Raw genomic sequence first — 72,089 nt, 5'->3', positions numbered from 1 at the left:
GATGGATGAGTGGATGGATGGATGTATGGATTAATGCATGGATGGATGGATGGGTGAATAAATTAATTAGGTAAACGACCAAAACAAAAATAAAATCCAACGTGTCCCAAGTCTGTATTTACAAAAAAATGTTATCTAGAAATGAAATTCACAGTATGACTTTTCTCTTCAGAACACAGGCCGTATTTGGACTATAAGGCCTAGTTATTTTTAAATAGATATATAGTTTACCAGAATAAGTGATATTATACATGGTGAAAATATAAATACTTTAAAAGTTTATAGAATGAAAAGTAAATCTTCCCACCTGTGACCCCTGAAATCCCAATTCCCCTTTCTGGAAGCAATCACTGTTAATAGTTTCTCACGTATCCTTCCAGAGATAGTCTCTCTCTCTCCCCCTCCTCTATCTATCTATCTATCTATCTATCTATCTATCTATCTATCTATCTATCTCTATCTCTCTATCTATGCCTATGTCCTTACACACATACTTTTCTTTGCAGTTTTAAACTCACTTCTACCCTTATGTTTTTAAGGAGGGAGGTTGTGCATATCAGTGCATAATAGATGTGCTCATTCTTCATTTTAACAACTGCATCCTATTCTGTTGGTTGTATCCAAAGGGGGCCAGCCCCTCTACACCTGTGGGTGTTTCTTGTCAGGTGTGACGAGAGACTGAGAAAAGAAATAAGACACAGAGACAAAGTATAGAGAAAGAAAAGCGGGCCAGGGGACCAGTGCTCAGCATACAGAGGACCCGCGCTGGTACTGGTCTCTGGGTTCCCTCAGTATTTATTGATCACTATCTTTACTATCTCGGTGAGGAGGATGTGGCAGGACCATAGGGTAATGGTGGGGAGAGGGTCAGCAGGAAAACATGTGAGCAAAGTTCTCTGTGTCATAAATAAGTTTAAGGAAAGGTGCTGTGCCTTGATGTGCACGTAGGCCAGATTTATGTTTGACTTTACACAAACATCTCAGTGCAGTCAAGAGCAGTATTGCCGCCAGCCTGTCTCACCTCCAGCCATAAGGCAGTTTTCTCCTATCTCAGTAAATAGAATGTACAATCGGGTTTTACGCCGAGATATTCCATTCCCAGGGATGAGCAGGAGGCCTCAACTGCAAAGAGGCCTTCCTCTTTCAATAATCCTACTCAGCACAGACCCTTTACAGGCGACAGGCAGGAGGATGGTCAGGTCTTTCCTCTCCCACAAGGCCATATCTCAGGCTGTCTCAGTGGAGGGAAACCTTGGACAATACCCAGGCTTTCTTGGGCAGAGGTCCCTGCGGCCTTCCGCAGTGTATTGTGTCCCTGGGTTCTCGAGACTGGAGAATGGCGATGACTTTTACCAAGCATACTGCCTGCAAACACATTTTTAACAAAGCACATCCTGCACAGCCCTAAATCCATTAAACCTTGAGTCAACACAGCACATGTTTCTGCCAGTACAGGGTTGGGGCTAGGGTTACAGATTAACAGCATCTCAAGGCAGAAGAATTTTTCTTAGTACATGAACAAAATGGAGTTTTTTATTTCTTCTTTTTTCTGCATAGACACAGTAACAGTCTGATCTCTCTTTCTTTACCCCACAGTATCATGGCTCATTTAGCCAGCCCCCTATATGTAGTTGCTTCAGTCTTTTGCCACTCTCAGCCAAGCTGAAATGAATAATTGTGGACATATAATTTCATACATACATGAGGGCTTATCTGTTGGATACATTCTCAGAAGGGGAGGTAGTGAGTGAGTCAAGGGTAATTGCTTTTAGAGTTTTGAGAGACATTGGCAAATTACCCCCAGGGAGCTGTTTCAATTGCTTCTCCACCAGCAGAGGGTGACAGGGACTATTTGCACCTGTTCTGGCAACTACCGTGTATCACACTTTCTGTCCTGAGTCGCAGCTTCCTGTGGGGTTCGTTTGCTTTTTGGGGCTTAGTTCCTTATTTTTCACTTTGTTAAGAGTTTTGTCAGACTGAAACCTGTTCAGAGGTGAGTTAAGTTGTCAGGGGCCAGCAAAGTAGGTCTTAGGAGTAGAGCCTGAAAGGACCTAGTGGAAACTAGGATGGCCGCACATACTCGCACCCTGCCCCTCTCAGAAGGGCTGTCACTGGGATGAAGGGGAGACAGTGCCATGCACTCAAGTGGGAACCCCTGTGCAGCAACTTTCACCCTAATCACAGCACTCAGATCTCTCCAACATAAGGCGAGCTCCCTGCCACTCGGGGTATTCACACAGAGATGGAGGGATGCAAGATGGGGTTGAAGGACATTTACATTATTTTGATGTGCGTTCCTCTACTGCAGAGGCTGGAGAGTGAACAATTACATCTCCCAGACTCCTGGAAGGCACAGTTCTAGACAGAAAAGAGAAAAGTCAAAACGGGTATCCAAAGGCCGCTGCAGCAGCAGCACCAGCGGATCCCCAGGACACAGCTACAGCCTTTTGCTCCTGACCCCGGTCCCCCAGGGACTCAGGCTTCAGCCTCCCGATTGTGGTGGAGGTGGTGGCTCTCCCTGGTGGCAACTCCAGGGACGTGTTTCTGGGAAGTCTAGCCTTGAATTCTCTCCTCCAATCTTTCCAATGGCTATGTAAACCTTAATTACCATTCCTAAATATATTTCTGATATTTTTCTGCCCCAAGTAGTATGTTTTTTCCTCTAAATCCTGACTGATAGGAGGCAAGGGTGTACAGGATGAGATGACCTCCATGGTCTTGTCTCACTTGCAATTTCTGTGACCTCATGATATTGTCCCTCAGCAGAAAAAAAAGCAGTCTTCAAAAATCAGTTGTTTTTACTGAGGGAGGCAATCCTGGAGGAGCAAGGGGTGTCCCAGCTCCCAACTCATCCCCCCGGCTGCATCTCCAGGCCCTAGCTGGCCATACAGAAGTGAGCTCCAGGTGTCACAGTGGCTCTCTCAGATGCATTGTTCTTCTTTGTTCTCTTGGCACCAGTGCGAACTATGGATCTCATCACACCCAGGGTTCCAGGACAGGCAACCTGGCCTTCACTTGGGGAGCATCCTGGGGACAAGTGATAAAGAGCATTTCCTTCCTCTACTGGCTTTTTTTTTTTTTTTTTTTTTTTAAGACCGAATCTCACTCTGTTGCCCAGACTGGAGTACATTCATTGGCATGATCTCAGCTCACTGCAACCTCTGTCTCCCAAGTTCGAGCAATTCTTCTGTCTCAGCCTCCTGAGTAGCTGAGATGACAGGCATGTCATTACACCCGGCTAATTTTTGTATTTTTAGTAGAGACGGGGTTTCACCATGTTGGCCAGGCTGGTCTCAAACTCCTGACCTCAGGTGATCCACCCACCTTGGCCTCCCAAACTCCTGGGATTATAGGCGTGAGCCACTGTGCCTGGCCATCCCTCACCTGCATTTTGAGCTCTTGAGGAAAAAGCTCCTTGTGAAATGGGTAAAGCTGTCACATCTCTGGAATGGGCAGAAAATCCACAGGATGCCTGAACCAGTTTCAGACCCTACCCTGCACAGGATCGTAGGGAGGAATCCCAGGTATAAGTGCTATCTGCACAATGCTTATCCCCATGGCCTTATTTCACTCTCTCAACAACTCTAAGCAATGGATATTCTTCTCAGCATTTTACCTATGATTTTAAAAGGTTTGGGCTCAGGAATGGGGAGAGCCTGCTCAAAGTCACACAGCTAATATAGGAATAGCAAAGCTGGGACTGGAATCTGAGTGTTTCTCTGTGCCTTAGCCACATGTTATCCTGCATCTTTAGAAATCATTTAGTCAATATTCTCTTCCTCTCATAAAATGCTTGACTTTTTCCTACTACAGCCAATGTTTGAACACATGTAGAAATAGACCTCAAGCAGGCTGGCCTCTTAGACCTGCAAGGACAGATGACCATTTTATCTTCTTAAAATACTTTTGGCAATAACATAGACTTCTTCAGAAACCCATTCCAAGATTCAATGATACTCATTCTCAAAAAAGATCTTCCCTCCTGTGTAATTTAAGAGGTTGATATAGAAGATCCCTTTTCTGTGCATGCATTCATTTTGCAAACCTTTACTGAGCTCCTAGTGCTCAGGCTCTGTGTTAGGAGGATATAGAGGTAAATAAAGCCTGGTCATTGCCTTTGGGTTTCTCACCATCTGGGCAGCTAGTCTGAGTCAGGCTAGAATTAGCTAACCCTTTTTTTTTTCCCCCGAGATGGAGTCTTGCTCTGTTACCTAGGCTGGAGTGCAGTGGCACAATGTTGGCTCACTGCAACCTCCACCTCCCGGATTCAAGCAATTCTCTTGCCTCAGCCTCCCAAGTAGCTGGGATTACAGGTGCATGCCACCACACCCGGCAATTTTTTTTTTTTTTTGAGTCTCAGTCAGTTACCCAGGCTGCAGTAGCACGATCTCAGCTGACTGCAGCCTCCACCTCCTGGGTTCAAGCAATTCTCTGCCTCAGCCTCCCAAGTAACTTGGATTACAGGTGCCTGCCACCATGCCTGGCTAAATTTTTTTGTATTTTTGGTAGAGACAGGATTTCACCATGTTGGTCAGGCTGATCTTGAACTCCTGATGTCATGATCCACCTGTCTTGGCCTCCCAAAGCGCTGGGATTACAGGCATGAGCCACTGTGCCCGTCCATAGAATTAGCTAACCCTTTACTGAACAGTTACTGTATGCCAGGTACTGTGTTAAGTTTGTTGCATGGATTATATCAGTTGATGCTTATTGTCTGAAATCAATACCATTGTTATTATTCTGCTGGATAAAGCTTGATCTATCTTCTTCAGTGGAGGTAGATAATGCTTTTTGGGTATCCTCACTGGCAACATCCTTTCTCCAAGGATTAGATCAGTCTTGGCTCCTCTAACACAAAGCTTTTCCCATTTTCACCATCTGGAAATAACACCCTCCTTTTCTGAATCCTTGTAGAACACTGAGTTCATTCACTGGAATTTCACTTCTATGTGTACATATCTTCCTCCCTAGGCTGTGAGATCCTTAGCTGCAGGGACCCAAATGGTATATTGTGTTCATTGCTTTCGTTCCACAGTTCCCAGGTGTTGAATGTTGAATGAATGGACCTCTAAAGAGTTAGGCTTAGGATTCGAAGCATCACTTCATGGAGCATTATTTTTGCTACTAACACAACTTCTCTACATCTCTTTGCTTGTCTGTCAAGAACTACAGGAGAGCACAGATTTAGATCTTTGGGTTACTAGAAAGAAGAAGAAAAAAAATCCTACAAAAGTTTTCAGGTCCAAAGTCTCAGGCCCAGAAGCTTCTGTGGAGCAAAGGACACTTATGAGGTCCTGCTGGCCCTGTCCTGGGAGCAGGAGCCCCGGGGGGAGGAGTTGCTGTACCCTCCCTCGGGGCTGGCAGGGTATTTTTTGGTCTGCATCATCCAGGGACCGGCAGAGGCACCCTCAGGCCCAGGCAAGTGGATACCTCGCTGTTTAGCTCCACATATTGGGCAGGTGAGGGGTTTGGAGCAGCCATGGGGATATCGTTTGGTTGTGTCCCCACCCAAATCTCATCTTGAATTATAACTCCCACAATTCCCACGTGCTGTGGGAGGGACCCGGTGAGAGGTAATTGAGTCATGGGGGTGGGTGTTTCCTGTGCTATTCTCGTGATAGTGAATAAGTCTCATGAGATCAGATGGCTTTAAAAAGGGGAATCTCCCTGCACAAGCCCTCTTCTCTGCCACCATGTGAAACTGCCTTTCACCTTCCGCCATGACTGTGGGGCCTTCCCAGCCACGTGGAACAGTAAGTCCATTAAACCCTTTTTCCTGTATAAATTACCTAGTCTTGAGTATATCTTTATCAGCAGCGTGAAAATGAACTAATACACATGGCTTTGGCAGAGGCTATGAGCAAGAATAACTTTGGCATGCAGGAGCTGCAAAATATGATCTCAGTTCTTGGGCCTTAATAAGTTCAAGAGCTTAAATACAGCTCCACCCTCCTTGCCCGGAGTGGCACAGGCTCTGCAGCTTAGGAAGAATGAATGACCAAAAGCATGAATGGATGGATATATGGGCTTCTCCACCACCCACACGGAGGCCACTCACAGTTGCTCTGACAATCTGTTCTTTTCCTTCTTTTTTCCTGCCAAATGACTGAGTATCACAGGCCAGGCACTTTGATGGGTGCTGGGAACCAAACAGTTCCAGATACTGCAGTCCCTGGAGGCGATGAACTTGGAAATTATGAATCTTAATCACAGTTTCTCATAAATAAGTTTTTAAAAATTCAACAGTGATAAAGCACATTGAAGGAAAATGAAAAGAGGCATGAGTGTGTAACAAAAGCAGTTGCTCTTGCAAAGGCGGTCAGCAAAGCTTTCCCTGAGAACGAGGAAAATCCCTTGCATTGCAATGTCTTCCCCACCTTCTTGCTCCCACTCAAAGGTGGCTCCCCGTGAAGCCACTGCTGTCTTTGCAGGCCTCTGAGAGAAGTGTCTTTTTTTCCTCACTCCCCTCATATTAATATCACAGGGCCAGGAGGGGGTAGGCATCCTTGCTCCCCCTTGCTTTCAGATCCCCAAAACTCTTATCCCCTGGTTATTCAATTAAATACTAATCTAGGTACTCCTGTGAAGGGAATTTGCAGATGTCATTAAAGTCTCAAGTCAGTTGACCTTAAGATGTGGAAGCTAGGAAGCTATCCAGGTGGGCTTGACTCATCAGATGAACTCTTTAAATGCAGAATTTTATCTGGCTGGGCAGAAAGGGAGGTCAGAGAGACCAGAAGCATGAGAAGGGTTTGATGTATCATTGTTGGCTTAAAGATGGAGGTGGCCACATTTCAAGGAATACAAGGAGTAGAAGCAAAAAGCAGTCAGACAGCAAGAAGCCTGAGCCCTTAGTTCTATTACTGCCAAGAACTTGAATGAGCTTGGAAGAAAATGCTTCCCCAGTCACTTCTACAGACAGAATACAGCCTGGAAGCACTGTAATTGCAGCCTTATGAAATCCTAAGCAGAGGACCCAGTGAAAGCCATACCTAGACTTGATGAGATAATAAATGTGTGTTTTGTTAAGCTACTGAGTTTGTGGCAGTTTGTTACATGGAGGTAGAAAATGAACACACTCAATAAAGCATTGTGATTCTGGGATTCCAGTTTATAATTTTCAAAATAAAATGCTCATTATAATTATTATCATGGTAATATGACAGGCTAGGTAACCAGGTTGGCCTTGCTACTGAATATAACTAAAACTTCTGAATAACATATATATATATATACACACACACACACACACACACACACACACACATATATATATATATATTTTTTTTTTTTTGAGATGGAGTTTCACTCTTGTTGCCCAGGCTGGAATGCAATGGCAGGGCATTGGCTCACTGCAACCTCTGCCTCTCGGGTTCAAGAGATTCTCTTGCCTCAGCCTCCCAAGTAGCTAGGATTACAGGCACCCACCACCACATCCAGCTGTTTTCTTTTGTGTGTTTTTCGTGGAGACGGGGTTTCACCATGTTGTCCAGGCTGGTCTCCAACTCCTGAACTCAGGTGATCTGCCTGCTTTGGCCTGCCAAAGTGCTGGGATTATAGGCCCAAGCCACCGCCCCAGGCCTGAATAACATATTTTTTAAAAATTCTTAATAATATTGAGGGGAGATCAAGAGAGCAAGGAATTTTTAGGTGATTACTCACTTAGCCAGGTGAAGACGGGAACTCCGAGACCTTAGTGGAATGCAGCTACAGCTTCACTCCCATGGGTATTTGCTCAACCCAGTGAAGTTGAGCTTTAATGTTACGGCCTTATGGGGCATGAGACAAATTCCAGAGCTGAGGACCTCTTCCTCAGAGTAAGAGGGAACTAGAAATAAACCAATATCCCATCCCCACGCTTCTCCCTCGCTACCTCCCAATCAAGGGACTTGGAAAAATAGCGACTGTCCTGAACCTAGTGCCCAGAGGATGGAACAAAATTGTGGCTAAAATGTGGAATGAGAATTCAAGCTTCACTCAGTTCCACAGTCCACTTCATCTACCGTGGTGATCCAAAGTACCTCCAGCCCAGAATGTAGTTCACAAGAACCTAGACTGATAGTTGCCAGCTGCTGGCAGAAGCAAATACAAAGTCTTTCAGGAGGAACTCACCTTCATTTCAGATCTCAAAGAATTTCTGTAAGTAAAATTCTGAGGAACAGCAAAACAAGAGAAAATTTAAATAGAGCACAAGAACTTTGCAAAAGAGAAATATATGATACAAACGAAAAGTGGCTTTTTAAAAACATATTTAGAAACAGAAAAAAATGTACTGGAAAATATGTACAAGGAGAAAGATACTCTGAAGAGTAATCAGGTGAAATTGAAAGTTAATTAAATAAAACTTCTAGAAAATAGAATTATGGTAGTTGAAATTTAAAACTGAATATTAATTTGAGTTTTAAAAATTTATTTGAGTTAATTTTAGTTGAAATGGATAGACTTGATGGGAGATTATACACAGTGAAGAGAGAATTAGTGAATCAGAACTAGATCTGGGAAAGGTATTCATAAGATAGTCCATAGAGACCAAGGGATGAAAAAACTAAAGGAAAAGTGAGGGAAAATGGAGAATACAATGAAAGACCTAAATATATCCTACATCTGTTATGGACTGTGTATTGAAATCCTAGCCCTCAATGTGATGGTATTAAAAAGGGGGATCTCTGGGAGGTAATTAGGTCATGAGGTAGAGCCCTCATGATTAGGATTAGTGCTCTGTAATAAGAAACATGAGAGAGTTTGCATCCTCTCTGCTCTTTGCTATGTGAGGATAGGATGAAAAGACAGCCACATGGAAGCCAGAAAGTGAGCTCTCACGTGACACAAGATCAGCTGGCAGCTTGATCTTGGACTTTTCAGTCTCCAGAACTGTGAGAAATAAACATTTGTTGTTTAAGCCACTCAGCCTATGGTAATATGTTATAGCAGCCCAAACTGACTAAGGCAACATCAAATCAGACTCCTAGAAGGAAAGTTTAGAGGGAATGTGGTAGAATAAATACTTGAAAAGATAATGGCTGAGAATTGTTCAGAAATGATGAAAGACACCAACCCACAGATTCAAGAGGCCCAGTGAATTCCAAGCAGCATAAATAAAGGACACACATATCTGGACACTTCATAGTGAAACTTCAGAACATTAGAGGGATCTAAAGTCAGCCAGATTGGTGAAAAGTATTACATTCAAAAGGATTGCAGTGTAAAAGAAATTTCAAAAGGAAAAGGAAAGATTTGCAGTCAGGCTGTCAGCAAGATACTGGAATGATCACCCCTATATGCTGAGAGGGTATAAACTATCCGTTAAGTGCAAAATAAAGACATTTTCAAACAAAAGAAATTGGAGAGACCTTCACTAAAGGAAAATTTAAAGTCCATTTTTAGAAGAAGATCTGAGATGCAAAAGGAAATAAAGAACCCAAGAGAGGTAAATGTATGGGTAAATTTTGATTCTAATAATAAAGTATTATGGAGCATAAGAAAAATGAACTTAAAATACATGACATTATTATTATAAAAAATGGAATGCAGTGAATAGAGATTTTTTAAGTCCCTATATTTTCTGCAGTGACTAAAGATATTGCTTAATTTTTTGTTAATACTTTATTAATTTATACATGTTAAAATTATTAGGATATGGCTAGAGAATAGAAATAAAGTCTTAAAGTTCCAAATTATTAAGAATAAAGCAAAATAAAATAAGGGAAAATTAATCCAAAAGAAGCTCAATAAAGGAGGAAAAAAATAATAGGTGGAAGCTATAGAATAAAATAACAAGGTAAATATGACTGTAAATATATCTGTATTAATACAATAAATAGAAATAGAATAATTTTTAAAATATCAAAATAATATTTATAAGAGACATATCTAAAACATAAGAATGCAGAGAGTTTAAAAGTAAAAGGGATAGGAAAGATTTAGCAGGCAAATTTTGCCAAAAGAAAGCCAATATATTAATATTAATATCAATAATTATTACTATTGCCCCTGCTACTACTGTTTATTGAGCACCTACTATGTAATAGGCAATATATGAATTCATCTTAACAACATCCCTCTAAGGTAGTTACTTGAAATTTTTAAAGTATAGTTTATATACAATAAAATGCACAGATCTTAAGTGTGTGGTTGAATGAGTTTTGACAAATGAATACACTGGTACAACTTACCCAGAAAGTTTCTTTTTGCTTGTTTGCAGTCAAACATCACCTCCCTCACATACCCAATAACCACTGTCTAGATTTTTATCACCATAAATTAGTTTTGCCTGCTCTCAAGCTTTATATTGAGATAATACAGTATGTATTCTACTCTTTCCAGTCTCTACAGTACTGAAAGGCAGATTGAAGGGAGGTTGGAATGGATGTTGAGGGCCACCCCACCATATCCACCATTCTGCACCTTCCTATGCAAATCATGATCAAGGACTCCAAGGGTCTAAGTGAGGGGTCACAGATTCTCACACAACCTTATGGCAAATTGTGACCAAGGAATCCTAGGGTCTATGTGAGCGATCACGGGAGAACCCACAGATTCTCATGCTGGTTATAAAGTGTGACTTTGAACAAATGCCTCCGTCTTTCTGAGGCTCAGTTTCCCATGAGTAAAATGAATGAATTGCCATAGACCATCTCAAAGAAATTCTAAACCCTAAAGCCACAGTATCATATATAATGATATATATGTCCTGGGACCTATCCGGTCACGTTTGGTAGGAGAAATGTAGCTGAAGCCGGGAAAAGGAGGACTCTCAGAGTTGCAAGATCTGAGAGCTGAACTTCTCCTATTCATTTCACTGGTGAGAAACAGAAACCCAAACTGAAGGGGACCTGCTAGTAAGTGGCAGGGCTGGTCTCAGCATTTTTTTTTTGGCTCCTACGTCATCACTTTTTCACTGGCAATGGGTGGTGTTCCTCTCATCCAAGCACTTCCAGGCCCTTTGTTCCCATTGTGAGGTAACCCTGAGGTCTGCCTACCCCATAGAGGGTGCTTTGGGGGTTTCCTCCAGAGTTCTTAATCTGCCTGGGCCCAACCCTGGAACTATTCCTCATTCAATGGTGTCTTTTCCTGCCTAATTTCAGAAGGATCTACCATTTGGCCCTATCTTGTGCCAAGACTGACAGCAAGGAAGCTTCTGGCTGAGTAAGAGTTTAGGGGAGGCTCTGAATTGGGTGGAAGCTGTGAACACATTTTAGGTAGAAAGGGGCTACAGCTTTGGAGAACCTGAGCCCAATAAGCTCTTGAAGTTGTCCCCTAACACAATCTTACTTTAACAATTAATATTCACATTTTAAAAAAATGCTCATGGTTAAACTATGATTTATTTTAACTGAAGGATTTACGATGAAAAGCTATAGTCTCCTTATCTGACTTACTCTATCTAAAGCTGTTCTTTTTAGGACTATCTTTCTGGTTTTTAATCAGTGATTTGATCACTTCTTAGTCTTTTGGCTAAGATCAAGTGTAGTAAAATCAGTAGTTTGTTTTAGTTCTTTAGTTCTTCATTTCTCTATACAACATATCTATAATTATATTTCTCAATTGATCAACATTATATTAGATGAAAATTTGTACCTCTTAAACTCCCTACTTTACTTCTCAATATAATTATTTTACTATTTTAGTTCTTTATTGCTTACCTTCATAATTTTAATAATGATATAAATATAAAACTAAATTTCTTTTAGATTATAAATAATATTCATTTCCTGTTGCTGCTATAGCAAATTACCACAAATTTAGTAGATTAGAACAATGCAAATATATTCTTTCATAGTTCTAGAAGTCAGAGGTCCTAAAATCAAGGTGCGACAGGGCTGTGTTCCTCTGGAGACTCTAGGGAAGAATCTGTTTCCTTGTTTTTTCCAGCTTCTAGAGGCCTCCTGCATTTCCTTGCCTCATAGGCATCTTCTTCCATCTTTAAAGCCAGTAGACTAGAAACTTCTCTCCTCTCTGATCCTCCTGCCTCCCTCCTATTAAAAAACCTTGTGATTATATTAGGACCGTCCAGATAACGCAGAATAATCATCGCACCTTGAGATCCTTAACTTCATCACATCAGGAAAGTCCCCTTTGCCATCTAAGGTAACAAGTTCCTGAGATTAATTAATGTCTTTGAGAGCTGTGATTCTGCCTACCACACCATACATTCCACTTTACCTGGGACAATTCCACTGTGTGCCTGTTGTTCTGGTGAAATGTTAACATAGCCCCTTTTATTCTCAAAAGTGTCTCCACTTGAACAAATAAATTACATGAACACCCTACTTATCCAGTGCTTTCCAATCTTTTTCACATCATAACATGAAGGAAATAACATTTTGGAGGTCCTTGAGATCAAAGAACAGGCTGTTCTTAACTAGAGATTTTTTTAAAAATCACCTCAGGTGCTCTAGCTACCTTAGGACCCATGTGGCACTCAGCACCTCCATGACTCATTTGTGGTACCTCATTGGTCACTGCACATGACTGGGAAAGTCTTCCTCATGGTAAAGCAATATAATGTGTTTAAAGCCTGTTCTTTTGATGAGCTCCTGTGTGAGCAGCATTTTGTTCCAAGAAGAGGAGTATACCTGGGTCTCATACATGTGCTCTGACACTCCTGTCACTGTGATCCTGCCTGCAGATTGCCAGGCAGAGGTGCTCTCTGGCATCCTTTGACATATGCTCTGCAGGTCTCTGTCCCTGCAAAATTCATCATTTCTCATGCATTCTCCCAGGCACTAGAGTCCTGGCATTGGTGGCAGAGCAGTCCTGTTTAATCACAGCATGGGATCTTGAATTACTTGCAACATTTTTTTCTGAATTCTCAGAGTGCATGCATCTATTACCTCTGTCACATTGTTTTTTCTTTAAACATATTTCATTTACCACAAAAATACAATTGACATAATGTTTTATTGGGTATTAGTTCATTCTCACACTGTATTAGTTTGTTCTCACACTGCTATACTACCTGAGGCTGGGTAATTTATAAAGAAAGGAGGTTTAATTGATTCACAGTTCCACATGACTGGGAAGCCTCAGGAAACTTAGTCATAGCAGAAGGTGAAGGGGAAGCAGGCATGTCTTACATGGCAGCAGGAGAGAGAGAGAGTGTGTAGGGGAAGCTGCCACTTTTAAACCATCAGATCTGAGAATTCCCTCAGTATCACTGGAACATCATGGGGAAACCACTAATGACCCAATCAACTGCCACCCAGGCCCCTCCCTTGGGGCTTACAATTCGAGATGAGATTTGGGTGGGGACACAAAGCCAAACCATATTATATCATAATTACCTCCTTTCAAATCATCAAAAAATCACAATAAGAAATGTGTAGAACATGCCAGACGTGGTGGCTCATGCCTGTAATCCCAGCACTTTGGGAAGCCGAGGTGGGCAGATCATGAGGTCAGGAGATCAAGACCATCCTGGCCAACATGGTGCAATCCCATCTCTACTAAAAATACAAAAATTAGCCAGGCATGGTGGTGTGTGCCTGTAGTCCCAGCTACTCAGGCGGCTGAAGCAGGAGAATTGCTTGAACTTGGTAGGTGGAGGTGGCAGTGAGCTGAGATCATGTCACTGCATTCCAGCCTGGGCAACAGAGTGAGACTCCGTCTCAGAAAAAAAAAAAAAAAAAAAGAAAGAAAGAAAGAAAGAAAAAGAAAAAGAAAAAGAAAAAAGAAAAAAAAAATAAATGTTTAAAGTAATAGCATGGCCTGAGGTACATTCCAGTTGTGTTGATCTGGCCCCGGCACTTTTCCTATGTACTTGAGCTGATGTTTTCTTGCTTCAGTGGCTGTTTTTCATCTGTTCCACTCCAGTGCTAATTTACTTTATAAGATACACCCTCCTAAGTCACCAGCATGTCATATCCTGATGGTGTTTGGCCTTCTTTAGAGCAATTTTATTTTTTCTAATTTCCATTTCAAAGTTAAGGAATTTTCAAATTCATTTCTCAGCACTTGTGCCACTTAATGAATTCTTGAATTTTGTTGTGATTGGATTGCCAAATATTGAAATCATAATGCTGATGAATGCTTATAACACAGCAAAGAATTACCCAGACCACCCATAGGAGTTCCATGAGTGTGAATAATGGCACTGCTGTCTGTATAGTGACAAAAGTAGGTGGGCCTCTTGTATCCCAGCTGAAGTGTCCACTGTGTGGCAATAACAGTGTAGCAAGCTTTACAGTGTAGCAGGCAACACTCACCGCAGCTAGGGGATAGGGCTCCAGCTCTGGTAAAGGAGGTACAGGAAGGGTACCTACAGCATCTCCTATATGCCTCATAGGGCTGCCATGAGGATTGACTCAATCATCAAGAAACTAGCACAGTTCCTGGCACATTGTAGGCACATGATTCTTTATTTTTATTTTTATTTTTTTTAAGATACAAAACCTGAGAATTTTAGAGCTAGAAGCAACTGTAGGGGGCAGTGCTCTTAACAGAGAGAGGCTGGACAGTAGTGCAATCAGTCACAGAATGTTCAGGAGGATGGATCAGGGACCCAAGGGTCTCAAAAAGAGAGAAGGAGAGGGAAAGAGGACACTGGGTAGGGTTCCTGTGACATCTCAGGGGCTGTTACCCTTGAAGGCTTGGGATGGATAGAGTGATTAAAAAAAAGGGAAGTTACATTCCTCAAGATTATTGAATGCAAAAGGATTAATTTCCCTAAAATCTCTCAGCAGCATAACCCCTCATGTCGTATATAGAAACTTTGGTGCCTGATCTCATCTAATTTTCCAGTAACCCAGGGAGGGAGGCGGAACCAAAGAAGGTTTTCAATCTCACTTTCCCGATGATGAAACCAAATGGAGATCAAAAGTCTTGCCCAGGTCACCCAGCTGGGAAGTAAGGGGAAAAAACCCTTCAAATTACTTTCTACCACTCAGCAGAAATAAGTCACTACCAGGGGCTGGCCACACAACATGTTAGCACATGACTGAAGCAAGTCCCTCCAGAAGCTTGTCCTTTAGGGCAGTGGTTCTACAGCATGAGAGAGCATCAGACTCTCCTAGAGGGCTTGTCAAACTGCAGATTGCTGTCCCCCTATAACCCAGGGTTTCTGATGCAGTAGGTGTAGAGTAGGACCTAGAATTTGCATTTCTGGAAATTCCCAAGTGATGCTGACACTGCTGGTCTAGGGACCACGCTTTGAGAAGCACTGGCACAATGGTTAAAACAGAATGCATGCTAGCGAGGTGCGGTGGCACGCACCTGTAGTCCCAACTACTCGGGAGGCTGAGGTGGGAGATCACTTCAGCCCAGAAGTTTGAGGCTGTAGTTTGCCATGATCACTCCAAGCTGGGCAATATAGCAAGACCTCATTTCTAAAAAAACGAAACAAAAGACAAGAAAAATGGAGTGCATACTCTAAGGCAAAGTTTTTAATAGTATGTGCTATAAGCAAGAGGTTGTATTTAATGTGATTATGTTAATATACATCAGAGCTTCTAAGAAGACCTATGAAAAAACAGTTCTGCACATATTGAAAGTGGAGGAGACAGGTGGGGTTAGAAGGGGGAGAAATGAGAAAATTGTGAAGAGTAAAAGTCTTAGGCAAAACAATAAGTACTGGTATTTATGATTTTAAATGTAAACACCATAAATCTGTACCTTTCTATACATAGATACATATTTCTATAATTGTATAATATAGGGTTTGGAGAACAATACACACATGCTGGTACCTGTAAACCTTTGGAAAGGGGAGTGAATTTGGGGAAAGGGGATTTTCAATTTGTATATTTCTATATTGTCTAACTTTTAAGAATATATTAACCTATTACTTACATAATTTTTTTACTGAATATCTTAATGGCTTTATTGAAGTATAAATTACATACAATAAACTGCACATATTTAAAGCATGTAACTTGATAAATTTCAACATATGTATTCATCTGTGAAATTATCACCACAATCAAGCTGGTGAACAAATCTGTCCCCTCGAAAATTTCCTCATGCCCCTTTATAATCACCCTCTCTCCTGTCCCTCCTCTGCATTCCCAGGCAATGACTGATGTGTGTTTTCTGTTACTCTATATTATTTTGTATTTTCTAGAATATTATATAAATGAAATATTTTTCCTAATGTCTTTTGCTTAGCATATTTTATGATTTATCCATGTATAATTATTTTGATATTTATCCATTTTGTAGCTGCATTAATAGTTTATTTTTTTTAGTTGAGTACATAATTTTTGTTTTAAAATTATTTTTCAAATAAATGTTTTTGTGTATATTTAGCATTTACAACATGATGTTATGGGATACATATAGATAGTAAAATCATAACTATAGTGAAATGAATTGTCATCTCCATCATTTCACATAGCTACCCATTATTTGGGGTTTTTTTTTTGTGGCAAGAGCAGCTAAAATTTACTCATTTCACAGGAATTTGAAATACAGTGCAATTTTTTTATTTTTAAAAATTTATTTTTAATTGACATAACTATACATATTTATGAGGTACACAGTGATGTATACAACGCATAGTGATTACATCAGGGTAATTAACATATCCATCATCTCAAACACTTATTTCTTTGTGTTCAGAACATTCAAAACCCCTCTTCTAGCTATGTGAAAATACATCCTCTATTATTGTTACCTATGCTCATCCTACAGCGCTATAGAACTGATTCCTAGCTAGCTGTAATTTTGTATCCTTTAACAAATCTCTCCCTATCCTTTCCCTCCACCTGCTCAGCTACTAGTAACCTCTGTTGTACTCTTTGTACAGTACAATTGTATAACCTATAGTCCTCATGTTGTCCCTTTGATCTCTAGACTTGGGGATCCTACATATCTGCTACTCTGTATCCTCTCAGCTGCACTTCTCCATTTCCTTCCTTCAACCTTCCTGGGCCCTGGTCACCACTGTTTGATTCCCTATCTCTGTGTATTTGACATATAAATGAGATTCCACATATAAATGAGATATAAAATGTATTCCACATATAAATGAGATCATGCAATATTTTTTCTTTCTCTGTCTGGTTTATTTCACTTAGCATAATGTCCTACAGTTTCATCCATGTTGTGGCAAATGTCAGGACTCCCTTCTTTTTTTAGAAAAATGTTTGTATATATACCACAGTTTCTTTATTCATTCTGCTGTCAACAGACACGTAGATTGTTTCTATATCTTGGGTATTGTGAATAAAGCTACAATGAATATGGAGGTGCAGATATCTTTATGGGGTGATGATTTCATTTCCTTTGAGTATTTGCCCAGAAAGGGGATTGCTGGGTCATGTGGTAGTTTTATTTTTAATTTCTTTAGAAACCTTTATAGTGTTTTCTATCCCACCAAGAGTGTACTAGAATTCCATTTTCTCGACATCCTCACCAATATTTGCTGTCTTTTGACTTTTTGATAATAGCCAACCTAACATGTATGAGTTGGTATCTAATAATGGTTTTGATTTGCATCTCCTTGATGATTAATGACGTTGAACACTTTTTCATATACTCACTGAGCATTTTATTTCTTCTTTGGAGAAATGTTTATTCAGGTCCTTTGCCCATTTTTAAATTGGGTTGTTTTTCTATTGCTGAGTTATATGAGTTTTTGATAAATTTTGGATATTAAGCCCTTATTAGACATAGGGTTTGCATATGTTTTTCAATTCATAAGCTGCCGTTACACTTTGTTGATTGCTTCCTTTGCTGTGCAGAAGCTTCTTAGTTTGATGTAGTCCTATTTATTTATTTTTGTTTTTGTAATCTGATCTTTTGGTCTGATATCCAAAAAAATCATTGCCAAGGCCAATGTCCAGGAGCTTTTCCCCTACGTTCTCTTCTAGGAGTTTTGTAGTTTCAGATCTTACATTTAGGTCTTTTATCCACTTTGAGTTGATTTTTGTGCACAGTGTAAGATAAACATCCAGTTTCATTCTTTCTCACATAAAAGTCAGTATCTCAGCACCATTTATTGAAGACACTGTCTTTTCCCCACTGTGTTCTCTTGATGCCCTTCTTTAAAATTAGTTGACCATATATGTTTGAATTTATTTCTGGGCTCTCTATTGTGTTCCATTGGTCTATCGTATCTGTTTTTGTGCCAGTACTATACTGTTTGGATTACTATATCTTTGCAATATAATTTTGGATCGGGAAGTGTGATGCATCCAGTTTGTTTTTCTTTCTCAGAATTGTCTTGACTACTCAGGGTCTTTTGTGTTCTCATGCAAATTTTAGGTTTCTTATATCTCAGTAAAGAATGCGATTGGGATTTTGATAGGGATTGCATTGAATCTGTATATTGCTTTGGGTAATATGGACATTTTCACAATGTTAATTTTTCTGTTCCATGTGCATGGGGTATCTTTTCATTTATTTGTGTCTTCTTCAATTTATTTAATCATTGTTTTATAGTTTTCAGTGTACACACTATTCATGTCCTTGGTTAAATTATCAAGTATTTTTTAATGCTATCACAAATAAAATCTTTCTCTTAATTTCTTTTTTAGGTAGGTAATTATTTATGTATAAAAATATTATTGATTTTTATAATTTTTTTTTTTGAGATAGAGTCTCACTCTGTCACCCAGGCTGGAGTGGCACAATCTCAGGTCACTGCAACCTCCGCCTCCCAAGTTCAAATGATTCTCCTGCCTCACCCTTTTGAGTAGCTGGGACTACAGGCATGCACCATCATGCCAGGCTAACTTTTGTATTTTTGGTAGAGACAGGGTTTCACCATGTTGGCCAGGCTGGTCTTGAACTCCTGACCTCAGGTGACCTGCTGCCCTGGCCTCCCAAAGTGCTGGGATTACAGATACGAGCCACTGTGCCCAGTCATGTATGTTGATTTTTATGTTCTGGAAATTTACTAAATTCATTAATTTAACAGTATTTTTTTTATTCTTTGAGGTTTTCTACATATAGGATCATGTCATCTGCAGATAAAGATAATTTTACTTTTTTCTTTCTGATTTGGATGCCTTTCTTTCTTTTGCTCTTTTGACTGATTGCTCTTGCTAGTACTTCTAGTACTATATTGAATAGAAGTGGTGAGGGTGGGTATCCTTGACTGGTACTGGATCTTGGTGGAAAAGCTTTCAGTTTTTCCCCATTAATTAAAATGTTAACTATGCGTTTTTCATAAATGACCTTATTATGTTGAGGAATGTTCTTTCTATACCCAAACTATTGAGAGTTTTATTTTTTATTTTTTTTAATCAAGAAGGTATGTTGGGGTGGGGGTTAGGGAAGGAAAGGACGTTGGACTTTGTCAAATGCTGTTACCAGGTCAATTGAGATAACCTTGTGGTTTTCATTTTTCATTCGGTTAATATGATGTATTATATTGCTTGATTAGTGTATGTTAAACTAGCCTTGCATGCCAGGGATAAATCCCACTTGGTTATGATATATAATTTTTTTGATTGCTGTTGAATTCTATTTGCAAATATTTTATCGAGGATTTTTGTATCAACATGCTTTAGCGAAATCAACCTGTAATTTTCTTTTCTTGTGGTGTCTTTCTCTGGCTTAGGTATCAAGGTGATGCTGGCCTCATAAAATGTGTTTGGAAGTATTCCCTCTAGCTCCATTTTTTGGAAGAGTTTAGTAACAAACATTCTTCTTTGAATGTTTGGTAGAAGTCAGCTGTGAAGCCACCTGGTCTTCTTGGGAAGTTTAAACAGAAAACCAGAAAGTCAAATAGTCCCTGTCTCATCTTCAATATTTGTTATTATCTCTTTATTTGCTATTAGTCTGTTCAGGCTTTCCATTTCTTCTTGATTTCAATCTTGGTAGGTTGTATTTTTCTAGGGATTTCTCCATTTCCTCTGGGTCATCCAATTTGTTGGCAAATAATTGTCATAATAGCCCCATATGATTCTTTTTATTGCTGAAGCATCTGTTGTAGTGTCTCCACATTCATTTTTTAAATTTTATTAGTGTCTTCTTTTTTTCTTAGACTAGCAAAGGGTATGTCAATTTTATTTTTTCCAAAAAATCAACTCTAGTTTTATTGATTTTGTCTGTTTTTTTTTTTTTCTGTTGTCTATTTATTTCTGTTCTGCTCTTTATTTCTTCTTTTAACTTTGGGTTTTGTGAGCTCTTTTTTTCCAGTTTCCTGAGGTGTAATGTTAAACTATTTAATTGCTATTTTTCTTCTTTTTTAATGTAGGCATTTATTGCTATAAACTTCTCTCTTAGAACTACTTTTGCTGCATTCCATAAGCTTTGGTATGTTATGTTTCCATTGTCAATTGTCTGAAAATATTTTTAAAATTTCCCTTTTGATTTCATTTTTGACCCATTGGTTGTTTAGAAGCATGGGACCAGGTGCGGTGGTTCACACCTATAATCCCAGCACTTTGGGAGGGCGAGGTGGGCAGATCACCTAAGGTCAGGAGTTTGAGACCAGCCTGACCAACATGGTGAAACCTCGTCTCTACTAAAAATACAAAATTAGTAGGGCATGGTGGCACATGCCTGTAATCCCAGCTACTTGGGAGGCTGAGACAGGAGAATCGCTTGAATCTGGGAGGCAGAAGTTGCAGTGAGCCAAGATTGCACCATTGCACTCCAGACAGGGAAACAAGAGTGCAACTTCATCTCAAAGAAAAAAAAAAAAAAAAGCAGCGTGTTGCTTAATTTCCACATATTTGTGAATTTTCCAAGATTCCTCCTGTCATTGATTTCTAGCTTCATATTATTATGATCTGAAAGAATATTAATATGATTTCAATCTTCTTAAATTTAAGGCTTGTTTTTTGGACTAGCATATGGTCTATTCTAGAGAAGTTCCAAGTGTGTCAGAGAAAAAATGTGCATTCTGTTTCTGTTGGATGGAAAGTTCTGTATATATCTGTTAGGTTCATTTGGTTTAAAGTGCAATTCAAGTTCATTATTTTCTTATTTTCTCTCTAGTTGCTCTATCCATTGTTGAAAGTGGGATATTGACTTTCCTACTATTGTGTTGCTATCTATTTCTCCCTTTATGGCCATTAATATTAGTTGTATGTATTTAGGTGCTCCAATTTTGCATGCATATATATTTACAATTGTGTCTTCTTGATGAATTGACCCCTTTATCATTAAACAATGATCTTCTCTGTCTCTTGTGGCAGTTTTTGACTTGAAGCCTATTTGTTACATAATTGTTAAAGGAAAAATCTGTAACAAGGGGGTAAAAGGAGAAGCCTAGATAATACGATACTAAAATGTTGCCATCCATTTAAAAATGTTACTTTAAAAATTTAAATGTATTAAAAGATAACGTTGCCCTACCCCACAGTTCCATTTCCAGTAGCAACCACAGATGAGAGTTTGTGTATGCTTCTGAAAAATTGACTGGAAGATTTTTTTTTTTTTTTAAATGCATATTTCTTATTATAAAAGCAATACAAACTCATCGAGATGTGTAAAAGACAATACAGCCAGTGTAAAAATTAGCAATATTTCACAAACCCACAACTCAAGGGACAGTGCTCTTCGACTGGACTCTGTCCCATGCCCAAGATCAATGCCGCGTTCAGTTCCTACTTGCAGTCCCCAGCTCGCCGGAACATAGTCCTCCCAGCAGTGGCAGTAATAGGTCGCCAGGTGGTGCTGTGGAGCAGAGCTCCGGAGCTCAGTGAGGAAAAAAGGTGCGGTCGCGCAAGAGAGCACGTGACCTAGGCCTCTGGCGTGGGCGGTGGGATCACGTGACGAGGCCCGGAAGCGGCTGCCCGGGCAGCAAAGGAGGATGGCTAGGGGCTGACACTGAAGCCGGGAAGGGTGGGCTGTGCTGAAGCCAGAGCCGGAGCCTGAGCTGGGGCCGGAACCCGAGCAGTGAGTTCCTCCACTGACGAGCTCCGGCTGGCGGCGCTAGCCGCCTTGGGCAGGACCCACCTCGCCTTCCTCCCGGCGTGGCAGATGCTCCAGGTCAGGCACTGGACCCGCCCGGGCTGCGGGTCAGCGACTCCTCGGTGTCCCCGGGCCGCAGCTGCGGTACGACGCTGGCACCCCTCTGTGAATTGGGCGAATTGTGGAGATCCCTTGTCCCTCGCGCTATCTCCCTTGACCTCATGGGGTTGGGATCTCACCGTCCTGTTTGACTGACAGATGGGGGAAACTGGGGTAGATGGTGAAGACAACCCAAACGACCATCTGGGGCGTCTTTCGCGCTTCGCAAAGGGCCCCAGCTGTTTCCAGTAAATGTCTTGCCCGCTGCGGGAGCTCTGCTCGGGACAGGCTAATAATGGGTCTTTGGGTCAGAACTGCAAGGACCCTGGGAAGTCGTCTGGTGCAGCTCCCTCCTAGGACAGTTGGAGAAACTGAGCCTTTACTCCGGGAAGGGGTAAGGGCTTGCCTAAGGTCATCTAGAGAGTTAATCGGAGACCCGCGATTAGAATGCAAATGTTCCTAAGCTTCAGCAGCTGTTTGCTTTTCACCACGCTGCCTCCTGCGGGAAACTTGACATATGAAAAGGCACTCCTTTCTGTCCCTTTCTCTTTTTAGTCCTCTCCCTTTTTAGGTGTCTGCATTTTCCACCGCTGGGGTTGGATTGGCTCTGGGTGTGGTTCCCTGTTTGTTCATTATTTTTCTGCAAACTCATCCTTCTGTAGGTTTGGTTTGTAACCGTCCTGCATTCTGTGTAAGTCACACCAAAATTTGAAATATGAATCGGAGTGTGCTCCTGGGAGGATAGGTGGCTGAGCCGAGGTTGTGGAGAGCCCTAACATTAACTTGAAGAATATAAAGACCTTTGCTTTATTTTTTTCTGTAACTTGTCAGATTTGGGATTGCTTATTTGGATGGATGTTTTGCAGTTATCTGAATTTTGCTGAAGATAGCATCATGGTGCAATGGACAGAACAGAGATTGGGGAATCACGACATTTTGTCCTAGCTCTGCCGCTTACCTGGCAGCCTTAGGTGACTCGTGTTTAGGTTTCTCAGTCTAGACAGTGATGGAATTGAATCCTTAAGGGCCCTTTCTGCTGTGATCTGGATGCTGTGCGTCCTTCTAGGTTTGGGTTTTTGTTTGTTTTTCAGTAGAGATGAGGTCTCACTATGCTGCCCAGGCTGATCTCAAACTCCTGGGCTCAAGCGATCCTCCCACCTTGGCCTCCCAAAGTATTGGGATTACAGGGGTGTGAGCCAGTGCCACTGACCAGGGTCTGTTTGGTTTTTTATTCAGAGGGATTTTACCCTCTGTGTACACTGAGTATCAGCCTTGCAACAAGACTTAACTGTTGTCTAGGAAGCAGTTTTCTCTGCTTATTCCTCTGTTGCCGTAAAATCCTCCTCCTCTTTCTTCCTATCACTGTATTATGTCTAAGCTAAATACTAACAACTGAAAATGATTTTTAACTGTCTTTTATTATTTTGAACATTATCAGGGCCCTCTTCTGACTCTTGTCTAGAGCCTCGTTTACAATAATTAACTTACTTGTACATTTAGAACATGTTTTCTTTAAAGATGTTCTTGAAGTCAAGTAGAAAGGGACACAGAAGGCTCTGTCCTTCACATTGTGTTTGTCTGGGGATGGAGGCTATGTGCAGCAGAGGCAGTGCTGATAACAGCATTAAGCCTCTCCCTTTGTTTTCTGATTGTATCATTTATATTTGCCTGCTCTGGAGTTCTTGTTTTCCCTTTAAGGCCTGTAGCTTTTCATTCAGCCTCTTCTTATGGCAGTTCGAAGTGCTCAGAGCAGTCTCTGTGCCAAAGGCAGTGTAAGAAAAAGGGATTCCATTTATTGTGTAATATTCTGGAGACTACAACTGGGACCAATAGATGAAAGTGCCGTAAGGGAAGGGTATTTGGTAAATGTACAAACTTTCAAAGAATTAGTGGTCTCCTGTATTAGAATACTGAGCACAGAGCTTCCTGTCACTGGAGGTAATCGTCTCTGGGCAATTACTTCGGGGATATTGTAGATGAAGTTAGATTGTTGGGTAGAGGGTTGGACTAGACAAAGTTTTAAGTTTTCTTTCAACTCAAAAGTCTGTGACATTCTAGGACTGGACTTACTAACATGTAGAGTGGACGGAGCAGATGTCCACTTACTAGCATGTAGGATGGACAGAGCAGATGTCCACTTACTAGCATGTAGAGTGGACGGAGCAGACGTCCACTTACTAGCATGTAGAGTGGATAGAGATGTCCACTTACTAGCATGTAGGATGGACAGAGCAGATGTCCACTTACTGGCATGTAGAGTGGATAGAGAAGATGTCCACTTACTAGCATGTGGGATGGACGAAGCAGATGTCCACTTACTGGCATGTAGAGTGGACGGAGCAGATGTCCACTTACTGGCATGTGGGATGGACGGAGCAGATGTCCACTTACTAGCATGTGGGATGGACGGAGCAGATGTCCACTTACTAGCATGTGGGATGGACGGAGCAGATGTCCACTTACTAGCATGTAGGATGGACAGAGCAGATGTCCACTTACTGGCATGTAGAGTGGATAGAGAAGATGTCCACTTACTAGCATGTGGGATGGACGAAGCAGATGTCCACTTACTGACATGTAGAGTGGACGGAGCAGATGTCCACTTACTGGCATGTGGGATGGACGGAGCAGATGTCCACTTACTAGCATGTGGGATGGACGGAGCAGATGTCCACTTACTAGCATGTGGGATGGACGGAGCAGATGTCCACTTACTAGCATGTGGGATGGACGGAGCAGATGTCCACTTACTAGCATGTGGGATGGACGGAGCAGATGTCCACTTACTGGCATGTGGAGTGGATGGAGCAGATGTCCACTTACTAGCATGTGGGATGGATGGAGCAGATGTCCACTTACTAGCATGTGGAGTGGATGAAGCAGATGTCCACTTACTAGCATGTGGAGTGGATGGAGCAGATGTCCACTTACTAGCATGTAGAGTGGATGGAGCAGATGTCCACTTACTAGCATGAAGAGTGAATGGAGCAGATGTCCACTTACTAGCATGTGGAGTGGATGGAGCAGACGTCCACTTACTAGCATGTGGGATGGACGGAGCAGATGTCCACTTACTAGCATGTGGAGTGGATGGAGCAGATGTCCACTTACTAGCATGTGGGATGGATGGAGCAGATGTCCACTTACTAGCATGTGGAGTGGATGGAGCAGATGTCCACTTACTAGCATGTGGAGTGGATGGAGCAGATGTCCACTTACTAGCATGTGGAGTGGATGGAGCAGATGTCCACTTACTAGCATGTGGAGTGGATGGAGCAGATGTCCACTTACTGGCATGTGGAGTGGATGGAGCAGATGTCCACTTACTGGCATGTAGAGTGGATGGAGCAGATGTCCACTTACTGGCATGTAGAGTGGATGAAGCAGATGTCCACTTACTGGCATGTGGGATGGATGGAGCAGATGTCCACTTACTAACATGTGGAACGGATGGAGCAGATGTCCACTACTAGCATGTAGAGTGGATGGAGCAGATGTCCACTTATTAGCATGTAGAGTGAATGGAGCAGATGTCCACTTACTAACATGTGGGATGGACAGAGCAGATGTCCGCTTACTAGCATGTGGAGTGAATGGAGCAGATGTCCACTTACTGGCATGTAGAGTGAATGGAGCAGATGTCCACTTACTAGCATGTGGAGTGAATGGAGCAGATGTCCACTTACTAGCATGTAGAGTGGATGGAGCAGATGTCCACTTACTAGCATGTGGAGTGGATGGAGCAGATGTCCACTTACTAGCATGTGGAGTGGATGGAGCAGATGTCCACTTACTAGCATGTGGAGTGGATGGAGCAGATGTCCACTTACTGGCATGTAGAGTGGATGGAGCAGATGTCCACTTACTAGCATGTGGAGTGAATGGAGCAGATGTCCACTACTAGCATGTAGAGTGGATGGAGCAGATGTCCACTTACTAGCATGTGGAGTGAATGGAGCAGATGTCCACTTACTAGCATGTAGAGTGGATGGAGCAAACGTCCAGTTTTGTGATTACTTTGTTTCTATTGATAACCTTGTCTCAGGTAACTATTCTCATGTTAAGTACTCCTGTTTTTTCTTTCTTTTTATCACCACCCTCTCTCCTCTAGTGAGTATCTCAGTTCTTTAAATGCTTGATACCTCTTCAAAGGTCAGATGAGTGAATAGTCTTCTGTTTCTGCTTTTCCTGGCCTGGTGCTGATAACCCATTCTGAAGTGCATGACTGATTAACACTACTCATATACCTAGGCCAGCTTTTCTTTTTCCCATGGAGGAAACTCACATGGAATCTGTTTATTTCCATCCAGGCCTTCTCTTGTTTCCCATAGAGGAAACTCTCACTGAGTCTGTTTACCTCCACTCAGGCCTTGGAAGAATCCTGTACCTCTCTCCTTTGACCAGGCCTTACTGTGATGAGCACATAAAGGTAGCCTCTACTTAATGGGCATGGGGGCTGATACATGGGGCATTGTAAATAGGCTGAAATAGGAACCACATGGTGCTGCATTTTGGGTTGTTTAAAAATCCCCCAAAACACTTCTCTTGGAAGCCTTGACACCCAGGACCAGTTGTTTTTTACTTATTATTATTATTTATTTTATTTTATTTTATTATTTTTTTGGAGATGAGGTCTCACTATTTTGTCCAGGCTGGTCTTGAACTCCTGAGCTCAAGCAGTCCTGTCACCTTGGCCTCCCAAAGTGCTGGGATTACAAATGTGAGCCAACAGGCCTGGCCCCAGGGCTAGTTCTTAATGACTCTCTCTAGTAGGAAGAGCCCCTCTGTGCCTTCCTTTTCAGTGAAGTTAGGAAAACTGTCTGTGGGTTACTGAGATGTTCATACCACTTAGATAGCCATCTGCAAGATAGGAACCTGGCTCCACAATCCAGTTTTAAATGGAGCCCATACTGCAGACTTTGTTTAGTGAACTTTTCTCACTTCCTGTCCTTGAACTTATCTGTAGTAATAATCACAATTGCTATCATTAATGAGGTTTTATTATGTTCCAGACAACATATCTAACATTTATTTATTTTTTCCTCCTATCTTCATAACAATATTGTGATGTAGCTGTTATTAATGACATCTTTCAGATGAGGAGACTGGGGCAAAGGGAGGTGAAGTAACTTGCTCAGAGTCACGCTACCAGACTACAAACTCAGGTGCTTTTTATTATGAAGAATACCCACTGCAGACCTAATCCTGCCCCAGGCTCTGAGGCCAGCTTTGTTCGCAGGGAGATTTTAAGGAGAGTATATAATTTAAGGTGTGGTAAAAAGAACACTGGACTGGGATGCTGATTTGCTAGATTCTCATCTCAAATCTTTGACTACCTGGGCCGTGAATGAGTCAGCCTTTATGTGTGGACCCTCGTTTTCTGACCCCTAAGAAGGAAGCTGGAGGTCGATCTTCTCTAAAGTTATACCTGGCCCTAACATTTAGTGGTCTTCATGGTTGTGAGTAAAAGTGTGCACGTTTGCCTGTTCAGCAGCTGCTTTGTGCAGAACCTGCTGAGGTCAGCAGCTGCCCTGTGCATGTTCTAGCATCAGACTCCTACAGGAAAAAGTCTCAATTTGTGGAATGTTCTGCTCTGGTAAGTTGGATGGAATTCTATCCAATGCTGTTTTAAAAACAAATTATGTAGAAGTCAAACCATTTTACTTCCCTCCCTGTAGACCACACATAGCAACACAGCCTGTGTCCTTGTTCATGTTTTTAGAATTCCATCGACAGAGAGGAGAAAATACATCTGGGGAATTTGCTGCTGCTCTGAGTTCCAAAGTCCAAACCAATGTAATTGAGAATAATGGATGACACTTTTAGCTTGCAAACAAGTGGCACTATTGCATGAATTCTGGTAGGAGGTGAGGCCTAGGGTACCTACATAATAAGATCATATATTTTTTTGTAGTGCTTTATATAAATCTACCTATAATCAATATGACCTAGGAAGCTAGTTAAAAATAAATCACCTCGTGCCTGTAATCCCATCACTTTGAGAGACTGAGATGGGTGGATCCCTTGAGGTCAAGAGTTTGAGACCAGCCTGGCCGACATGGAGAAACTCCATCTCTACTAAAAATACAAAAAATTATCTGTGCGTGATGGTGGGCACCTGTAATCCCAGCTACTCGGGAGGCTGAGGCAGGAGAATCGCTTGAACCCAGGAGGCAGAGGTAGCAGCGAGCCGAGATCACGACACTGCACTCCAGCCTGGGCAACAGAGGGAGACACCATCTCAAAAAACAAAACAACAACAACAACAACAAAACATAGGTTGGGCGTGGTGGCTTACGCCTTAATCCCAGCACTTTGGGAGGCCGAGGTGGGTAGACCACCTGAGGTCAGGAGGTTGACATCAGCCTGGCCAACATGATGAAACCCCATCTCTACTAAAAATACAAAAAAATTACCCAGGTGTGGTGGTGCACGCCCATAATCCCAGCTACTCAGGAGGCTAAGGCAGGAGAATTGCTTGAACCTGGGAGGCGGAGGTTGCAGAGAGTCGAGATCGCACCACTGCACTCCCCTGGGCAGCAAGATTGAAACTCTGTCTCAAATAAATAAAATAAAATAAAATAAAATAAAATAAAATTAAATTAAATTAAATTAAATTAAATGCTCAGGTGGAATCAAGTTGGACTCAGAAATCTACTTTTTTTTAAATTGAAGTATGTTTCATTTTAACCCAATATATCCCAGATATTATTGCAATATATAATCAGTGTAAAGATTATTAATTCATGGGATATTTCACAATTTTTTTGGTACCAGTTCATTGAAATCTAGTGTGTGCACATTTCAGTTGTACCCAACTGTATTTCAAGTGTAAGATAGCTATTTATGGCTAGTGGTTACTGTACTGGATGGTACAACTTTAGAATATGTTACCATCTATTAAGTCTTAATGCTCCTTTATTTTGAACAAACCCAGTCACTAAAAAATTGAAATTGGAATCCTGAAACTTTAGAAGTGAAAGTGTACTTAGAAATCATCTAATGCAATCTTCTCAATTCTGTATCAAAATAAGAAAACAACTTTGGGATTAGAATGACAGCCAGGTTATGTTCTCCTGAGTCCTAAATCCCATGTTGTTAAAATGGGAACATTAGCATTTGAATTTATTAGAAAAATTTCTGGCCTTGCCTTGAAAAAAAATCACTGTAGAATTCTCCTTAAAATTGCCCACTTCTGGAAAATTTAACGCCTGCAAATTTTTATTTTTAAAAATAGAATAACATGTACTTTATTTTTAAAAATAAAAATTCAATTTGCACATACATTTTCCATACTGCATCCATTGCACAAAGTGATTCCACCTGCTCATTTTTAGTGCCAAGTTAAAAATGGCATATTTTGTAGATTGAAGAGCAACTCTTATCTATTTACACAGCTAAAAGGAAAAAGAAAGAAATGTTTTAAGGTTTATACACTTAAATTTTTTATTTTTATTTTTTGGCCATCAAACTTGCAGACTTTTCTTACTTAGTTGCTCACTCTTCTGAGTCTAAATATCTACTGGAGATTTTGACTTTGTGTTCTGTTCACTGTCCTCGAGAATCTGAAGGACAAGCTTGCCTTCAACTCTCACATAGTACAACCCTCATTTGGACAGTTACTAGTTACTATTAAAATCTCCCATAGGGCAGGAACTGGCGATTGCAGCAGTAGACTTGATTATCAGATTTCATCAAAGGGAGCCCAAGGGCAGCGTGGCCATGGATGCCAGCACTCATAGGGATAGACAGAGAACGGCAGGAGGAGACCTTGCTTTCCAGAAAGAGCCATAGAAAGAACTCCAGGGAGTGGCTGTGGCCACCATCTGATGCTTGAATCCTTACATAACCACTCTGAGAAAGGACTTTTGCTTGGATTTTTTTCAGGGATAAGGGAACAGGCTTTCTCCCAGAGTGATCTGCTCTATTTGGAACAGATCTGTCTTTGATAGAAAGGTCTTCCTTACGCCTAGCAAAAAATCAGCCCTCTTGACTCTCCACGTACTGATCCTAGCTCTGCGTGACCTTTGAGGCTCCAAATAGCAAGTCTAATCCATGTGACAACTTTTAAAGACAGGTCGTGTACCCCTCAAGTTGCTAGGTAGAACCTTCTCAGTGCTTTCAACCATTCCTCATTTAGTTGGTTTCCTACCCCTCTTGACCCTAGTTCTGACCCCTGGATATACCACAGTTTGTCGTTATCCCCTTTATAGCATGCTACCTGGAAGAGAACACATTATCTGGCAATTCTGAGTTGTGTAATATCTACCCATGTGGAACATCTAGCATGCAGAGTGGATGGAGCAGATGTCCACTTACTGGCATGTAGAGTGGATGGAGCCGATGTCCACTTACTAGCATGTGGAATGGATGGAGCCAATGTCCACCCGTGATTCTCTCATGTCCTAATGCAACCTAGAATTGTGTTGGTTTATTTGGTATCTCGGATTATATTATTGTCTTCTGTTGAGCTTATCATCAACCAGAACTCCCAAGCAGAACTTTTTTTTTCTTTTTTCAATATGCATGCAGTTGCTAAGCCACATCCTCCATATCCTGCAGGCTTATTGGACCTTCTTTAGATTTCAGCTTCTTCTTGAGCAGTTTTCTTAGCAATATTCTGTAGTGGGTAACTTCAGTTTTTATACACAGCATAAAGAAGGCTCTTTACAGTGTTTGAGATAAATTGAACATCTGTACCAAGTAGGCAACAGAGTGGTTTCTCGGTTGCTAGGGAAGGATTGGGCAATTTATGAGTCCCTGTATTCCATCCTTTGACCTTCAGTAATATATAGGTGTCAACCTAAAGGAAGAAGCTGAGACACAAAATGCAATTTTTAACAATTTACTTGAACCAAAGTGAGGAGAGCTGCCCGGGACACACTTTCAAGTTGCCTGGGGGAGTGCTTCCTTCGGCCTTTGTTACCACAGGTTCTTAAAGGCAAAAGCGAACAAGGAGAGGATTCATACAAAGTGATATGACAGGAATTCTCATCAGTTTACAAAAATAGCATGGATTTGTGATGGGCTGTACATTGTTGGACTATAGGGTATGAGTTATGATGTCCAGTGTTAGCATTGTATGACTTAGTGGTGTCAGTCTAGAACCCACATAGCAAGTGGCTTCAAGAGGTAATTATTTAACTCAAGGTGGGAGAGAGACGTGACTGCTGTCACATTTTAGTGCCTCTCTGGACCTGTAATTTAAAGGGATTCCTCAGATAAAAAGTTTCTTTTCTTTCTCACAAGATTCACTTGGAAGGTTCTATCTTCAGATGCTTTTGGTATGTTGAGACTAGAAATTAGCAGCTTTTTCTTTTTTTCACCGGAGGCAGGGTCTCACTATGGTGCACAGGCTGGTCTTGAACTCCTGGGCCCAAGTGATCCTCCCACCTCGGCCTCCCCAAATGCTGGGATTACAGGTGTGAGACACTGCACTCAGCTGCTGTTTGCATAAATAATTATGTTCATGGACACCTAGAATGTTAGTGCTAGAGGGAGCTGAGAGATAGTTTACACCCCGTGCTTTTTGCACATTTGAAAATGGTTCAGAGGTACTAAGCAAACTGTTGACAGAGGCAGGCTTGGTGCCTGGGCCTCCTGATATACCTATAAACTGACTTATGAGCTTATGCCTATATAGGAAGAGGTTTCAATGCTGGTGTTAAGATATTTCAGAGATATTTTTTTCTCCCCACCCTCTAATGAGTTTATATGCCCCAGAGCTGGATGGTGTCCTTGAATTCCTCTAGCTCATGAGTAAATGAAGCTGTCATAGATTTTTAGCCAAGTGGCTCTGGTGGTGAAGCTAGGCAGGATCCTCTCTGGGATTCCTAGGTCCTTTGCTGGCATTTTGCCAGATACTTCCCTTGTGAGATAGCTTGGGGGTCCTTCCTGCATTGCAGTTGGTGAGAGAAAATGTGATCTCCCTTGGATCTCTCTGGTGCCAGGCTGGGGTGTTTCCAAAGGAGTCCCCTGGGACCGGACCCAAGGGGAGGCTTCGGCGGAGCACCATCCTCTGGCAGGTGGTGCTGGGTGTCAGGGCAGGGTGGGGTGCTGTGACAGCAGTTGGAAATCCTGTCTTCTCTCAAGGTAGCTGAGATACAGTGCCCAGGCTTAGGGTGGGCATCCAGCCCCATGCCGGAGGACAGTCTCACGGACAAGCAGCTGTGCCAGTCTGCCAAGCGTTGGGAGGATTCTTGTCATTGTTAGTATTAATGTTCCCTTTTTTTGTCACTTGGTTCTCGAAGAGCAGGAAGTTGGCTCTTTCCCTGTGCTGTAAGACTCTCTCATAGCAGTTGACACTCTATAGAGTAGATGTTTGCAGATTCAGACAGGGGTAGGAGATAACGTTTTCTGCTTGGCACTACCTAGCTGTCGCAAGGCAGGTTACTTCATCTTTTAGCATTGATTCTACATCTTTAAAATGGGGCTTAGAGGGACCTGTGAAGGCTCATTTAGCAATGGTCTCTAGGATCCTAGGGGCCTACATCACTCCCAAGATGTGTCCTTACTGTATATCTTAAAGAAGCCCTTGCTCTTCTCTTTTGTATAGTATTAATAGTATTTCTGAGTAAATTCACCCAGGGGACACCACTCTCACCATCCTCCCAACACATTGAAAGGAGAATTTTTTCTCTCACCATTTTAAAAATGAGCACATCTCTAAAAATAAAAAGGAAGAAGGGTTGCGGACGGGAAATGTTGAGACAAGGGCCAGGGTGCGCACCCTTCAGGTTCCTGGTCTTCCTGTGACCTGCTTTCAGCTACCATTTCTCAGTACTCAGGTTGGCAGCAAGAAAGGAGTCCCAGGGTCAGGGTATAAGAGTTAACTGGTGGCCTCCAAATAGTATAGGATCAGCCAGTGGCCACAGCAGGGAGAAAGAGAACAGCATGTGTGGCTCTGGGATTTGGTGGGAGTTTGAGCAGAATTGGATGATCCAGAGGGGATTTCTGTTTTCTTTGTTTTTTTTTTTTTTTTTTTTTGAAATGGAGTTTCACTCTTGTCGCCCAGGCTGGAGTGCAGTGGTGCAATCTCGGCTCACCGCAATCTCCACCTCCCGGTTTCAAGCAATTCTCCTGCCTCAGCCTCCTGAGTAGCTGGGATTACAGGCATGCACCACCACGCCTGGCTAATTTTGTATTTTTAGTAGAGACAGGGTTTCTCCATGTTAGTCAGGCTGGTCTCGAACTCCGGACCTTAGGTGATCCACCCATCTCGGCCTCCCAAAGTGCTGGGGTTACAGGCGTGAGCCACACCGCACCTGGCCCAGAGGGGGTTTCTTGAGTGAAACGTGTTCTGTATTGAAGGCAGAGGAAAAATAGTATACAATGAAAAATACCCAGATTTCCATCCCCCCCAGAGCTTGTGCATATATATATATATATATATATATATAAAATCGAACTATTGCGCAAGGTCCAAGAAATTAGCGCAGAGAAAGGAGTCAATAATCCTGACCTACAGAATGGGGAGTGCTTCCAGGAAGCACTTCTCTTTCATTTTCGCCCACTCCTCCCAAGCAGCGCCTCACTTCTGCCTTGTCTAGCTGTACTCTGGAAAATTAAGAAATTGATGAGTGTAGCACCGAGTATACCAATGGAAAGGATGGGAGTCAGAAGTCAAGTAAACTCAGCCCGCCCCTGTGTACTTTGCACTTTTCCATTTCCCTTGGTACCAGGCACTTTCATACTTAATCCATAGCGCAGCTGTCACAGTGAGCAACTCCAACAATGACAGCTTCTACCCCAGAGGCCACCCTGAACATGGAGCTAAAGGCTCTAGCTGCGGGAGGTCTTAATGCTGGCCCTGTCTCCCCAGCTGCCATGTCCACGCAGAGACTTCGGAATGAAGACTACCACGACTACAGCTCCACGGACGTGAGCCCCGAGGAGAGCCCGTCGGAAGGCCTCAACAACCTCTCCTCCCCGGGCTCCTACCAGCGCTTTGGTCAAAGCAACAGCACAACGTGAGTAGCTGCTACCTTCTCCTCTCCCGGGTGGGATTCATGTTCCTAAGTCTCCCTGGGACTTATTTTTCCTCCCCAGTTTCATCAGTCCTCCACTTTACAGATGAAGGTCAGCAATGAAGAGATTGGGTGAGCGACTGCGCTGAGATTTGCCTTCCTGGGCTGCTACTCTCTAGGCAGTTTCTTATTCTTTGTTCCTTTCAGCTGTGTTGGCCCCACAAGGCTGGTGCCAAGTAAGAGCTTGGACTTAAGAAAAGCTTCTACAGAGGACATTCTTTTAATTTAGAACTGTGTCATCTGTGCTAGAACCCCAAATAATCTCCAAGCATCATCGGGAGCTTCCTTTGCGAAGTCTCCCCCTGACTTCTGCCTCATCACCAAATCACTATTTGTTTGAACTGAAGAAGTGGGAAGAGAGAATTAACTTCTGTGCTTAAAAAATTCAGGGTTGATAGGAAAGGAAAGATAGACTTTGCATTCTCCAAAGAGGGCTTACATCTTGTCTCCAGAAACTGGAACCCCAGACTCATCGGGGCTGAGTTTGGCCCTCTTCAGGTCTCACTTTCCCCAAATGTAAGGAAAAATTGAGGACTCCACTGTGAAGCTATGCTGGCTATGTGGGGCTCACCACTTGAATTAGAAAATTCAGAGGAAGTTTTGCTATTCCATTGAGTTTCCCAGCTACTCCTGATCTCAGCAGACCTCTGACATTTCTCTGTGTCCCAGCATCTCAGCTTTTGTAGCCCTTCTGTTTATTCCCCAAGCTTAGCTATCAGCCTTTCTGTGTGTCCTTGTGGATTGAGTGTGACTTACTGAGAGATCCTTCATGTCCTAGACTTGGGCCATTCCTGATGACTGCCCAAGCGGACCATGGAAGCTTCTCCTGGAGCTCATCACTGGAGAAGCTCCCTCTGCGTGCACTGTCTCCTGGTACAGGGCATTTTCTCTTGTGAACTGGGGTGGAACTAGAAGATGTGGTCTGTCCACATTCCCGGCCCATCACCACTACCAGCTGATTTCTATGCCCCAGGCTGGAAGTACTCAAGCAGTCCTCTAAGATTTGGTTTCTGTGGCTTATTTCTCAGGGGTATGTTTTTGTAGATTCCCCATTAGCCTGCAGTGGGAGTTAGCTGGTGGTAGATTGCCTAGGGCACAGCTGGGAGCAGTGTGGATCACCCTGCCCCTCTTTCCTCCAACCTTATCAGCATTGGCAGCCCCCATGCAGAAGCAGCTCCACACACTGCCAATGGCATGTGATGGCTTCCCTTCAGAGGTCATGCTCGTTATCGTAAGATACTTTTAAGCTCCCCTCTCTGTAGTTTCCTTTGCAATTTTTGCTCCTTTTTGATCTCAGATATCAACTTGTCTAAGCAATACTTACCAGATGGGATCTGGATTTTTATTTTTAGAGAGACCTCTCTGAAGCTCAAAACCTACCAACTCGCAACTTTAGGATAGTAGCTCATAGGTTGTGGACATGTGAAAGCTGATGCATGCCTGTTAGCTATTCTGAATGTATCTTTTATCTCTACATCATGTTATAATTAACGGCCAATTCAAAATATGTCCTTGTTTCTTGGAAATCGAACAAATCAGAAGATAACTTCCTCGAGCTTGTATTGTGACATTTTCCAGGATACACTTTGTTCCAAGGTTCCCTTCCTGCCCTGATGTTGTGATACAATGTAGGTGACCAGGAAAGCCCATCTGTAGTTGATGGCAGGTATTACAGTCCCATTATAGGTGGTACAAGATAAAGTAATTTGCTAGGGCTTAGAGGACTGGTTGAGTACTTCCAGCCTGGGGCATAGGATCCATGCAAGCATTTATGTAGAAAACATGCCAGGTATGATTAAGGTAGAGGTTGATTTGGAGGACCTTCTTTACCTAAATTAATCTTTTAATATGTAGGAAGTATTAGGGACAAGTTTTTGAGCTGGGTTCCTTTTATATTTCTGCTTTGCCCCACCCTTTTATCTGGTTTGCCAAGGAACAAAATACATGGAAGTACTTCTACACCTACTGCACATATGCATGCACACACCTGGCTCTTCTAGAAGTCAAGGGCTCAGTAAAAAGCCCTAGTTAGGGTGTGCAAATAGGAACCCCAAACACTTCCATGAGTTTCATGAGTTATTTCCTTTTATTTTTTTGAGACAGGGTCTTGCTGTGTTGTCCAGGCTGGAGTGCAGTGGCACAGTCATGGCTCACTGCAACCTCCATCTCCTGAGCTCAAGTGATCCTCCCACCTTAGCTTCCTAAGTAGCTGGGACTACAGGCATGCACCTGGCTACCTGTTGTTGTTTTTTTTTTTTTTTTTTTTTTTTTAGAGATAGGGTTTTGCTATATTGCCCATTTGGTCTTGAACGCTTGGATTCAAGTGATCCACCTGCCTCAGCCTCCCAAAGTGCTGGGATTATAGGCATGAGTGCCATGCCCAACCTGTGAGTTATTTCTTAGTGTGTTCAGTGAGGTTATTTACTAACACTTGATATTGTCAAGCTATTGACTGGTTTGAAGACAGCCTCATTTTATGCTGTTGGGAAAATTTTTCTTCTAGTTGCGCCTCTGAGTTCCATTATATATATCAATCCTCCGTGCTTCTTCCCCATGCAAACTGAAACCAGCAGACTGAAACTGGCTATCTAAAGGTGAGCTGGAGTAGTCATTTGCACAATGTGGTCTGCACACTTTTTGGACTTCCCAAGACCATTTCAAGAAGTCTATGAGGCTAAAACTATCTTTATAATAATACTAAGATGTTATCTGCCTTTTCACTTGTGGATATTTGCACTTATAATGTAGAAGCAATGGTGGGTAAAATTGCACTGTAGAATGAATCAAAGCAGTGGCACCAAATTACGCTAGTTGTCATTGTATTTTTTGCTGCCACACATGCGCAAAAAAAAAAAAGCCCTTTTCACTTAAGAATGTCTTTGATGAAACGGCAGGATTACTAACCTTTAAAAACTTGAGAACCTTTGGTATAGGTCTTTAATATTCTGTGTGGCAAAATGAGAAGTATGCATGAAGTACTTCTGTGAGTACCAAAATATGTTACTTGTCTCAAGGCAAAGACTTTAAGTGATTGTTTGAGTTGTCAACCAAACTTGCTTTTTTTTTTTTCATAGAACTAGAAAGAACAACTAACAAACTGTAGGTCGTTCAGACCCGAGTACTTACTTGTAAGACATTTTCTTGAAAATGAAAGAAATCAGCTCATTACCTCAAGGAAAACAATAGACAATACATATCTCTCGCTCAGAATAAAATTCAAACTTTCAAGCAAAATTAGGAAAAAAAAACTTGTATCCAGTGCCATGAGCCTGATAGCCCCTCTACTTGAAGACTTTTCTGATGAGATAAGTGGTGATATTAACAAATGTGACTTTTTGGTATTATTGATCTATAATGAAGATGTTAGAGTTGGAAGATCTGTATAAACTCAACTAAAGTATGATGTTCGGAATTCTGCGTGGGTAAAAGGTCCATTGAAAGAGCAAGATCAGCAATGGATTTTTTCCTTTTTTTTTTTTTTTTTGAGACAGAATCTTGCTCTGTTGCCCAGGCTGGAGTGCAGTGGCACAATCTTGGCTCACTGCAACCCCTGCCTCCCAGATTCAAGCGATTCTCCTGCCTCAGCCTCCCAAGTAGCTGGGATTATAGACGGGGGCCACCACGCCCAGCTAATTTTTGTAGTTTTAATTTAATAGAGACGATGTTTCACTATGTCGGCCAGGCCAGTATCGAACTCCTGACCTCAGGTGATCCACCCTTCTTGGCCCCCCAAAGTGCTGGGATTACAAATGTGAGCCACTGTGCCCAGACCACATTGCAGGTAACTTCTAAAAAATTAACATGTGTTGCATTTTGGACTAGTGTCAAAGGAAAATTGCCATAATTGTCTGTGGAGGCCATTAAAATACTCCTTCTTTTCCAACTACATGTCTGTGAGAAAATAAATTTTTTTCGTAAATTTCAACAACAACATATAACAGTACATTCAACGTAGAAGTAGGTAGTCCAGCTGTCTTCTGTTAAGTGAGATACTAAAGAGATTTGGGGGAAAAAAAAAGACAGTGCCATTCTTACCACATTTTCTTTTTTGGAAAATAGGGTTCTTTTTCATTAAAAAAACTATTTGTATTAACATGCAGTGAACTTACTGTTATTTTTTAATTAAATATTTTAAAATTTTTCTCAGTTTTAATTTTTATTATAGTATAGATCAGCAGATGTAATCCACATCAGCTAAAGCTATTTGGCATCTTCCGTGATTTATCAGAGAATAAAGGGGTCCTGAGACCAAAAAGTCTAAGAATGAGTGATGGAGCATGAATGGAAGTACAGAGATTTGCTAGGCTTCTCCCTTCCCTTTTCAGAAAGATAGCCCTCCCTTGTAGTTAAGACTTCACTGTTCATGAAGTTGATTTTGTGCTTTTCACACAGTACTGGGTAATCCCAGCTTGGGGCCATCTATTAAAAATAGTAATTTTCGTCAATTGCTTGGAGTCCTGGTGTTTCAGAGCTGAAGGGATCGTGGAGATCATTTTGCCCTAGTCTGGTTCCCTCACCATACAGATGAGACAGCAGGCCCAGGAAGGGAGGGGCGGAATTGTCATATGAAGGTGATGGCAGAGCTAGGGCGGGGGACCTAGTGTCGCATGCTAGCCAGCTCAGAGGCATTTTGGGGAGGTCTCTGGTAGGTAGGTGGGTTTGATATAGTGCTTACCTTTGCCCTTAAGTGGATTAAACATTTGTCAAGATAGAAATTTACTGGACCCATTATCTTGCAGCCACAGGATACTGATAATGCATTTACTGTAGACACATGTAATGCTTAAGCTGTTTCCTCAGGACATCTTAACCTCTTCTCATGTGGAAGCAAAGTAGTTTCCTTGGTCTTTCTTGAAAAAGATGGGGACAGTAGGAAGATCAGGAGATTTTTTCCCTCAAGGTAAAAGGAGAAAGGTTAAAGTGAAGTTCTTTTCCAGGGGGTGTAGATGTACTTATTAATGGCTTATATGAGTAACAAGTGTTACTTGCTTTGAGTTTCTAGTGAATTGCAGATCTGAAGAAATGCATGTGAACATCAGTTTTGAGGGGTTTAGGTTACATGTTCTGTAGAACCACAGACAGTGCCAGGGGCCAAATCCTAAGTGATTTGGGGCAAAAATACTGTATTTGACCTGTTTCCTATCCTTCTGGAGGTAACAATGGATAGAAACTGAAGACACGACCACCCCTCTTGTCTTCAGCATAGTAGGAAGACAAGGAACCCCTTGGATGAGTTCCTATTCCCTGCAGAAAAAAGAGAAACTTCCTGCCTCTGTCCTCACCTTCACCCTAACTCGAATGGCAACTAAACCCAACTACTCCTTCTGATTCCCATCCCAGCTCTCTCTCTAGGGTGCTGTTCCGAAGCCCTTCTCTTTGCCAATGGTGTCTTTTCCCCCAGAAGCACATTTACAGTTCCTGCCTGTGCTCCTGTGCTCAGCTCGGGTCTCTTCTGTACAAAGCCTCCCTTCTCCCTGGTGTCTGTTCTTGGGTTTTTCTTTGTTTTCCTTTTTTTTGAGATGGAGTCTTACTCTGTCACTCGGGCTGGAGTGCAGTGGTGCGATCTTGGTTCACTGCAACCTCCGCCTCCTGGGTTCAAGCAATTCTCCTGCCTCAGCCTCCCAAGTGGCTGGCTGTGATTATAGGTGCCTGCCACTACACCCAGCTAATTTTTTGCATTTTTAGTAGAGACGGGGTTTCACCATGTTGTCCAGGCTGGTCTTGAATGCCTCACCTCGTGATCCACCCACCTTGGCCTCCCAAAGTGCTGGGATTACAGCCGGGAGCCACTGCGCCCAGCTGCTGGGTTTTTCTTAAAGACAACAATCTATTTTTGGTGGTGATTAATGTGTTCCCTTATTTTCCCCGAGACATTATTTCTGGAGGCTGAGATCCATACCAGATTCATACTTATTTTCACCACTGCAGTTAACACAATGCTTTATATGTGATAGATGGCATTTGTTGACTGAAAAAATGAATGAGGAAGTGTGAGAAGCTTTACCATTGCAGCTTGAAGGGGACAGTTTGTACAGATCCGCCCTCACAGCAGAAGAGTAAACTAGGTGACTATCTGAAAGGGCTTCTGTGATCCTAGGACTCTATGGCGTTTGACTTTTTTTTTTTTTTGAGATGGAGTCTCGCTCTGTTGCCCAGGCTGGAGTGCAATGGTGCGATCTCGGCTCACTGCAACCTCCGTCTCTCGGATTCAAGCAATTCTCTTACCTCAGCTTCCTGAGTAGCTGGGACTACAGGTGCCCGCCACCACGCCCAGCTAATTTTTGTATTTTTAGTAGAGACAGGGTTTCACCATGTTGGCCAGGATGGTCTCAATCTCTTGACCTCGTGGTCTGCCCACATCAGCCTCCCACAGTGCTGGGATTACAGGCATGAGCCACCGCACCTGGCCTGACTTTTTTTTTTTTTAAATACAAAGTGTATCAGGGATTTCTGGCCTCTTATGGTATGGTGTGACTTTTACGGTATTCACTTTGTATCTTTCTGTTACAGGGTTTGGGCTTGTTTTTTTTTTTTTTTTTTTTTTAATTTCCTCTGTTCTCTCACCAGTGTTTGTCCGTCATAGTTTGGTTTGTCATCCTCTCTTGCAGTTTTGGGGTCTGAATCTTTTGGTTTTTTTTGAGGTGGAGTCTCCCTCTATTGCCTAGACTGGAATACAGTGGCGTGATCTTGACTCACTGAAACCTCTGCCTCCCGGGTTCAAGCGATTCTCCTACCTTAACCTCCTGAGAAGCTGGGATTACAGGTGCAAGCCTCCATGCCCGGCTAATTTTTGTATTTTAATAGAGACAGGGTTTCACCTTGTTGGCCAGGGTGGTCTCGAACTCCTGACCTCAGGTGATCCACTGCTTCGGCCTCCCAAAGTGGTGGGATTATAGGTGTAAGCCACTGCACCCAGCCAGGTCTGAGCGTTTACAATGGCCAGTTCAGTGGTTAGAACCAGACCCAAATATACTTGGAAAAGACAGAGTGTCTGGAGAGAGTTGGAGCAGGCAGTCAGTTGGAGCACCCCTCTGGTCTAATCTCTGAGAGAAGGGATTCTCAGAAATGTCACAGAGAGTGGGGACTTACAGCACAGTGAATAAGAGGGGGAGCTCTGGAGTCAGACTGCCCAGATTTGAATCCTCCCCCAGCCCTTTACTAGCTGTGTGACCTTGAGCAAACTGCTTGATCATCTATAAAATAAAATCTTACAGGATTGTTGTGGAAATAAAATAAGATAATGCATATAAAGCACTGAGATCCTAATAAAAGTTAACTGTCATGGTTATCATTTCTTTGGCTGTCTTCCACTTCAGATGGTTCCAGACCTTGATCCACCTGTTAAAAGGCAACATTGGCACGGGACTCCTGGGGCTCCCTCTGGCAGTGAAAAATGCAGGCATCGTGGTAAGGGTCTGCATCAGTAGAGGGGAGTGGTGACAAATTTTAGGAGATAGCTTTTTGTTGTTGTTAAAATGTACTTGCTTTAAAACATTTTAGATAGAGAAGCATTTTTTAAAAATTCAGTTGACAGAAAGCAGAATTCAGACATTCATTCACCTAAAGATATTTATAGAGAGTGTTCTGTGTGTTAGGCACCGTTCTGAGCTCTTAGAATACGTCAGTGAATTAAAGATTCCTGCCCTCATGGAGCTTACTTCATGGTGGAGAGGATGTACTGAGATGGCTTGAGCAGTTTCTGTCAATAATATGAACTGATGAGTTAGTTACAGATGTCTGCCCATTTTCTACACGGTCCCCCATGCCTTGTTCCTAAATGGCCAACTGCAAGAATCTTATGTCTTCTTTTTGTGATTTACCTCCAGTTGACTGCCTGCCCAAAGCCATTCTGGTTTCTTTTGGAGTTGAAGAGAGGCTCGGAGATGTGGGTTGCCCTTAGCTAAATGCAGTCTTTCTTGATCTGGCATTGCTGTAAAGATAACTTACTTGTCTCGCCTCACATCCCTTAGCCCAGCTCTTCCCACAGTCACAGGAGCCTTCTATTCTGCTGACGTGCACCGGTCTCAGAACAGACTTATCTTATGTCCTTCTTCTCCACATGACTAAATCTCTCGAAAATGTGCTAGAGTTCAGATAGCGCCCATCTCACAGAGCTAATCTCCATGATCACATTTCTCTCTCTAATGCTGGACCCAAAGTTTTGTCAATGAAAAGTGCCTTAGTAGCTTTTTAATCATTTGCGAACCGAGTATCCATTGGGTTCACTCCTAATTCTACCTACTTCTCTCTCTCTCTTTTGCCCGCAACACCTGTCCCCAGATGGGTCCCATCAGCCTTCTGGTCATAGGCATCGTGGCCGTGCACTGCATGGGGATCCTGGTGAAATGTGCTCACCACTTCTGCCGCAGGTGAGAGCCCTCTGCGCCACCTCTCAAGGGACAAATTGTCCTTTTGGGTTCTGTTATCAACCCTGAAAATGAGCACTGATGCAGACCACTCTCAATTCTTTACACTGGCTGGAGGTAGCGGCTTATGATTGCAGCATTTTCCTTTCCCTGGTTATTTTTGTGTTCTTTTCTGGCTCATTATCATCTGTTAAATTGACTTATGCCCAGTGGGTAGACACTACACTCTAATTTCATGTGCGTTGTCATGTTTACCCCATTGAAATGATTCTACCAGATGGTTGTTTATAGTAAAAGTAACCATCCTGTCGACTTAATACTTCTGATCTTTGAAAGCACGAGGTACAGGACTCAGAGTGGTACCTCTGGGGTGACAGGTGGGAACTGACCCAGGTCTCAGTGGCTCTATTGGTTCTGTCTAATCCACATGCTCTGCCTTTCCTCTTCCCTCCTCCTCTTCCAGGCTGAATAAATCCTTTGTGGATTATGGTGACACTGTGATGTATGGACTAGAATCCAGCCCCTGCTCTTGGCTCCGGAACCATGCACACTGGGGAAGGTAACTGATTTCCTCCTTCCTTTCAACTGTGGCCTCCCAGTGTGAGGCCTTCAGACGGGGAGGTGCAACATGGGAGACAGTGTAAAGCGTGGAAAGAGTTGCTGTTTGGGTCAGTTGCCTTGGGCTGTGGCTCAGCTCCACTGGTAGTAAGCTGTGACCTGGGGCTGGGTAACTTCTTTTTTCCTTGGGTTTCAGTTTCCTTATCAGGAAAGCGTGGGGCCTGGCCTGAATGGTCTCTAGAGCCATTCCAGCTTTGGCAGTGTATGACCAGTGATTGTTTTTGATTCACTCATTTGTTCAACAAATGTATTTAAGCACTATCTTATAAATGGAACAAAACAGTTCTAGGTAAGAAGGGGAGATTTCCTGAAGTAAATTATGTGGTTCCTACCCTCCAAAGGCTTGTAGTCTGTGTAAGGAAAGAGATATCTGGGAAGAGAAGCCAGGGAATAAGATAAGAGACCAGTAGTAGGAGACACTTGTAAGAAGAAAGTGTCATGAGCTAGGAATATATCCTTAGCGCTCAAAGAACGAGGAACTTTAAAGATTCTCTTGTCGGCTGTGGCAGGTGAGAAACGCACATGAGAGCTGGGAGCAGAAAAGGCTTCAGGAGAAGGTGAACTAGAGCAGGGTGTGGAGATGAATTTGGAGGTGGGAAGTATTTGCAAATTTCTCCTTGTGGTAACTCTTCGATGTTTGGAGGGAAATATTATTTTTGTTTTCTACATTTAAATGTAGGAAATTGATACTATCAAGGGCTAAAAATTCTTAAAAAAAAAAAAAAAAAAAAAAGAACCACATTAAAACTATGTTCTCTAGAAAAGTTCCTTTTTGTGGCCATAGAGGAAACTTACCTTCATTCATAGTCACCTTTATCCTGTGATGCAGATTATATAGTTCTTTTGGCCAAATTATTTTCTGTAACTGGGAGAAGCTAGATTGCCAAGTGACCACCATGAGTTGGATGGTGGTTAATTCTTCCTTCCTTTCTTTCTTACTACTTCCTTTCTTCTTCCCTCCTTCCCTCCTTTCGTTCCTTCTTTATTAAAATGTGTGTTATTTTAACGTGTGCTCATAGTAAAAACTTTGTTTTGATCAAGATAGGATATAAAGTAAAAAGTGAAAGAAAATTTTGGTCACAGTTGCATGGGTAGCCTTTTGGAATTTGCTCTATAAGTAGAAACATACACATATTCTTAAGTTTTTTGCACAGATTGACCATACTATGTATACTGTTTGGAAACTTGCTCTTTCCCCTTAAATGTCTGAGACGTTTTTCTCTATCAGCACATAGAGATTTAACATAGTCTTTTTAACTGCTGTGTAATGTTCCATTTAAGAACAGTCTATAATTTAATCACTCTCCTTTTGATGATCCTTTAGGTTGTTACCAGCTGCTATTGTTCAGCCAGCAATCTGTTTTTGGTATATCAGTTTCTGTGTCCTTAATGTGGGACTTGGTTGGTTCTTGTATCCAAGTTAGAGAGACAGTGAAGGAAACTACTTCTGGTGTTTTATGTCAAAGGCTCCCTGTAACTTTAACAAAAAAGTGTGAGATGGGATAGTTGGGCAGATGTGTAGAGAGGAGGCTAAGGGGCTGGGCAGTGGTCATGGTGTCTGTGCATGTGTCTGACCTCATGCAGCATTCCAGACAAGAAGCCAGGAAGGGGATGTTGGAAACCACGCAGACAGCACCTCCCTCACCTTCTTCCCAACGCCCCAGACCGGTGGCACCTAGCATGGTTTCTTCTCCTGCCAGGGCATGCTCATCCCTGTCACTGCCAGGAAGGGTCTGTGATGGCTGGGGGAAAAGCACTGTTAAAAAAACACTGGGTACAAGGTACACTATTTGGGTGATGGTTGCACTAAATGCCCAGACGCTACCACTATGCAGTATATCCGTTTAACAAAACAGCACTTGTACTCCCTAAATCTATTAAAAAACAAAAAGAAAAAACACCTCCCCTTCTGGGAGTGTTGCATTTGTATTGTAACAGTCTTGTATTCCTTCCTTCCCCATCTCCAGACATATTGTAGACTTCTTCCTGATTGTCACTCAGCTGGGATTCTGCTGTGTCTATTTCGTGTTTCTGGCTGACAACTTTAAACAGGTAGGCACCTGGTTAAAAAAAAGCAAAAACAAAAACAGGAGAGAGGATGGCAAAAGATGATTGAAATTTTTGTTTAGGATTTTTTTCCAAGCCAGCTTTTGTCAACAAAAGAGTTAAAGTTTTAACATTTTACATGGAACCACATCTTCTGTTTGATTCCCAGGGAAAGAGCTCGGGCATAGAGAAACCGCCACATGTCTTGTCCATCTTCCTGTCCTAGGTACATATGATCAAACCTAGCTCAGACAATTGGGTTGCTGATGATAGTCGTGAAGATCTCTAAAGATGGCTCACTGGCCACAGATTCTAAAATGCCTTGTTCACACACGTGAGCCTTTCCTCAGGAACCTGTTCCAGCAGAGGATCCACCGGCCTCTGTTGTTTGAGAGGTGTTTCCGTTTTCTTCTTTCCCCTCATTCTAGGTGATAGAAGCGGCCAATGGGACCACCAATAACTGCCACAACAATGAGACGGTGATTCTGACCCCCACCATGGACTCGCGACTCTACATGCTGTCCTTCCTGCCCTTCCTGGTGCTGCTGGTTTTCATCAGGAACCTCCGAGCCCTGTCAGTCTTCTCCCTGTTGGCCAACATCACCATGCTGGTCAGCTTGATCATGATCTACCAGTTCATTGTTCAGGTACGTGCCTAGGCTCTCCCCTATTGTCTTGATTCAATATTTTTAAAAAGGCCAGGTGCGGTAGCTCACGCCTGTAATCCCAGTACTTTGGGAGGTCGGGGTGGGTGGATCATCTGAGGTCAGGAGTTTGAGACCAGCCTGGCCATCATTGTAAAACCTGTCTCTACCGCTAAAAATACAAAAATTAGGCGTGGTGGCGTGGTCCTGTGATCTCAGCTGCTTGGGAGGCTGAGGCAGGAGAATCGCTTGAACCTGGGAGGCGGAGGTCGCAGTGAGCCGAGATCACGCCGCTACTGCACTCCAGCCTGGGCAACAGAGCAAGACTCTGTCTCAACAACAACAAATATATATATATATATATATATATATATATATATATATATATATATATATATGTAAGTAGAATGTAAATAGTTATATGTTACTACTGGTGTATCTAGATTAGAGGTTCTTATCTTGGGCCCTGCTGACATTTTGGGATGGATAATTCTTTGCTATGGGGCTGTCCTGTGCACTGTAGGATGTTTAGCAGCATCTCTGGTCTCTACTCAGTAGGTACCAGTAGCAACCCCTCCACAAGTTATGACAACCAAAAATGTCTCCAGATATTGCCAAACCTCCCTGGGGGGCAAAATCGCCCCCCACCCCCCAGGAAGCACTGGTTTAGACTTTTTTCAATTAGATGGTTAATTCATGATCATTCTATACAACTGGAAAACAGAGGAAACTATTAAGATTAAAATAAACATGAATTTTTCTAACATGTATTTAGATAAGTAATTCCTTATCAACTCCAGTTAATTTTTATTTGTCACAATTATAAATTCACTTGTTCCCTGCCCTCACTTAGCCCATGCAGGCAAGTCTGTGGGGTGGCATGAGAGAGAACATCTGTATACAGATGGGTAGAAGATCAGGAGATCAGGCGAAGAAAAATGTGCCCTTAAACACTGTGACTGTTTGTGAAAATGACAATGCATTTTCTAAGGCTTGAGAAAAGGAAAAAAAGTAAAAGCAGGTAAATAAAAGAATAACTTAAAAACGATACTTACATTCAATTCCCCCACTAATTCATCAGTACATATTCATTAAAATGCAGACAACACAAATACCTCTTGAATACCACGTCCCCACCCTGAGTCTCCTCGCAGGGGCTCGCTCTGTGTGATTGGTCTGTCTCATTGTAGATCCTGTTAATGGATTTACAGCCCATGTAATGTACCGAGAAATACATTAAAATATATTTTGTTTTCGTTTTTGAAACATAATTTTGTAAAGTTACATGTTCATCTACCTTGCTTTTTTCCACCTTAAAAATGCCTTAGCGAGCCTTCCAGGTTAGTATTCCTGGCTCTACTTTGTTGTTGTTAGCTGTCACATTGTATCACAGAGTAGAGATTTGCTGCCGTTTATTTAACCAGTCCCCACTCAGTGGCTATCAGGTAATTGATAATTTTTAGTATTATTTCAGTATTAAGACAGTGAGATGTTCTTACGCATTCCTTTTTGTGGGCTTGTATAAATACTTCTTTAAGATATTTGTCTAGATGTGCAATTATTGAAGAGTGTGCACTTTTGATTTTTTTTTATGTTACCAAGTTGTTTTTTCCAAAAGCTATTTCCTAATTTCATAGAGACTCCCTTCCACAGTATTTACATGCCCGTTTTTCCACCCTTAACTAATACTGGATGTATTAGTATTATTTATATTATATTAGTATTATTTATATATAGTATATATTGTATATTATATTAGTATTGTTTATATATAGTATAATTATATTAGTATTATTTTGGTCAGTCTGACAGGTGAATATTACCTCATTTTCATACAGTCTGCTTAACAGTGACCCAGTCATCCACTGATAGTTTCCAGGAAAACAGTGGCTCATAAAAAGCAGAACTTATTGTGCTAAGCAAATGACTTTATCAGTTTAGATTAACATTGTGCTCTGTGAATATTGACTGTTTTTTCATCATGGTAAGTCAGATGAGTGGCAGATATTGACTGTTCTTCTGCAGAACTGTTTTTTTAAACATAAAATAAATAGTTCTTCGCGTCCCTTTTTTATGAGACTGGAAGGAGGGCCTGTGAATGCACGATAGACCATTTCCATTGCCAAACAAGGAAGGGTAAATATTTACCCATGATTTCACATTGTAATTAGAGCTCTCAAGAGCACCTAGGATACACTCCAGTGGACGTTAAAGATGAATTGAGTGACACCACTCCCCATAGACAGGTACACCTGCTGCATTTAGTTTTAAATCATTGCAGGTAGTCGGGCTGTGGTGGTTGCCATGATCAGAGGGCTGGGATGAGAATCTGGGTTCTTGTAGCATCTCAGTCCCAATCAACTGGTAGTATCCATCCAGAGTGATGTCTGTTCATAGTACAACCAGGACACAGAGCAATGTCTGCATAAGGGCAGCCCTGCTGATTTCTTGAGAGCAATTCCGAGTCTTCCTCTGGGCTTAGCCAGAAGTTGTGCTGTGATCAAATAGTGCCGTCTACCCGGAGTGCAGGATGGGGGAGGAGGTTTGGCTGTGTTTTGATGTAGTCACTGCCCATAGTGTTGTAATTGCTTCATTTTGATGTGTCGTACAGCTAAATATGCTCCCTCTAGGTCATTTTTGTTGCTGCTGCCTCTGCTGCTTGTTACTACTGTTCTGTTTTGGCATTTTGCCTCACTTACCATGATGATTCCCCTACTGTTCGGTGTTTCTGATTTTTGTCCCTAATCCTAAGCACGTGCATGACTGTTCCTTTTGCCCCTCATGCACATGCCATTATAGGTAGCAGACCAAGGTCTTCCACCTGAGCAGGTTCCCCTCTGTCTTTGGCATGTGGAGTCTCAAATGGAAGAGTTCCAGGCAGAGTGCTTTGCACAGAGGGAGCTCCCAATAAATGTTTTATCACTGCATATTGTTGCTTCTGAGATGTGTTTTTCATAGTTATAACAGTTTCAGAATTGCAAGAGTACATCTCACAATCCATGTGTACATTTAACAGCATTTTCTCAAAATACTGTTATTATTATAATTGATAATATGGTAAGACCTCACATAACATCATTGATACATTCTTAGAAACTGCAATCCATGAAATGTATATATAGCGAAATCAGTTTTTTTCCTCATCAATGTTATAACAAAACAGCATTGAAGGAAGTGACTACATCGTTTCACTTAAAGTCTCAGTTTCCAAGAACCTATTGATGACGAGTGAGGAGTTACTGTGTTGTAGAATTGAGGAGCTATGTTGATAACAAGCTGATTTTAACATGTATGTTTCTTTATAAATTAAACTTTTCTCATTTAGTTGGCTGGGTCAGTAGCAATCAGTAAGTATGTAGAATAACACACTCCTTCTGCTGGCATCATTTCCACAATATCCCCAGACATGGATTGTGGAATTCCTGGTCTGATACTTGAATCTGATCTGATGTATGAACAAGAGCAGGAGTCATTCACTAAGCAACAGATAGCACCTGTTTCCAATAACTTATGTCACATTTGTGACTCAGGAATAACTACAGGGCACTCTTGCTCTCAAGTCCCATTGTAGATGAAAAATACCTATTAACCTGTCTTCATTCCATGTATTGAAATGCTTCTTACGAAGAGACCTAACAGATTTCTTAGCAGGGGCCCAGGGAAACGTATTTATTTAATTTTTTTTTTCAAAAGCAGTATCGCTGCTTTGAAATCTTTCAAAGAGAAAGCTGTTATAGAGATTAATAATGGATCTCCTTTTACTCACCTGAAATTATTCTGAAGCCTGTTAAGAGCATGCCCCGTATTATCCAAATATCCATATAGTTAAGTCAATTTTAAAACATTGTAAAAGGCTGTTTTAACATCAATTTTCATTTTAATTGAAGCAATGTATGCATGAGGTTTAGAAAGTCAAATTTTAAAAAGAGAACAGTTTGAATCCCCCCTCCCTACCCTGCCCCTTCCACACAGTCTGTTACTGGAGACTTGTTCGGTGGAGGATTTTGCAACTATACATACTCTGTATTAGTCAGGGTTCTCTAGAGGGACAGAACTAATAGGATAGATGTACATATACAGGGGAGTTTATTAAGGAATATTAATTCACGCGATCACAAGGCTCCACAACAGGCCGTCTGCAGGCTGAGGAGCAAGGAAGCCCGTCCGAGTCCCAAAGCTGAAGAACTTGAAGTCTGATGTTCAAGGACAGGAAGTATCCAGCATGGGAGAAAGATGTAGGCTGGGAGGCTAAGCCGGTCTAGCCTTTTCATGTTCTTCTGTCTGCTTTTTAATCTGGCCACTGATTGAGCTGGCAGCTGATTAGATGGTGCCCACCCAGATTGAGGGTAGGTCTGCCTTTCCCAGTCCACGGTTAATGTTAGTCCCAGTCCCAGTCAAATGTTAGTCTCCTTTGGCAACACCCTCACTAACACACCAAGGAACAATACTTTGCCTCCTTCAATCCAATCAAATTGACACTCAGTATTAACCATCACAACCTCCTTCCTTATACAATCTTAACATTGTACCTGCAGTTAACAGTTGCCCCTTTTTTTTTGACCTATTTTTGAAAACATTCTTTTTGTTCTTTCTCCCCACATGTTCCAACACTCCTATTGTGTGCTTCTTGGTAATACTTTCAAAGTGCTCAAGCTCATTGATAAGAATTTTAAAAAGGAGAAGAAGAGGAAAAAGGAAGAGAACCAATCTGAAAATTTACCGCTTTCTCTTCCCTTCCAGCTTTATCTTTGGTGTTTATGTAGTTGTATCAGAGTGAATATATAAATTAAAATTAAATTTTTTTCTCCCTAATATTTCATAAGTAGATTTTCATGTTCTACTTAGTTGTCTCAATTTTTACTTTTTAATAGTGCATACTGGCTGGGCGCAGTGGCCAATGCCTGTAATCCCAGCACCTTGGGAGGTCGAGGCAGGCAGATCACTTGAGATCAAGAGTTCACAAACAGCTTGGCCAGCATGGTGAAACCCTGTCTTTACCAAAAATATACAAAAATTAGCCAAGTGTAGTGGTGCACACTTGTAGTCCTAGCCACTTGGGAGGCTGAGGCATGAAGAATTGCTTGAACCCAGGAGACAGAGGAGGTTGCAGTGAGCCAAGATCTCGCCACTGCACTCCCGCCTGGGCAACAGAAGGAAACTGTCTCTAAATAAATAAATAGTATACATATTCTGTGGTTTAGCTGGTATGTTGTTAATTACTTAACTGATCCCTTGTTTGGGATCTCTACTAGATATACAATATGTGCTTATTTGGGAGCATTTATGTTGTTTTCAGTTACTTTATTAAACAGCTTTGCTCAGTGTTTTTCATCTTTTGATTTTTTTTCTACTTGAATTCACTTTCTTGGGATGGGATTACCTCGTGAAAGAATGTGACTCTTTTTATGCAAGCCCCAACATTTGAGTTTTTAATAATATGTTAGGCTTGTCTTTCCCCCAAACAAGTGGGTTTTTCTTAGTCTGAAGAGAAAAACATACAAAGGTTAAATGTCCCTAAACATCTGTCAGGTATTAGACTTTCTTCCTTTAGAGAATCTCGGATTTGTTGAAAGGTATGACCTCTCTGATTCAGAGTTCAAATCCTGAATTTCTGTATAGCCTTTTGCTTTGTTTTGCTTTCTCTCTTTCAGAGGATCCCAGACCCCAGCCACCTCCCTTTGGTGGCTCCCTGGAAGACCTACCCTCTCTTCTTTGGCACAGCGATTTTTGCATTTGAAGGCATTGGAATGGTAAGAGCTGCACTGTGATTTGGGCTAGTGTTCTCTAGTGCCCTTGGTGTCCTGCTTCAAGGTCTGTTTCAAGGAATGCTGAGGAAACATTGTTAGAAATTATCTTCTGAGGCCAGGCGCAGTGGCCCACACCTGTAATCTCAGCACTTTGGGAGGCCGAAGCCTGTGGATGACTTGAGGTTGGGAGTTCGAAACCAGCCTGGCCAACATGGTGAAAGCCCGTCTCTGCTAAATATACAAAAATCAGCTGGGCATGGTGGTACACGCCTATAATCACAGCCACTCAAGAGGCTGAGGCAGGAGAATCGCTTGAACCAGGGAGACGGAGGTTGCAGTGAGCCAAGATCGTGCCACTGCACTCCAGCCTGGGTGACAGAGTGAGACTCTGTCTCAAAAAAAAGAAATTATCTTCTGTGACTCACTGGTCAGTTAGTGAATAGTGTTTTGGGGATTCCATTGAGATTTCCCAGCTTCAACTTTTCAAGACAAATTGTATGTAATTTTAAAATGTTTACATTCAAGGCCCCGTCATTGCACACTCATCTCCTATGTGTGCAGTAAGCAATAGTATATGGCAATCAGGAAGGCAAGGTCTAGAGTCAGACTGACTTGGGGGTAAGTCCTGGCTCTGCCATAGAGTAGCTGTGTGACCTTGAGCAAGGGCTTCACCTCTTTGAGCCTTCATTGTTTATTCCTGAAAAGTGAACTTAATGATTCGTAGTTATTAGGATTAGATGAGATATGTGCAAAGTGCTTTGCACAGACCCTGAAGCATGGTAAATGTTTAATAGATTTTAATTTTATTAATATTATTTTATTATTGAATCAATAAATGTGTGAATAATTTCTCTGCCCTACAACATTGGTTTGGTGTATTTTCTACATGCAAAAAAGCAGCCTTCACTCCACCCAATGCTTTTCCTAAAGAGGAATCTACCCCTCAGTTTTACCTAATTTGAATTTTATTTGTGTTTTTCATAATAACGGTACAAAACTCTTCTCTGAAGAAAGTTATTCCTGGCCAGGGGCTCCACAAATGGGAAGAGCCTCCTCCTGGCACGGCACTTCTTCCTCTTTTTTGATTTCCCAGACACCTTATTTGCTTTTAAGAAAACCTAGAAGCTGTACACATTTTTTGTCAGAATCGTGAGAAATCACCCAAGTGGTGTTGATGGAACACGTTGAGGCTCTGACCTCATGGGGGAGGCTTTGGAGTGATTACATGTAAATCACTGATCTCCTTGAGGTTTTATACCTTGCCCTGTGCCCTTTCTTGGGGCTTTTCATTGCCCATGAAGAGTATCTCACTTTAATTCAGAAACACAAATGGTTTCTTGCTGCCGGGGCAGAAGCCTGAGCAGGCCCATATTTCAGCAGTGAGAAAGAGATCCCAAGAACTCAGGACTGGAAAGAACAGGCTGAGAAAGTGTGGAAAGATGCCCAGAGACCTTGGGTTCCTGGGCATCCTAAGGGACCTTGTGCTAAATTTTTAGTAGCTTTCCCTAACAGCACAGTGCAGAAATTGTTTGCTTGGTTTCATCACCACTTGTACACAAAGTTATTCTGCAAACATTATTTGTCTTCAAGATTTCTTTGTATTTCTACTTTTTTACAATAGAGAGAGAACACTGCTAGATTGACTCTTGGTTTTGGATCTAGAGCTTATTCATTGCCTCAGGGTAAAGTGCCAGGCTGCACACTGTGTATTCATCGTGTGCTCTGTGTTCATGCAGCTGTCACAGGCCAGATAGGACATGGAGGAGATGGGCTCCCTGCCCTCTGGCTCTTTGTATTCTTGGTATGAAGAAAACTGACAGATACATTTAGAAGCTGTTTCTAATGGATGTGGATTAACTGAAGCTGGAGCATGTGGTGGGGGACACTGGGAGCCCCTGGGAGCACCAGGCCTGCAGCAGAATCGTGTTGGTGTGTGCAGCACACACCCATTGTGTCTTATGGCCGCAGGCGCTGCAGGAAAATAAGTGTAATAACAAGATCAAAGTTTGTGGCACAGCTAGACCTTGCCCAGTGTTGCTCTTCCGTATTAGCCATGCCAGATCCAGTTGATGGCAGACCGTGAAGATCCTCACAGTCACACCATTTTCCCAATTCCTAAATAAACTCATTTTCATAGGGGCCTTTCCTTTGCCTTTACCAAAGTTAAAGAATGTCCTCTGTTATGACGAAGGAGGCAGCAAAGGTCAGTGGTTTGTAATGGGAGTCTGGAAACTGGGCATTGTTAAGCACCCATGTCTCGAGATCCTCTATGAAGTCATGCTGTCTTTCGCACCGCAGCTTCTCTCACTTGGAGGTTTAACTTTTCGCTGCTCATGCTTGCCCCTGTTAAGCTAGAGTGGCAGTTTTCCCTGACCTATATTTTGCATTCTTTCGACAGGTAGCAGGAAGCTGTGATCTCAGGTTAGATGCCAGGTGGACATGATGTGGGAAGGCCTTCTGATCGCCATGTGGCCTCACTCACAGGGCAAGGGACATTCCCAGCCTGCAGGGATCCTGCAGTAGGAGAACAGAGCACTGTCCTGAGCCAGGAGTCCTGGGCTCGTGTCCTGCCCACCCTTACTTTTAGGACTTCCTGGCTAGGCAGTGGACTGCGGAGTCCCTTCTAGTCCCAAGAGCATAACGTCTGATGAAATAACTTTAAAGAGGAGATGTGCTTCTGGAGAATTCTGGAGATAAAAGAGTTACTTTTTTTCTGAGGATTTTTTTTTCTTGGCCATTAACTTTGCTTTTTTCTGCACTTTCTCTCCTCTCTCACTCCTCTCTCATAGGTTCTACCCCTGGAAAACAAAATGAAGGATCCTCGGAAGTTCCCACTCATCCTATACCTGGGCATGGTCATTGTCACCATCCTCTACATCAGTCTGGGATGTCTAGGGTACCTGCAATTTGGAGCTAATATCCAAGGCAGCATAACCCTCAACCTGCCCAACTGCTGGTACGTCAGGGGAGGATGGAAACCTAGGAGCACTGGATATTTTTAAAAACTAATGGATCAGAGTGTGGATTTTTCCTCTTATCTCTTAAACCAGCCCACTTCACTCTAACCCACCGTCTCCTGCCACTGCCAGCCCTCACTGGCTGCCCTGGACTGCATTCCGTTTGCGTTATTCACGTAGAGCCTTCTGCTGAAGCCAGTGGTGCTGATCAGCCGGTGGATAAGCCATTTCTCCTTGGAATTCCTAAGCTCAAAAGGACCGAGTATCTAGTCCATTCACTGTAAACCATTCCAAATGGACAGGGAGATGGGAGGGCAAACCTGCATTTGGTTCCCAGCATCAGTTGTGCCTCTCCCTTGGTAGTCACAGGCTTGATATGCAGGTGGGAGCATCTCACTGTGGGCCGGGGATTGTTGGGAGTCCTTTCGTACCTCTCTTGCATTGGTGAGTGTATTATAGGGAAATAGTGAGCCATATTGAAATGCTTCCTGAAAAGGTAGATGATGTCCCAGGGCATGTGCTGAGCAACCATCCTGTTTTGAAGATTAATCATCTCCTGGTGGAGAGCAGCTGTTAGCAGACACTGAGAAGCTTGTTGAGTGCCCTGCGGATCAGAATCACCTTTCAGTCTAGGCTGGCTGATCTGCCTGGGTGTGCTTTTTATTTTGTTTTGTTTTGTTTTATTGTATTGTATTTTTTAAGTCAGCAGCACTCAGTATTTCCAGGGGCTTTCCCATTCAAGTACGAACCAGGCTTGACCCTGCTTAGCTTCCAAGATCAGATGAGATTGAGCACATTCAGAATGGTATGGCTATAGACCTGGATTCGCTGTTTATTTTTTAAAATTCTTTTTCAGTTGATTTTAACTCGTGAGGCATACTAATTATATATCTGTATGCAGTGTGTGTGACATTTGGATACATATATACAATGTGTAATTATCAGATCAGGGTAATTGGCATATCCATCTGGTGCCTACTTTTAAATTTCCAAACGTTTCTGCCCTTCCAAGAAGGAAGAGGCAGGTAGTAGCTTGGTGTAACTGTGTCACCTTTCCCTGGAAGATAAATGGATCGGGAGCAACAGAAGCAGCCCACGTGATCTGAAGCCATAGAGGAGCATCTGTCTTCTTTCCTAACACCCCAAACCCAGCTGCTGTCACTTTTCTGCCTCTCTTTGGGTGTAATTTATTTGGCTATCCCTGCAGGTGTCACTCTCCTGAGTCCAGACTTCATAGCTCTCCAGAGGCTTTCGGGCTGCTTTGAGTTTAATGATAGAGCCACCAGATTGTTCCAAAGAGTTTTCATTATCTATTCGTGAAGCAAATATGACCTTTTACCAAACTCAGCCTTTACAAGGTTGTTCTCCTGCTTATAGCATAAGAACATCTTCTAGATGTTAAGTTCAGCCACAGAGAAACTCAATGCACATATACACAGTCTGTATGAGCACATTTAAATAGATTTCCCACAGGGAGGACAAAGGTTTCTTGCTGCCTAACAAATGAGGGTCTGGTTGAAAGTGGAGCTTTGCTTAGGGATGGAGACCTTTCCTTTCAATGACCAAGTCAGATCTGTCAGCCGATCACAGACTTTTTTCCTAGTCTGCAGTCAAGGCACTGGAGTGATAAAATAGGGATATCCCGTGGTGAGTTACGTCTTTTTTGGAAGCTACACCTGAAGCAGTAGTAGGAAGAGAGCCATAGTGGTATGGAAAGATGGAATTCTGCTCCGGCCTCTTGGTCCTGCAGTGTCTTCACCTAATTCTAGGGACACTTGACTCGGATGGGACAGATGTAAATAGGCTTCTGACATTTTAATTGCATTTTTGTTTTTATTTTCGAAGGCACATACACCCATTTACCCATGGCAAAGATTCAGGTTTTCAAAAGGTACACAGAGAGCATTTAGTTTCCACCCCTCGCCCTCCACTCTAATTCCCAGTTTTACAATTTCCCATTTCAGAGGCAACCATATTCCCAGTTTCTTTCTTTTTTTTTTTTTGAGATGCTTAATGTATGTAAGATTGTCATGTGGGGCGAGGGTATTTTTTTTCTCCTCTTTTTTCTTTTTTAAGACAAATTGTAGCACTCTATAGATACTGTATTGCTTCATGCTTTCTTCACTTAAAAAAAGTGATATAAAAGTGTCCCCATGATAGTGATATACTATATCACATGATAGAGTGATATATCGTGGCGATAGTTTCATATCACACCTGGAGTTCTGCCTCATACTTTGTTAAAAGCTATATGGGGGCACCACGATTTGTCTAACCAGTTCCCACTGGTTAACATTTAAATTGTTTTCAGTCTTTCCTTCTTAAATAGTGCTGCAGTGAGATATTGTGAATATAAGCTTTTGTGTACATGTGCGAGGATATCTGTGAGCTAAATTTTTAGACATGAAATTGCTGGGTCCGAAGGACATGTGGGTTTGTAGCCTTGATAAGTGTCAACAAATCGCAATGGGACCATTTTGCACTCTTGCTGATGATGTGTAAGTGTGCTGAGCAGGCTTGGCACGTCTCCTGTCTGTCTCGGCAGGTTGTACCAGTCAGTTAAGCTGCTGTACTCCATCGGGATCTTTTTCACCTACGCGCTCCAGTTCTACGTCCCGGCTGAGATCATCATCCCCTTCTTTGTGTCCCGAGCACCCGAGCACTGTGAGTTAGTGGTGGACCTGTTTGTGCGCACAGTGCTGGTCTGCCTGACATGTGAGTAGAAGACGATAATTGCCTTGCTTGTTTTTCCCTAAAGGGCATCCAGTCTCCAGGGCGTGCGTGAGAAAAGACAGTATGTGCCTATGTTTGTGAGCAGAGAACCTGGCCCATGGCCTCGCTTTCAGAGTTGAGGCACCTCCAGATGGGGAAGTGAATTAATTACTTATGTACTCTAAAGAACATGGGAATGAGGACAGTGGTTTATTTATAGATAGGGTATGAAATGCTGTGGAGATGGTTTTTATTTATAGATAGGGTATGAAATACTGTGGAGATGGTTATCATTCAGAGTAAAGACATACAACTACTACCTCATATTAAATAAGGTAAAGGTCTGAAAGCCATTTAACCCGTATCTGTAATGAGTATAAGTTACTTTGATGAAGGGTACTTATTTGTTTTTTCGAATTGTTGTTTTTCCAGTGTGACAAGTTACTCCTTAGATTTCCTTTAGAGCCTGTAGGATGGTATTTTACACATTTTTAAATGTCGGTCTTACTAAATATGTTTCAGAAAATTTCTAGTGATTAACCTAGGTATTTGATTGATCTGATCACTTGTATTTTATTCTTCTTCTCTCAGCCCCGTTCCAAGGAGTGTAAGTTAAAAGACAGGCTATCCTTCTGTTTGCTATGGTTGAAAACTGGTGACATTTAGAAAATAAAAGTAAAAAATTATTTTTTTGTAGCTTTTGTGAGTTGGTAGACTAGAGAACCCCAGAGCAAATTGGTCTATAATAGTGAATTTAAGTTTCTAAGAGATTTGCAATTGTTTTCCAAATTGAAATGCTTAAAGCACAGATTCCTCTTTTTGGCTCTATTTGTTTTTGTTTTGTTTTGTTTTGTTTTTTGTTTTTTCTTTTTAACAAGAACCTCTTTGCTTATTATATTGAGACTTCCTCGAGAATTTTCTTAAATTATTCAGTCTGAGCCTCTGTCTTTGGAATAAAAATAGATCCATATGATTTTTAAAATTCTAATTAGGGTTGAATGTTTTAAGGATGAAAGATGGGGATGTTGTCTAGCATTTGCTCTTAGTCATTCTTTCAGGCCCTCTCCTAGACCAGCCTATAGAAACAGCCCACACAGCTGCTAATCCAGGGCCCAGGGCTGTTGAAAGCCGGCTGCTCTTCCCACAGTGACTGAAAAAGAAGGAACATGATGTATCCTGCTTTTCTAGTAGATTGCCTTAATGTGTACTGCTAAGATGGGATGTTTGGATTCCAGATTTTAATCCTGTCTTGTGCCAGTAACTCTCCATGCTTTCATTCTAAGGTGTATATTTCCGCCGTGGATGGAGTAACTCTAAGTGCTGAGGAGACAGCTTTCACGTGTACCGTATTTATCATGTAAACTCTCAGGGCCCAATTCTTAAATCTAAAGGGCACTGGAAGAAAGCATGTGGTTAGTTCAAATAATTTGCTTTTCTCCAAAGTGTTCCCTCCAGAAAAAGTAGGTCTCTCTAGGTAAAATGTGCCTTCCTGACTAAACAGCTTCTCCTCCCTGCCTATTGAGCTGGGGCAGTGACAGGAGCCTGGCTCCTCTCCCTGCCCAGTTTTCCCCTGCAGCCTGACTCAGCCTCCCTGTAGCATATGCCACACTTCCTGCCAGGTTTATTTCTGCAGCACCCCACAGGAGACAGTAGTCTCTGATTGACAGACCTCATGTTATCCTTAGATGCCTCTTGGATTTTGCTTCACTTTTCCTGGCCCTGTCTGTGAGTCTCGTCTCCCTTCAACAGCACGATGCTCAGAAGACATGGCTGCTTTTGGTCTTCTAGTGTGTGCAGTTGTTTTTCCCTTCTGTGATCTGTTGTGACGTAGCATTGCATGTCATCCTGTTCAAAAAGGCAGCCCCCTTTATCTCTGAGAGCACTCGCCTCTCTCACCTTCCTTGGAGACTTTGAAGTAATTGTGGGACTCAGTAGAGGCCTTTCATGGTAGCAGCAACTTAAATGTATTCATGCAAGTTCATTTTGTTCTTGCTTTTCTGTTCTTTCAGATCTTCCAGCACCGTTGATTAGTATGTGATTTTAGATCTTTAATTGATGTTTTTCATTTATACTCATACATTTTAACAGCAGCTTCTTTTTTTGCTATTTCTGGTGTTTTCCTATCTTTTCCACAACTTTTCCTTCTCCTCTTCACCCTCCAAGGGGAACAGGAGGAATTTGGTGTAGTTTCATTTTTTTTTACCTTCTTGGAATTCAACTTTCTCCCCACTCTCTCCCATCCTCCAAAGATTACTATGGCTGATACAGACTTTGTGATGCTTAATTTCAAACTGTTGGAGAAGAGGGGGAGGGAAAACAAGTATTTCATAGAATAATGCTCATTTCGTTATGATTTCATATTGGACAGTATCTACTTCCAGCCCATATTTTTGGAAATGCAGACTTAGCAGGTCACCTTATGTCCAGACCTTGTGTGGAAGAGGCGGGCCCCACCTGGTTGAGTCTGGAGTTGTAGGATCAATGGTTTTTTAGATTTCTTTGGAGCAATAACCCATCCATCCTTCAGTGATTCATACTGATTCTCTGTGGCATTTGCCATGTGACACATTTTACTTCAGTTTGCTATGAAAATTTCAGAAACCTATTTCTGAAGATATAATTACATAAAATTGCATCATTCAAGAAGCCTGTTCAGACTGGAATGCAGAGCTGCAAAACATTCCAAGCAGTCAGATTTTTAGAGGATGAAGCTTCCAGGTCCAAACAGAGTAGCTTCTTAGTACCTTTGGGCCTTTCACACTTTTTAGTCTTGCAGCTACAGTGAAGAAGAGCAGTATCATTCATTAGCTGTGTAACCCTGGCCTCCCTCCAGGAACCCTCACAAGGCCTCAGGGTCCTCAACTGTAAGACAGGACAGGTGTCTGATCTTCAAGGTTTCTCTGAACTCCAAATTCTGTGATTCTGTGCAGATGCTTTGCACTTGATTTTAAATTTCTACACAAATATTACTCTTAAAAAAAAGAAAGCCAATGTAAAAACATTTGGGAATAAAAGAAGAAGAAATTCCAATATTCCACCAATTTAACAAAGTAACGTATTTTTTACATTGTATCTTCTGTGTCTTAATCCTCATGGGTTCATTGTAAAAATAGTTGCAATTGTAGTTTACACATAACTTTGTCTTTCACATTTTATTTAATTTTATATCACGAATATTCATATCTTTCACTAATGTTTTCATGACCTCATGGTATTTCACTGTATTGGTGGATCATATTAACTAAGGTACTCCTTTAACGTTAGACATGGAGGTTGTTTCCCTTGCTTTCGTATTTTTTAAATTTATACCCCCACTAAGTCAAATTTTGTATTCTGTCCAAGACTATTGTGAATTTTAAAGGCATATTTATAGACATTTAAGAGTAACATGGTAGGTTTTAAGAGCTTTGATAATAATAAAATAGCAGCAAGAGCTCCCAGCACCAGAGCCGTAAATGGCCAGCGTATTTCGTAAGTGTGTGTGTGTTCTTTTCAGTGCTTTGCTCTTGTCTTGTGCATAAGTCAGCTCTTTCTGATGCTGGTTCAAAACCACAGGCTCCAGAATCCAGTTCCTTCTGTGAACATGACTGTTGGCCTTATGTTGCTTCAGCAATTTAAAAGATCATATTCTTCGTGTCTCTTCACCCGAAGGGAAGACGTTTTGTAATACTGTTGGAGCCCTCTTGACTAATCGTGTGGCTGAGCTGAGGTTGGCCTCTGTCCCCCCTTTGGTACATGCCACAGCTGAGCTGCTGCCGAGAAGTGTAAAACTGAGTTTGTTATACAAATGTGTTCCTCTTTGTCTGGGCTGGGGTCTTTTCGTGTGGGGAGGTGCAGGGATTAGGGGAGAGTTGGGAGAGGGGTATTCCTGGCTGGCTGCTTCCTGAGATCTCTACCTTGTTGAGTTTCTCTTCGTAGGCACTTTAACTCACAGAACACATTTAGTGCCAGAAGGGGTTTTATTTGCCCCACATGTCTGACTAGTCAATTGCTGCTTCTGGAGTTAAAGTCATTTTCCATGGTGGCAAAACAGATACCTGTGCTGTTGAACCCTGGGAGCTGCTGATACTGATTTGGTTTGGACATCCTTCTCTTCTTCCCACTTCATGTTAGTGGGAGGCTTGCTCTTGTCCTCTGCGGTGTCACGCTTTGTGTAGGGTTCAGTGGTGGTATGTGGTTCCGCTAGGACAGGAAGAGGGACTTCCCTTTGCAGCCCTGTGATCCTGGCTTTAAGAGGAAAGAAATGTTCTTAAAATCTCTACTAAGGATATTTTTATTAGGCATATTTATCTTATATAGTGGTGAAAACAAGAACAAATTTTCAGATTACTTATAAAATATCATGACGAAGCAGAAGATCTTTGTCCAATCAGAGGAAAAATTCTGATCCCAAGCTTCTGTATCTGTTTCCACTTAACTCTCGCCACAGAGTGGAGCATCTCTCTGACTCCACTTAACTGTCATGAAGTGCCCATATGTCCTGCTAGGTCAGTATGGGAGAGGGTGGGGAGATGACAGACTCTCAGGGCTGGGAGAGGCTCTCATTTGTCTCCTGCCAGGGACTCATTTTCTCTGATAATAAAGGCCTCCTGTCTCTTGAGCGGACTTCAGCATTTGTGGAGATGCTCGTGTGGCTGGGACTGAAGAAAAACTCACACTTCCTTTATTCGTACGAAACCAAGTGGCTTAGAAGCTCCCTTTTGGGCAAGCCATGTATTCCAGGAAAGGAGCCCCATCACTTCGCTGCGCCACCTTCAGGCAGGATGTGGTGCTTCCCAGGTGTCAGTGAGGTGAGGAACATATCCCAGAACACAGTCCTAAGTGACTAACACTGGAATGTATAGTCCTTAGAATTTCAGAGTTGGGCGAGACTTCAGACATCACCCAGTTACCATATTTCACAGGTAAATGAATGAACTGAGGCTCAGAATAGTAAGCTGATTTGCCCTGTGCCACTCAGCTTGTTATGGAGCAGGGACTAGTGATAATATTGAAGTATTTATTATTGGTTTTTAGAGCTCTGATTTCTTTACATGAGTGATATCATTTGACCATCATGTTTAGTAGTTGGGGAAATGAGTCTCAAAGAGTTTAGGTAACTAGCCACTGAGTGGTAGAGCTGAGGTTGGAGCCTGGGCATTCCAAATCCAGAGCCTACACCCATTCCTATACCACCCTCTCCCTGGGGCTCAGTTCTCCCGACTGTTGCCTTCGTGCAGTTTCCACCCCACAGTAACACCTGGCGCCATCACTGCGAGGGTGACATTAGGCAGGGAGACCCAGACCCCACAGAGAGCAAGTGTCTTGATGTTGGTACCACAGTAGACCAACTCTTTTGTTGAGCGTTAGATGACCTATGATGAGAATGCTGTTTTGTCATCAGCCTACAATTTTACCTCTAATTTTCTCCATATTCAACCCTCAAGGTTTGGGAGATGTCACCAACTCTATTTCGAAGCAGCAAAGGGCTGAAAACATACTATTTTTGAGTTGGGAAATTAAAAGCCTAAACTTTTTGCACACTTCTCAAAGCCTTGAGATCAGTGAAGATGTTAATGAGAATTGCCGTTATGGTTGATTAATAGAAGAAGGAAAGATGAAGAACTGCTCCAGAGTATATAACACTGTGGCAGAGGTGGATCTGAGACTCAATATCCTTGTGCCCCTTTGCTGTCAGGCTTTGAATCCCTTGTCCAATTCCACTTGACAAAGCAGAAAGAGGTCAGGGCTGATCGTGTGCTGGATTCTCCACCACGCCCTGTGGTGCGTCCCTGGGAAAGCTAGCCTGGGTATCTGCCTCCCATTTCCTCACAGACAGGATCCTGCCACTGATCCACCAGACTCCCTGTCTCCCCTCCCTCTGCATTTCCTTGCCCATCAGGTCTGTGAGGTTATGGTCCAGGGGCTTGAGGTCCTGGATCCTGGTCCCAGCTCTGTCGCTTCCTGTCGTTTACACCCTCTGGGCCTCTCTTTCCATAGGACTGTAGTAATTTTGTGGAGTTACATGCCTGTGAAACAGAGGCAGATTCACCTCCACTAGTGAGTGCTTAGCAGTGCTGTCTGCTGGGTACCACTAGACATTCTGCAGTGATGGAAATGTCCTGTGTGTGTGCTGTCCATTGCAGCAGCCACTAGGCACCAGTGGTAGTTGAGACTTTGAAATGTGGCTAGTGTGAATGAAGAACAGGATTGATTTCATTTTAATTCATTTCAATGTAAATAGCCATCCGTGGCTCGTGGCTACTGTGTTGGACAGCACAGCTCCAGGGTAGGTGTGAGGCAGGAGGCATGAATCCACTCTTTCCCTGGTGTGTTAGTCCATTTGCATTGTTATAAAGAAGCACCTGAGACTGGGTAATTTATATAGAAAAGAGGTTTATTTTGGCTCATGGCTCTGCAGGCTGTACAGGAAGTGTGATGCCAGCATCTGCTTCTGGTGAGGGCCTCAGGAAGCTTCTAATCATGGCAGAAGGCAAAGGGGGAGCAGGCCTCACATGGCAAGACAGGGAGCAAGGAGAAGGGAGGTACCAGGCTCTTTTAAACAACAACTCTCTTGGAGAGGGCACCAAGTCATTCATGAGGGATTTGCCCCCACGACTCTTCCCACCAGGCCCCACCTCTGACATTGGGGATCATATTTCAACATGAAATTTGGAGGGGACAAATATCCAAACCATATTACCTGGTAAGTCCTGGTTCCCACATGCCTCTCATCTTACTGCAGGGAGTGCTATTGTATTTTGTTTGTTTTTGTGGCTCCTCAAAAATCAACTTCAGACTTTTTAGTTTAAAGTGTTTCTTACAAAATCTGGTCTTGAAATGCAATCCAATCCTTTCTTCTGGTGCTCATCCAAAGAAGCAGTGATCGATGTAGACATTGGCTGCCTTGGATTCAGACGTCCTGGCAATCTCACCAGGGTGATGCCTTCTTAGAGTGACTTGACTACATTTTTGCCTTACAAAATGAACTTAGAAGCAAACCTCTCATACAAAAGGTAACCTCTTGTAGGAATCAGTGAGGTAGTAGATAAGCTCTGGATGTCTGTATCAAGGCTGGGAGCATCCAGCTGTAGCCCAGCAGTGGGAGAGACAATCTGTGAAACTCCGTTTGATTACTGACAGGTTAGTAACTAACAGGAAGTCATGCTGTAGCAGGATGCACTTTTCATGGCCAAAAAGATGAATACTAATGACGATAACATTAACATGTAAGACTCCCTACTGTACACCAGGCGTTTTGTGAAGCACCTGCATAACCTCATTAGACCATCGTGACATCTCTATGATATAGGAGCAGTTGATATCCCCATTTTGCCAACAAGAAAACTGGGGAATAGAAAGGTACCATACCTTCCCCAGTGTCATTCAGCTAATTAGCAGCAGAGCCAAGATCTGAACACAAGAACCTAGTTCCAGAGCCCACAACCCTCAATAAATACTGGCCTTTGACTGCCTGGTGGAAAGATCGGTGAGATGGGAAGCATGGGGTCAGTGGGCACTAGGATACGTGTATTCGGTGAAGCCTCCTGATTACAGCACTGTCTGGCAGTGTTGGCAATGGCTGGTATGGCACAGAAGCTGATGGCACCTCCTGCGGCAGTGCACCATTGGTCTCCGCCAGTTCCTCCTTCCTCGCTCACCCGTGACTGAGTTTCAGATGTGAGAGGCAGTGGGTGTCCTGACACAGAGATACGGTCATTGTGTGGAACTTCGCCAGGGGTCAGCCTGCAGATAGAACTGCTTTTTTTCACCTGTTTGAAAATGCTCTGTGAAGTGTGGTTTTATCACGGTGTCTTTCCAGAAAGAGGGGTTTCTTTTCCTATTTGGTTTCTTGTCAGTCAAGTAGAAATGTTTGTATTGGAGTCTCCCTGAGTGGTAGGAAAATGAGCAGCTGCTCAGAAATGTCCACCTCCTTTTCTGCCCCCTACCCTCCCTCCTTTGGTAGAAACCAGATTGCCCTGAAACGTAATTTGGTTCCTTTTGTGCAGAAAGATGGAAGTCATGCGCTGTAGCAGGAAAAGCTGAAAGCCCAGGGCCTGGAGCCAGAAGATCCAGGTTCCAGTCCCAGTTCTGCTGACCTTGCAGGGGGACGCCAGTTATTCCACGTTTCTGGGCATCTGTTTCACAGAGATTGAACTGGATAATGTCTGCGTTTTCTTAGAGCTCTCAATCCTAGAAGACGGACAGATGCTGAATTTGCTCAACAGTAGGGAGACAGACCTCTCCCAGCTCTGGGCATCTTAAACAGGCATGTCCTCTCTTTCTGCAGGCATCTTGGCCATCCTCATCCCCCGCCTGGACCTGGTCATCTCCCTGGTGGGCTCCGTGAGCAGCAGCGCCCTGGCACTCATCATCCCACCGCTCCTGGAGGTCACCACCTTCTACTCAGAGGGCATGAGCCCCCTCACCATCTTCAAGGACGCCCTGATCAGTGTCCTGGGCTTCGTGGGCTTTGTGGTGGGGACCTATGAGGCCCTCTATGAGCTGATCCAGCCAAGCAATGCTCCCATCTTCATCAATTCCACCCGTGCCTTCATATAGGGATCTGGGTTCATCTCTGCAGCTGCCTACCCCTGCCTCGTGTGTCCCCCGTTACCTGTCCCCAGAGCCTCAGGTATGGTCCAGGCTCTGAGGAAAATCAGGGTTGCTGTGTGGGAACCCCTCTGCCTGGCTCCTGGATACCCCGGGCCAGGTAACCTGAGGGCAGGGGAGAAGTGGGGTGGCAGACATGCAGAAGTGCCACTAGTGACAGGGCCGCCATCGCTCACTTGTACCTATTTACACCCAGACCTTTCCAGCTCCCCCTCATCATGCCTCCTGCTTCCTCCCTTCCTCCCCCGCTGCTGGTGCGCCTCGCCCAATTCATTCTTACTGCACAGTTCACTTTATTTAACAATTTTAGTGTCCCCCACCTCATGTTTTCACCTTTTCTGGTCTAGGCGTAGATTAAATAACTGGGAACTCCCCCTCTTTGTAAAGATGGGCTTCTTTCTCATCTCTCTCCCAAATGTTATATCTCAGTATTCTTCCTACCCAAGTCTCCAGCGGGTGGCTGGACCTACCTGGCCATTTGAAACAGGCCCCCCAAACTGGAGTTTTTAATCTTGACTCTCTGGCTTGCTGTGCCCCTTAAGGCAATGCTTCTCTTCCGCAGATTCCTTAGGGTGGGTCACAGCACTGTATTCTTAGTTGCTTTAGCTCTTAAAACATAGGAAGTGTTGTCTAAACTGAAAATATTTATCTTTTATTTAAAATCAGATTTTTGTTTTTAGACTGTCTCTATATCTGGGGCTATTACGAATTACTTCTTCAGTAAACTTTGACTCAACTTCTCCTGCTGAAAAGAAGCTCGCTCCAGGAGATGTCTGCTGGGGTCCTCGGCACTCTTGGCTGAGGACGCAAAGGTTTTAATCAGGATCATCTAAAAATGTACCTCGGTGAGGAGGCGCAGATTTTGCCTCCTGTTGACCAGCCTGGTTTCATACTGAAAAGACATTGAAGGACTGCAGAAATGTGTGGGTGCACTGGGCCGAGGGAAGGGTGGCTGAGCGAGAGGCGTATAAAATGGGGCTGTGTGCAGGCAGGCCCATGTTTCCGCCTCAGCCCATGCCAGGTGAAAGGATCAGCAATGCTCAGTTGCCATCGTGCTGGGACGAGACCCGCTCTATTGCCACGGATGAGTAGCTGAGGTCAGTGTGCACAGAGAGTTTGAAATTAAGTTCATAGACTTTACAGCAGCTGGTCTGACACTACGCGCGGTGCTTGGTTGTTTACAATCAGTGGGGAATAGGGCAGAACCAGTGCCCGGCCCCACACTGCCTCTGTGGCCTGGACTTTGAAAGGAACCACTGAACACTAATTATGAGCCCTGTCTTTCCCCCAGAATGCCTCCCTGGGTTTCGCAAACAGCCTTGAGGTTGGCCCTCCTCAAGGTCAGCCTTCAGATTTGGGAGCAAACTTCAGAGAAGGCAGAGGAAGATACATTGCCTTGCTGTGGACTGCCTCTTCTTTCCTCTTGGTGTACAAAGTATTTCAGAAGGCCATTGATGAATTTCCCCTCTTTAGCTGTGTGTGTGTGTGTTCCTGTGTAAGTAACAGACCAGACCCCTTGTCTCCTCCGTTCCATCACCAGGCTCTTGCTTCACTGCAGATACAGTTCACTCTGAAAGTTGGTTGAAGGAGAGCAGCAAAAATGTATCAGGGGTTTTGCTTCTGTGTTTCACCCAAAGCTCATAAGGGCTGTGACCCAGCCACATGGCCCCAGTTTTTTCTGTCTCTTCTGTTCCAAAGCCAGGAGAGCTGACTTCCAGGTGAAGGGATGGGAAAAGTGGACTCTCATTGTAGTGACTCCCCACCTACCTAATAATTTGTTAACTTAGGAACATGCCGTCATTGTTGACTTGTTCTTCCTTAGGAGAAGGATGCTTTTCACCACCTTTCTGTTCTATGGTGGACTCTTAACAGGTGCTATGTGACCACGAATCTAGCTGGGAGTAGCAGAGGCCCTGTCTTCTGAAGTCTCAGGTTTAGAAGTTACCAAAGTGGGCTCGGAAACTGTCATCTCCTGGTTCCAAGTTCGGGCTCTGGCAGCCCAGCCACTATCTTAGCTGTCTTCCCCAGTGGTGCTAAGAGTGGTCTCAGTGAGAAGGTAGGGCCAACTGGAGGGCCAGACCTGTGTCCTGCCCATGTCCTCTCCTCCTTGGTGGATGTTTCTGTTTACTCAGAGCTGCTAGAGGCCATCCTGCCCAGCCGAGTTCTGAGATTGGGACTGTGATGTTGGCACCTGAGGACTGGATGGGAGAATACTGGGGGTCCCCCATCTTAGCAAGATGCAGGCTATTGCTGCCTGGCTGTGAGAACACGGTATGTAGGAGAGTTGGCTGTAGCTTTAGGATTTCTGGAAGCCAATCTGGCATTGCCTGTTTGATCTCTGGCTTGTGTTCCTGCTACACTGACAGACTGATTGCGTGGCTCTTCCAGAAGACCCAGGAAGGGCAGCTCTAGCTGGAGGGCCTTCCTGGCCGTGCAGGTGCACAGCTGTTAGGCATCAAGCAAAGGGGCAGCCAGTCAGTAGTAGTGGGAGGAAGCCCTTCCTCCTCTTATGCAAGCAGCTCTCAGCCAGCCCAGAATCTCTTATGCAGCCCAAAGGGCTTCTTGAGGCAGAGAACCCTCCCTGCTGTCCTCCCATGATAAGTAGAAATATGATCACAGAGCAACAGAGCAAAGGCTTTCAGGAGTGTGAGGCTGCATCTGCTGGAGCAAAGGGGAGCCATGGGCTTTCCCAGCCAGACACTCTTGAGCTTTGTGACCCTGCTCCTGTCACCCCAATTTCCCCAAGCCAGAAGTAGCTTTCTCAGAGCCCCTTGGTGGTTCTCTCCTCCAAATGCTGCTGTTGGGAGCAGGCTTCCAGCTCTCAGTGGGCAGTGCACCTCCTGCTAAATGCAGACACTTGCTGGGAAGAGTGTGAGCTGGCATCTTCTGTTCACTCTGCCTAGCAGTTGTCACCATTCACAAGTGGCATTATTTATGTTGTGCTGCTGTCCAGCTGCTAAGATCCCTTCATCTGCACAAGCCCTGGCGAGATACGTGTGAATGTGTGTCATTTCACTTCAGCCACCCTCTTCCATCTCTCCTCTGCAGCCGGATTCATTGGCTAATGCTCACTGCTCACTGTCTATCCCCAGGAAATTTATAGTTTTATCAGTAGTCAAGGTGTTGATCCTAAACAAGTGCATTCGAAAAATCATGTTTCTTCTCTCTCATCTCCCATCTTACTTTTCTCTTCTCAGATTTCTCCCTTCCTAGAACATTATCTCTGTTTAGCACGAATGTTCACCTCATATTTTTCGGAAGTGCAAAAATCTCAATTTATGTCTGTTTACAGCTCTCTTTCCTCACTGCTCACAGCAAGGGTTTCTGTATCAGTGGACTTTATTTTGTAGCTGCTGAGATGTTAAGGCAAGCTTCAGCATCTGCCCCCACTGGGTCCACAATGCTGCTTCCTCAAAGAGAAGACACAGAGTCCAAGTGGCAGGACTTGAGGCTGGCTTCCAGTCTGCCTTAGAAGTTAATTTTCCAAAGTACATTACAAATCTCGGAGGCCATTAGGGGAAAAGGAAGGGGTGTGGTTTGTCTTTGAAATTACGGTTAATACTTTTAGACAGTAAATCCGACTGGTTGCAAGGCTATTTGCCCCGACAATATCAGCCTGTAACATTTCTTCTCTTTCCTTTGTGCCACTGAGTCATTCCCTGGCCAGAGGACATAAATGGTGCTGATAGGAGGTTATCAGAGTAAGGAAGGTAGGAGATATAGGTACAGGGTGCCTGTCATTCACTGTGTTATCTGGTTTAAATCAAAGTGATTCTGGGGAAGCTCTGTTCTTTCAGTGGATAATAAAATTGGTAACTCTATTGTAAAACATGTCAATGGTGTGTGAAGAAAATCAACCAATCCGTAGGTGTTGCTAACTAGACAGTACTGTGTATGTTACGTGCCTGCATGGATGTGGATCATGCCAGAGTTCATAGATCCTGTTTGGGGGTTTGCACATGGATCATATGTTAAGCTTTTTCTTTTCAATAAATGAATTTTATTTTTTATTTTTGAGAGGTTGCTGTCTGTGTCTTTTTTTTTCCTTTTTATATCACTCAGATCCCTTGACTAGATACTGGGTTAGATGTTTCTGGTTTATGCCACAGAGTTCATATGAGAGTGGCACAAGCAGTAGACCCTTCCATGGAATTAAGAGTTGCCCAAGAAGAAAGGGACCAGGAATGTTTTTTTGTTTTTTTCTGTTAGACAATCCTCCCCTCCCTAAACCTCCTTCCACTTCTCTTGAAGACTTGAGTAACAATTTTCAGCCCTCTCCTTGCATAGTAGATGAGCCCACGTGACAGGTGTGATGGCCAGTTTTATATGTGTCAACTTATAATTCAGTCAAACACTAATCCAGGTGTTGCTGCAAACGTGTTTTGTAAATGTGGTTAACGTCTATAATCAGTTGCCTTTAAGTAAAAGAGGTTTTCTCAGTATTGTGGGTGGGCCACATTCAATCAGTGTAAAGGCCTTTAGAGCAAAGCTGAGGTTTCTGGAGAAGAAATTCTGCCTCCAGACTGCAGCATCAGCTCCTACGGGCCTGCCCTGTGACTCGCAGACTTGCCAGCTCACACAGTCATGGGAGCCAGTTCCTTGATACCTCTCTCTCAGTCTTTCTATGTGTATTTATATTCATTATGTGTATGTATATATGTGTGTGTATATATATATATCTCCTACTGGCTTTGTTTCTCTGAAGAAATCTGACACAATAGGTAACACTTAATTTTCTTGAAATGTGGAGATTAATTTCAGGACAGGACAATGGAAAAGATGACACTCCTTCCCTTCCCTTTTTGTCACTGAGTGGGAAAACACACTTAAGGCTTAAAATGTTTATTCTCAATACATTGGTTCCCCCTAAAAGAAATTACTTGGAATTTGTTCCCACCAGCAAGCACGCAATCAGTTCTGCAGCAAACATGCAATCAGTTCTGCAGCAAACACTAGCCAGGTGTGCTCCAATTCAATTCTGACACCACCTGCCTGGAGATGGCATCAGATCCCACAGGATGAGGGCTCAGTCCCCAAGAGTGACACCCCTCACCACCACCACCACTTCCAGTGCCAATTGCAAGTACCAGGTTGTTTACCTGTGCTTCTGACTGGCTAAAAATTGTAAATCAGGGTTCCCATGACTCTGTTTTGGGGTTTGATTAATTTGCTAGAGTAGCTCATAGAACTCAGGGAAATACACTTGTATAAGTTTAAAAACAGAGCCTTCAAGGAACACTCTTAAAAGTATAATATTTTACCAAGAGAGGAAGGCAGGCATATAGTCTATTTTCATTGTCATTATCATTTCTGGAACAGGAAGGTCAAAGAGATTTAGCAGCTGTGCCAAGCTGCCCACCAGTAGGTAGCAGCATTGGGATACACATGAAAGTCTTCTGGTTCCAGAACCTGAGTGCTTCCCAAGGCGCTGGCTGCGTGTCTTTGTTGCAACCTCAAGAGGGAGGTTTGCCTTGAGGAATTGTCATGAGGGTTAGAGAGAATGTTGTGAAGTGCCATATGTCATAATCACAAAGGACTTATTGAACATTTTCTGAAATATTCGCTGACTTGTAGAAAACCAGGACTCCAAAGTACTTCTGCTTGTTGTTCTGGCTGTCCGTCCATGCACTGATGTCTTGTTGACTTCCTCTGTGGAGAGCACTTGATCCTCTTTTAGGTTGTCCACCTCTTGAAGTTTTTATTTCTGCTCACATTTATACCTAATGGCTATAACCTCTTCTTCCAGAGAGCCAGGGCCCTCTGGTAAGCCCATTGCACTACTACTGGAGGCATAAACCTGAGTGACAGTGGACCCTAAGCCTGGGGCTCTTTGCTATGTAGGTTGCCTTCCTCATACTTAGCCTATTGTGGTTGTGCTGAGGAACTATGTGTGTCTTTAATGGGTATGCTTTACTAGACCCTTGGCCATTGGTCTCCTTTAAAAAAAAATTGGAGTAAAATTTACATGTAATTAAATTTAGATCTACCTTTTCAAATGTACAGTTCAGTGTGTTTTGCATACAGTCATGTGACCACCATCTCAGTCAAGATACAGATCATCTCCTTTGCCCCCAGAAGGTCCCTTGTGCCCCTTTGCAATCAATCCTATCCTCACACCACTCAGTCGCTGGCAGCTACTAATCTGTTTTTTCTGTCTCCAGTTTTGTCTTTTCTAGAATGTCATATAAAACCATTACGTATGCAGCCCTTTGTGTCTGGTTTCTTTCACTTAACATATTCATGCTTTTTATATTCCTCCACGTTGTTACATGTATCCATAATTGATTCTTTTTATTGCTGAGTAGTATCCATTGCATGAGTGAACCATAATTTGTTTATCCATTCATTAGTTGATAGTCTTTGAGGCTGCTTCAAATTTTTAGCTGTTATGGCTTAGTTATTTTAATGTAAATTCCTGGTAAACAATTTAGAAACTGCCTCTTCTTTCTTCCTTAAAACTTACTTGTAACTGCTGCTA

At 42.8% G+C, this 72,089-nt stretch overlaps 1 protein-coding gene across 4 annotated transcripts; it reads left to right on the top strand.

The window, feature by feature from the left end:
* The first annotated feature begins 21,653 nt into the window (after positions 1-21,653).
* On the top strand, positions 21,654-69,628 carry SLC36A1 (solute carrier family 36 member 1). Of its 4 annotated transcripts, none has more exons than XM_008015052.3 (11): positions 21,654-21,882; positions 33,725-33,872; positions 41,246-41,336; positions 42,210-42,298; positions 42,759-42,854; positions 44,881-44,965; positions 45,388-45,606; positions 51,255-51,353; positions 54,140-54,306; positions 56,853-57,022; positions 65,289-69,628. In XM_008015052.3, the coding sequence occupies exons 2-11, from the start codon at positions 33,730-33,732 to the stop codon at positions 65,558-65,560; spliced, it is 1,431 nt and encodes a 476-aa protein (XP_008013243.1). In that variant the 5' UTR covers positions 21,654-21,882; positions 33,725-33,729; the 3' UTR covers positions 65,561-69,628. The 4 variants fall into 4 exon arrangements, with proteins under 4 accessions (XP_008013243.1, XP_008013246.1, XP_008013244.1 ...); XM_008015055.3 differs by having other exon boundaries at positions 21,654-21,911; XM_008015053.3 differs by having other exon boundaries at positions 21,654-21,948.
* The last annotated feature ends 2,461 nt before the right edge of the window (positions 69,629-72,089 follow it).

The sequence above is a fragment of the Chlorocebus sabaeus genome, chromosome 23, assembly GCF_047675955.1.
Source record: "Chlorocebus sabaeus isolate Y175 chromosome 23, mChlSab1.0.hap1, whole genome shotgun sequence".
Classification (NCBI taxonomy): domain Eukaryota; kingdom Metazoa; phylum Chordata; class Mammalia; order Primates; family Cercopithecidae; genus Chlorocebus; species Chlorocebus sabaeus.
The sequence above is the reverse complement of the archived record's forward strand: the minus strand, read 5'-3'. Positions and strand labels throughout refer to the sequence as shown.

Coding starts and splice junctions, on each gene's coding strand:
- SLC36A1 (XM_008015052.3), top strand. CDS start 33,730: ATGTCCACGCAGAGACTTCGGAATGAAGACTACCACGACTACAGCTCC. Junction 45,607..51,254: donor TCTACCAGTTCATTGTTCAG/GTACGTGCCTAG, acceptor TCTCTCTTTCAG/AGGATCCCAGACCCCAGCCA. Junction 54,307..56,852: donor CTCAACCTGCCCAACTGCTG/GTACGTCAGGGG, acceptor CTGTCTCGGCAG/GTTGTACCAGTCAGTTAAGC.